Genomic DNA, 72089 nt, shown 5'->3' with positions numbered 1-72089 from the left:
ATGTTATTTTCTCTATGTAAGTAAGTGACCTAAATTGCTAGCAAGAACAAACATGCATAACAGAACCATATTGTGCTAGAATTATGTTTAGCTACTTGGAAAAAATGAATAGAATTTGGTCTCATCTACCTATGAAAGTAAATCTGAGTTGCACTAAATGTTTCAAAGAAATCATTAATATAATAGAAAACAAGTAAATATTAAAATAATATTTGGTGGATAACTTTATTGGAAAATCCTAAAGGAAAATAATAGGATGATTGATTAAACTACAAAAATTTTTAAATGTTCAGTTTAAAGCAACAACAATAAAAAATTATTAAAAGTAAAATGACAGCTGGGAAAAATGTTTTAACATAAATGGCATCTATAGGAACAATCGTTTTGCTATGTGAAAAAAAAAACTTTCACAAGTAATTAACTTAAAAATTGAATTCCTCAGAGAAAATCCCCAGAAGAGGCAATTTGGTAAAGAAGAAATACAAATGACCAATAAATACCTGAAAAGTGTTCAATATTAACAATCACAGAAATACAGATTGCAACAATGTTTCATTATCTTTATGTATAGAATTAGCAAAGATTCTTAGAATAATAGTGTTAATGATGCGCAGAAATAAGAACTGTCATACATTTCCATGAAGAAGGTAAATTGGTACAATTGGTAAACTGGTACAGCATTGCACTAGTTTGTTCCAGAAGAAATCTTATTATAAAAAATCACATAATAAAAACTATAGGGGCTGGGGATGTGGCTCAGCGGTAGCGCGCTCGCCTGGCATGCGTGCAGCCGGGGTTCGATCCTCAGCACCACATACAAACTAAGATGTTGTGTCCGCTGAGAACTAAAAAATAAATATTAAAAATTCTCTCTCTCTCTCTCTCTCTCTCTCTCTCTCTCTCTCTCTCTCTCCCCTCTCTCACTCTCTCTTTAAAAAAAAAAAACTATAGGCTCAATGTAGGAAAGGAAAGTTAAGTGGTAGAATTTTAGATTTGCCCTAATGAGGTTAAGTCCAAATTTATATTTTCATTCAAAATAGTCTCAAATGCCCACATTCAATGCCTATCTGATATCTCTACTTATATATGTATATCATAAGAACATTTCAAGTTATTCAAAACACAAGTCTGGATGTCCTCCCTAAGTTGTTTTTCACCATCCCTGATGTACAGAGACCACAAGGCGGGAGGGCTACACATAGCTCAGGGACTGCTTAGCTGGGGGGAAACCAGCACAGCCTAACCTTAACCAGCTGATACCACACTGAACTTGAAAAGAGTCTTGATTTAACTTTTCAAGCACAACCTTTCCCTTATTACTGTGCTGCTCCTCCTTTTTCTATCATCAAGAGCAAAGTGCTCTCCAATTAAATTTCCTATGTAACAAGCCACTTCTTACATTTTCCTTTGACAGAACTGATCGATCACATGAAAAAATGTTTTTCTAGTACATTCGAGATTCCTAGGAAAAAGACCCCAACTGACTTGAATGGGGTCCAGCCCTTATCCCATCAGTGTGACTAAGCACTCAGTTGGGATGCCATAAAATTTGCTGGCTTCCAAGAGCCTCCAGGAGCAGATGTGACTCATGGTATCATGGTGAGCCAAATAGAGATTCCAAAATGGGTTACAACTTCCTTGAAGAGGAAAACAACAAAGGAAAGAGAAGTTTTTAGTTTAGGAGTAAAGTCATGTGAATCTAAATGAAGTTTAGAACTGGCTTCATTTGAGAAAGATAACTCTAATTCTGTAACCTGAATTTGCCCTAAATTTTTAATGGTAGAACCTAATACATCAGTTGGTTATTAAACAGCCATTTCCTTCTACCCTCCATCGAATTGAACAGCAAGTCAGGAATTATTTTTATGCTGTAAATACCAAAGCAAATTATTAAGCCCTGTGCAGGGATATAAATCTGTATATAAATCAGAAAACCGAATCAGAAAACTAACACAAAGAGAAATCTAAGCTTGTAATCTAAACACAGATTAAATAGTTAGATTTTTAATGTAAATACAAATTAAATAGAAAAAATTATTAGTTCCATAGAAATGAGTACAGAAAGTCATGCAGTTTAAATAACAAGTAAATATAAAGGAATTAAAGTCCCTGTTAACACTTCTTGCTTCCATAGGTAGCTCAAACTCAATAAAGGCTAACAAAAATTCTACCTAGAGAGAGATTTTAGAACCCAGACATCTCACAGGCATTTTTTTCTCCTAAAATTGGAAAACAGTGATTTTTTTTTGTACTTTGTACATGAGTAATGTATAAGATTGTTCTGGAGACTTTAAATGTCCTAGCAGGAACATGGTTTTCTGTTGCACTAAATGACAGATTAATAAGGATTCCATTCCAGCCTCTAGCCAAGCCTTACGTGCTTTGACAGTGCATCAGTTTTCATTAAAAACCTGGTGAACCCAGTCCTACCAAGAGGAGAGCTCACTATTCTTCTGTTTTAAGTAGTATTTTCCCCTTGATTTGACCATTCCAAGCAAGCAGAAGCAGGTCCGTGTTCTTCTTCTCTTCAGCTTCTATTTAAGATTTTCACCATTGTACCCTGAATTACTTATAGTAGGTTTCAAAACTTTTTCTCCTGCCTGAGCCCTTAGGTCTTGGCTCAAACTTGACCTCCTCCCAGTGGTCTCCCCTAATCAGAATTTTCAGCCCCTGTTATGGTTCCTCACAGAACCCCACACTTTTTCTCAATGGTACTTAGGACAGTTATAAAATTCATATAATTACCCATTTAGTGTTGGTTAGGCCTGCCAGACTGATAACCATATGAAAACAGAAACATTGTCTGTTGGCTTCCTCTCTGTATTTTCAGTAATTCATACAATATCTGATATGTAAGAAGGACTCAATAGATTTTTTTGATGAATAAATAGCATTTCTTGGTCAGTAATCTATGATCCACAAATGACTCCCAAAACTGGAAAATAAAAATCACTTCCAGTTTTTTTTTTTTTTCTTTCATGAGTATAGTTTTCAAGGCCCTTTGTAGTCTTATTTAATGGATGTAGGGTGATTCAGGATCTTTCTCATAGACTTCCAAAAGATTATGATGACCTGCCATGGGTGGGAGCCAATGGATGTATTGGGGGGTAGGGGGGTGGAGCAAGGGTGTTTCAGACTCCCATTATCTTCTAAAGTTAAGTCCAAACTTGCTAAATTTCTGTCTTAGCTCTTTTGCTAATGTGATTAAAAAGACCCAACCAGAACAATTGTGGAGAAGAAAAAGATTATTTATTTGCTCACAATTTCTAGAGGCCTCAATCCATAGACAGCAGACTCCATTCCTTGGGGCTCAAGGTGAGGCTGAACATCATGGCGGAAGACTGTGGCAGAGGGAAGCAGCTTCACATGATGATCTAAGAAACAGAGAGAGACTTCATTCTTCAGATACAAAATATACTCCCCATAGCCACCCCCCAATGAACCACTTCCTCCAGCCACACCCCACCTGCCTCCAGTTACCACTCAGTTAATCCCACCAGGGATCAATTCACTGATTTGTTTAAAGCTATAACCCAATCCTTTCTCCTCCAGACCTTCTTGCATTATCTCACACTTGAGCTTTGGGGGGACACCACATCTAAACCATAACAACTTCATACTATGTCCCATCTACTTTTACCTGGAGGGCTTCCCTCACCCTTGGTTGCTGTTTGTGCACTTTGCCTCTGCTTGGTAGACACTTTTGACATTCTCTAGACACACCTTGCTTCCCTGACACTGCTCAGGCTCTTCCCTTCTCCAGCCATCCTCTTCTAGTAAAATCCCAGCCATAGTTCTGTGTCGATTTCAAATGTCTCCCCTCTAGAACAACCCCTTGGTCCCCACGGCTGGATGCAAGTCTTCCCTCAAATCAAACTCCCTCCCACGTCACATGCATCTCTCCCAAGCTCTTCCTTTTGTCTTCTTCCTAATTCCCTTGCACTTGACTTATCTCTCCTTTTAGACTCTTCACAGAATGCAACAAGAACAGGTGATAAAAATATCAGGAAAGAAATGATTCATTTTATCACTCATACTTCTATCTCCCAAGTTACTCAAAGTTAGAGCCTATAGGAGGAACTCCAAGTGTTTGATTTGACTCAGTGTATTCTCACTATGAAAGAATAAGGATGTTGTATATGAAAAACTAAACATTAACAACCAATGCAATGGATCATTTATGTGCAGGGGAAAAAATCAAACACCAAATGTATTTAGTTAACTCTATATTAATAAGATGCTATTCTAATTCTATTCTTTATCATTCAAACATTTAGTATTTTACTATGTGGAAAGCATCATACTGGTATGTAGAAAATAAAACACTGATCCTATTAAGAACAATCTTACAAACTCTAATTTTATATTTTTTTATTTCTTTTAATTATTTACTATGTATTTACCATTTGAAAAAAGTATTATATTAGTGCTGCTGGAGATGAAGAGATGAATAAGAATAGACTGTTATAAAGGAAGTTATAATTCCATTGGGGAAGATATTGATGTAAATAACTATAAGTCAAATTAGAATGAAATACTTACTGTAATAAACATACAGCAAAATGCTGGGAAGGCAGAGAAAAAATGACTTCAACTCCCTGATGCTGTTTATCAATCAAGGTTTCAACCAAGGTAAGTGCTACAAATTTGCCTTTCACTACACAATCAAACTGCTCAACAAATAAGTGCTCCTCAAACACAATGAGAGAGTTTGGAGTCTATTGTCAGTCTTTTCTCCTGTAATGGAGAATATGCTAGGGAATACACCTAATTCAGTGAATGGAAGAAAGGTCTTCTTGGCACATGAAATAAAATATATAAAAGGTGACGCAGCAGACAAAGAACATAGTAAGCCAATACTTAGAAAGCAAGCACAAGACAATGGTATGTCCTGAGGACATCCAGGACCAGCTGTATCACCCCAAGTGCAGATACACAATCAAGAGTCCTCATCCCAAGACTCGGGTAGAAGAACCAGGATTCAATCAACAAATATATGAAAAAATGCTCATCATCTCTAGCAATTAGAGAAATGTAAATCAAAACTACTCTAAGATATCATCTCACTTCAGTCAGAATGGCAGCTATTATGAAGACAAACAACAATAAGTGTTGGCAAGGATGTGGGGGAAAAGGTACACTCATACATTGCTGGTGGGACTGCAAATTGGTGCTGCCAATATGGAAAGCAGTATGGAGATTCCTTGGAAAACTGGGAATGGAACCACCATTTGACCCAGCTATCCCTCTCCTAGGACTATACCCAAAGGACTTAAAAACAGCATACTACAGGGACAGAGCCACATCAATGTTTATAGCAGCACAATTCACAATAGCTAAACTGTAGAGCCAACCTAGATACCCTTCAGTGGATGAATGGATAAAAAATGGCATATATACACAATGGAATTTTACTCATCAATAAAAGAGAATAAAATCATGGCATTTGCAGGTAAATGGATGGCATTGAAGAAGATAAGGCTAAGTGAAGTTAGCCAATCCCAAAAAAACAAATGCTGAATGTTTTCTCTGATATAAGGAGGCTGACTCACAGTGGGGTAGGGAGGGGGAGCGTAGGAGGAATAGATAAATTCTAGATAGGGAAGAGGGGTAGGAGAGAAAGGGAGGGGGCAGGAGGTTAGCAAGGATGGTGGAATGTGATAGAAATCATTATCCAAAGTACATGTATGAAGACATGAATTTGTGGGAACATACTTTATATACAAACAGAAGTATGAAAAATTGTTCTATATGTGTAGTAAGAATTGTGATGCATTCTGCTGTCATGTATTTAAAAAATAAAACCAATAAAAAAAAGAAGAACCAGGATTCACTTCCTGGATTAAAAAATGGGTGAGTCAGGTGCAGTAATACACACCTCTAATCCCAGCTAATCTGGAGACTGAGGTAGGGAGACTGCAAGTTTAAGATCAGTCTGGGCAAGTTAGCAAGATTTTATCTCAAAATAAAATCAAGGGTTGGGATATAGCTCGGTGCTAGAGCACTTTGCCTAGCATATGTGAGGCACTCGGTTCATTCCCAGGAGCATGGGGGGGAGAAGGGGGGATAAAAAGATAAAAGTACATTATTGTTCATATCTTGGAGAACTCAGGTTATCTATGCCGGGACACAGAATCTGGACAGAAGCAGTTATGGGAATTAGAGCTCACAGGCTGACTAGGTACAGAGTTGCTAGTTGCTAAGGTGGGCCTTCTCATATCTCTCACTTTTAGAGACCAGCAGAACTGAATTTGCACCAAGCAGTTTGGTTGCCCAGTTATGGTGAGAAGACAAACATAATAAGCATAAATAAGAAGGGCTTTTAAAGAGAGACACAAAGGCAACATAATCCCCATCACCTGTGACTGCCAAATTTCCAAGTCAAGTTCAAGCTACATTTGTTATAAATCTGCTCCAAATCAGTTTTGAAAGGTTACATGAAGTCAAACTGAGCAAAACAACACAGAAGTTGTTTCAGGTTTAACTTGATTTAGATATAGATGATTCAGCACTTTGAAGAACAAAGGGAACATTTTATACAGTTACAGTTTATTTAGGAAATTCAAAAAGGATTCAAATTTTCCCACTGGGCAAAGTTGACAAAGAATCTTACCAAAGGTAACTGAAGGGCAATGTAACATGCACATAAAATGTGTGCACATTACAACACAGTTATCTATGATCTGATGGACCTAAGGAGTGAACTTGGACCTAAGGGATGAAATTGAACCCAAGGATATAGGAGCCAAGAAGCATACTTGCTCTAAGTGGAAATGAAGACAATTATGTAACAATATTAGGCCAGCTTCACGGATAATTTCTTGGTACAGGCTCTCCTAAGAATCAATCTTTCCTTAGTAAGAATGTACCTGCTTTGCAATTCAAAGTATTGAAAAAATATATCCAAAATAATTCAACTGAACAAAGGCACATGATAGTGCAGTTAAAATGCTGGAGGCATTGGAAAAAGAAGCACATTTCACTTGAACAGATACTTTTTTAAACAACTATAAAGTGCCACGCCCACCTGTCCATCCAGTCCCTCACCTTATCCCACATCTGCTCAACTTCTGTCATCATTTCCACATCCACTGCCACATCCTTGTTAAAGATATTATTGCTTCTCCCTGGTATAATTACCACCCACATGAATCTGTCTTTATTATTGTCCTTCTCCTAACCACATTCTACATCCAAAATTCGATTTAATCAAATACCGTCTATGTTTTTTTAAAAAAAGCTTTTTATTTCCTCCTGCATTAGAATAAACTTCAAATTCTTTAAATTTGGCTCTTAAGATCTCTGTGGATATGTCCCAACCTAACTCTCCAGCTCAACTTTCCACCACTTCTCTCAGGCAACTCCTGCTCCAGTCATAGAGGCTAGTCTGTGGTTCCCTGAACAAACTGCACTGCCATATATATATATATATATCTCAGTGCTTTTGCACACTCTCAGCAAAATGCCTCATGTTGTTCTCCTTCCAGATTCAAGCAAATGTCTGCCTCATCTGCAAAAGTCATTTGTGTCAGGTAGTAGTTAACATAAACCCTTAGATCTAAGAGAGGAGGATCCCTGGGCTAGACATTGCTCTTTGGACTGGCTCATATATCATAAACAAAAATGAATGTATTGAGGAACATGAGGATGCCTCTGTCAAGATCCAGTTTTTGAACTTGTACAGAGAACCTAAACATCTGCAATCATGACTAACATAATTCAGGTCTGTTATGGGGGGTCTTCCCAATTATGAGGGGTTTCCCCAAATCTCCTGAATTAATGCAGGAATATTCAGAGGTAAAATTATTGGGTTTTGAGAGCTGTAACCTCATCAATCCATCCTAGCTTGAATGGACTGACTGGGTGGTAACTATAGGTCCATGGGATATAGCCATAGGAGGTGGGTTGCAGGGGATGTGCCCGGGAAGGGTACATCTTCTCTGTGTCCCTCACCCTCTGCTTCCTGACCCTGCCATGAAGGGAGCAGCTTCCCTCTACAGCACCCTCCCCTTATGATGTCTGCCTCAGCTCCAGGGCCCAGAAAAATGGAGTCGAACATCTATGGACTGAGACCTCTGAACCTGCAAGCCCCAAATACACTTTTATTCTTTTAAGTTGTTTTGGTTGGTTATATTTGATCACAATGAAAAATATTGACTAACACAGATCCCCCACCAAAAACTATCTCTCCACATCTCTAGCTCTGTCCTTGAAATTAAAGCCAACTATGTCTGAATGGAGAGAAATATTATGGGTTATATAGCTGTGGATATTGTAGATCTATGTGGCTGCAGAGTCTATGGAGTAGTAATTATGCTTAAACAAGAGAAAACTCACAGATAGCACTCATGCCACCTGAAATTAGCAAATGGATTCTTGCAAAACAAACTGCTATTCCCAGTATGCAGAGAGCCAAGTATGCACTTTCTTATTTGCCTCTATGCTCAAATTTATGGTTCCATAGCTATCCGTGAATCAGTGAGTATTTACAGCAGCTATGCATGGACTTGAGAATCATTTGGCAATTTTTAAAAATTCACATTACTCTTAAATTTGTATGTAAATTAATCTAGAGGTAATATGGATGACTTGTCAATGCATTAGCAGCTAAATGGCCTTTAATTGCTAGGATTAGGAATTGTTTTGTTTTTTAAAAATGCTTAATGTGATTCAGTTACATTTTCAAAAAAAATTGAATTAGAAATTTCAGTTTTAACTATTTTTTTAAGTTTTCAGTTTTATTTTATTGTATTTTCTGTACCAGGGATTGAACTCAGGATTACTCCACCACTGAGCCACATCCCCAGCCCTATTTTTTATTTTATTTAGAGACAGGGTCTCACTGTGTTGCTTAGCACCTTGCTGAAGCTGGCTTTGAACTTGCGATCCTCCTATCTCAGCCTCCCTAGCCGCTGGGATTACAGGCGTGTGCCACTGTGCCTGACTTATTTTATACTTCATATGTTATTTTAGTATATTGTTTTATATAAAAAATAATTTTGAAAATAATTTAAATTTTAAAATTCTGTACTTGTGTTCAACATATAACTTGATAAAATGTGTTGCAAATTTTAAATGCTCTGAACACAGGTATACTTTTAGACATTCAGACCATTATTGTTAGTAGTTTACAGATTACATGAAAATCTTGCTTATAAAATTGTAATTAGTGATTTTGTTAAAACTAAGGCCGTAAAAAATATATTTGTGGAATAAATTAACTTCATTTTATGAAATATGTTTAATTTACTGCTCAACCAAATGTTGACATTCCTTCAGAAGAATGCACAAACATGCCCACTACTATTCAAAGTCAGTCTTTTTTGATATTGTGCCAGTTAATAATGTTAAATTCATGGCTTTACATATGCTGTCAATTTTGTCATTACAAAAATAGCTTTATGGAACTTGATAAATGATGTGTAAATATCTGGTGAGATGGAATGTGGCTTACATTTTCACCTCTTCCACAGCCCCTTAGATGTACAGAGGCCTACCCTCAGCTTTCTCCCTACTCTGCATCCATAGGCCACTGTTCCCATCTTCTGTAGATGTACATTACATTATACTTATTTGTTCACTAACCTCTCTTCACCACTAAACTATGGTCTTCCCAAGAGCAGAGACTTCATCTTTGTAACTGGAATACCTAAGACATTTCCTAACATATGGTAGGAGTTCAATAAATTGGCTGAAGTAATATGTATATACAATATGTATATACAAGAGGGCAGCATTGCTTAAGAGCATGAATTCTGAAGCCTAATTGTCCATGTTACATCCCTGGCTCTGATTGTATCTCTTCATCTGGAATACTTACCTTAACCTTAACCTCTCAGCCCTTAGGGTTTCCACATCTATAAAAAAAAAAAGAATAATAACATCATCTACCCCACAAGATTGTTAGGATCAAAGTATTATTAAGTAAAAGAATAAATGAATTAGTATTTACCAAGAGTTAGAAATGTGGCTTCACCTTAAATGGTAAAGATTTGCTAAATAAATACTTAAATGAAATCAGGCCATATTTGCTTAGGTTTTACTAGAAACCGTATCTTATTTCCTCATCACAGCAGTTCTATGAATGGTGTACAATTATTATCTTTATTTTCCAGATGGAAAAATTGAGGCTCAGAGAACTCTAAGGACATATAACTGGGGCTAAATCTGGCTTAACTACTAAAAGACTTTGCTTTCAAAAACAAAAACCAAAAAATCACTTTTTTAAATATACATATATTGAAATTATGAAAATACTGTCCAGTTTCTTAATGCTATGTTTTATTTAATTTTTCTTAAATTGTTATAGTATTCTAAAGTTTTTCAAGAGAAAAAGTATCCTGAGGCTTAATGCAGTAAGTTTAGTAAGCAGTATGTCAAACAAGGTAATATATTTTATTGCTTAATGTGAATAGGAGCAGTGAGCATGAATGCATAGTCATTAGCCCTTAGAAATATGACATGCTCCTAAATGACCTTGGATATTGAAGTATTTTATGAGCACTATTATATGTGTTCTATGATACAAAAAGTACATCAGAATTATGGATATCTGCCCGATGAAAAAAAAATTAAATCAAATTACTTCTCTTGGGTCATTTTTAGAGCAAAGCCAGTGACATCAATGCCTTTTCCTACCACCATAGGTGAATATTACTGACTTTGCAGACGTTGAAGGTGTTGCCACTGTGCTTTTATGTTATCAAGTTTGTAAACTTCTTATGTGATGTTCTCTACCATCAAGGATTTTATAATAGGAAATTAAATTTGATGAGTTTCATAAAATGTGCCTGCTAACATTGCTAGAAATGAGAGGGACTTAAGTTTATAAACCTTGGATTGTTGCATAATTCTCTGTTTATCCAGGCAGGCTGAACTACGTGGAATAGTCAGGAAAGCACAATAAGAAATAAAGCAAATTGCAAAGGAGGAATCAGTACATAAAAGAAGTAGTCACTTACCTGGTGAGGTAAGAACGGTACCCACAAGTAGATCTAGTCAAGATGGTGATGTCCTAGATTGGTACTAAATCCATATAATGATTTTAGGAAAATTGTGGTGGACTGCTAGAACTGAAGATAAATAAAAAATACCACAAGATCACAATTTCTAAAATGTTAATAAATTTTTCCCACATTGAGTTGTTACCTTTGTATTCTCTGCACACATTTTATACTCTCTATGTAGTCACTATATATCCTTTAAGAATGTATTTGCTGCACATAGTATAGATCCTGCACTTCCAGAGGCACCAGTAAAAACTAAATTTTAAGGAGAGCTACTATAGGAAGAGGAGAATGCAATGGATGTTCACATAGTACCCAGCTTCCCATCACCGTGAGTCTGGGATTCCCATGAAGCCAGGGGCCTCATTTGCCATTTCATTGTCATAGTGTAACTGCTTTACCTGCAGAAGGTCCTCAATAAATATTTACTGATTCATGCAGATCATTCATTAATGTAAGCTTGCTTTGTGTTGGTTCTGAGCACCATGTTGTTGTCCTTGGGGGAGAAAAAAAAGCCAAGTGGTAGAAACACACAGAAAAAAAAAAAAATTCTGCCAGAATTATACAAGAGCAGCAAGGCTTATATAAACAAGGCACTGGGGTTTTTTTTAGCTTTCAAAATCTTGCATTTCCTAAACTTCATGTATGGAACAAATCCAACTAAAGTAAAATGATCAGAAAAGCAAAGATTAGTTTATAGTTGGGAAAGATGAAAGGGTGGGAAACCAGTGAGCCCCATGATGAGGGCAACCCACTGTACCTCATTTTCCTGCATGTAAACTGAGGATCATTTTTTTAGACTATTTTGAGACAACAATATTTTTTAAAAGAATAATCTGAGGTGTCAAGTACAAAAGAACCAGATACAGAATCCACATTCAGTGTTTGTTGAATCTATTGAGTAAAAATATTGTCCTTTAGAGGAGATATTTGAAAAAGAGTAAGTTGTTTCAGATTTAAATGAGAACTAGAGTGTAGAAAACTTTACCCATTTAAAAGACCTCATTGGGGCTGCAGGTAGAACATGTGCAAGGCCTTGGATTCTATTCCCAACACCATAAAAATCAATGAATAAATAAAAGATCTCATTAAGCATTCCCCCATCACTCTGCCTGAAAGAAGTGTGTGGATCGTTTTTCAATTTACTGGGGTAAAGCATTATTTTTTCGCCCACGCTTAACCCAACTGAGTAAAGAATGTATTGCTTGCATATGCATGGTTTCAGTTTTTAGATATCTTTTTCTCTCTGAAATCTGTTGTTTTTAGGTCTGCTCTAATTCCCTTCAGGACCTTGTTAGTGGAAGCCTCTGGAAAAAGAGGCTTAGAGACAGAACACCTGCTCAACCCAGAAGAAATTTCGAAAACCAACTGAATATATCTGTATGTCACTTTGTGGCATAACATTTTGAAAATGCAGTATTAATGTTTTATTTATCTTTAAAAATGAATGTACAAATTGACTTAGAAATATTGATCTCAAACAACAGCACTGTTAATTGTTGATAGCATAATGATATTAGATTTGTGGGTCCTGGGACCCATGTGACACCTATAGACCACTAAAGCCAAGCATGTGAAGTGTCCATGCAGAAAGATAGTCTGGATGTTTTATCAACAAAGCAACCAAAAGATTACAGCTTGCAGAAATGAACTCCAGGCAAATGCCTTTGTAGAGTGTTCAGGTCACCATAGCATTATCTGCTTACTCTCTGAATGAGTAAAGTCGTCCATAAAAACAGATTCTCTTGGCAAGAGCTAAATTCTGCTCTAACAAAGTTTTTTTTTTTTTTTTTTAAGCTGATAGTCAGCACACTGACCTCTAAATTTGGGTGGGCATACCACGTTGAATGCTCTGGCACGGTAACATTGCCTGATAATCCCCGGGCTAAAAAAAAGATGCAGAACACAAAAGACATCCCGACAGTAGACCTGGCAACACTTTTTCTGTGACCAAACCGGTAAGCCTTGTCATTGCTGAACCATCTTCACTTCTGATCTCGCCACCAGCCATTTGCTGACTCGTAGAATTGTATAGTACTGGTCTTCTTTAGGAAGAATTTAGAATACATTACTTTAAAAAGACCCAGAATGTCTCAGATTCTTCTGTGGATAAAGAAAGGAAGGTCTGAGGCTGCATACATGCAAGAGAAGCCTCCCCACTTCAAAATTGTGAAGTTGCCAGCATATAGTATATTTCAGGATCTGTGGGTAGAGCATGTGGGCTTGTAATACAGGTTCAGTGGATGACAATTATAAAAGATAAATAATTGAAAGGATGAATAAAAGTCACCCAAATTCTACTAGACATGCATCAAAACATCACACTCCATAAATAGGTACAATTTTATGTATCAGTTAAAATATACAATGTTATTAAAAAACTTTAAATGCATTAATAGCAAAAAACATCATCCATTTCCTACCACCCAAACCACTATTTAGATTCTGATATGCAATCTTCCACATATATATGTATGCATAAATAGAGATAGAAAAATTTAAAGATATGGGTACATACATAAAGATAGAGGAAGCTAGAGTTAGAGATATATGATACAGACAGATTAAAAATGTAGGATAGATATTACAATGCATACATTGTTCTTTTGTAATTTGCTTGTTTAATTTGACAAGAATTTATGATTATTTCTTCATATCAATTAATACATTACAGGTTAATTTGGGGGGGTACCAGGGATTGAACTCAGGGGCACTCAGCCACTGAGCCACATCCTCAGCCCTTATTTTGTATTTTATCTAGAGACAGGGCCTCGCTGAATTGCTTAGCACCTGGATTTTGCTGAGGCTGGCTTTGAACTCAAGATCCTCCTGTCTCAGCTTCCCGAGCCACTGGGATTACATTTGTGTGCCTAGCATTGCAGGTTAATTTTTAATGGCAAATAGTATTCTAGTAAATGGATGAGTCACAATTTATTTTAAGAAACCCCTTACTTTTATACATTTGCACTGAAAGTTATTTTCTTTTTAACAAGCAACTTTGTAGTGATCGTCTTATACAAGATGCAAAGATTTTGGACACTGGCTTGACTTTGTTTCCTTGATATAAATTACCAAAAAAAGGTGGAAAATAGGCATATTTTCAAGATTTTGGTGTATAACTTTTTTATTTCCTTTTAAAATCAAACCTAGGGATAGTGAGGCAGGATCTTCCATGATTACATTCATTGTTGGTCAGGGACAATCAACCAAGTATGGAATCTAATATTTCAATAAATAACATCTCTTTAGGGGGAAAAAAAGTAGGGTTTTTTTTTTTAAGTTTTTTCTGAGAAACTAATTCTCCAAAATTTCACAGACTAGCATATCCTCTGGGTCAATGTACTATGCACTATGTCTGATCCTCTGTAGCAGTAGACCGTGGGGGGAAGTGGGTTTCCCATCTATGAGCAGGATTTCAGGAGCCAAGTCCCAACCCTTAGGAATAAAGATGGAGCATGTTCTTCCTCCCCTAAAGAGGACTTATGGTGCCCAGATCCATCCTCTGGCTTTTGACAATGAAGCCACACGCCATAGATATGATGACTTTGAACCATGGCCCTCTGGTTGTGGCTCACTTTCAGAAAGTGACCCTGCTTTGCTCCTGTCGTTCCTTCCACCACCTTTCCCTGAATACGCCCATGTTTTCTTTACCCTACATAAACTTTGTACCCCTGTATAAGCCATATAACTCCCAATGTACACTCATTACTTGTCCTCTTTTATATGACGTGTACATTTCCCTATTGCACAAAATCCCTGTCTACTTTTCCTACTCCTGTTTCCTTCCTGTTCTTTAGCCTCCTTCTTGATGCTCTGGCTCTTTCTAGGAAAGGACAAGAGCTAGAGCACTAGTGATCTGGGGGTAACTTGGAGAGTCATAGTAAACACCTAAAAGTGGTTTAATATGCATAAAACAGAGAAACTGAAGGAGAGAAGGGATCCAACTTTAGCATTATAGAAAGATAATGTAGATGGTTTCCACTTGCTGTTGTCAAAACTTTCAACAAGTGCTATAACTTTAAAAGTTCACTTACATGAAACCACAGTGATGAACCAATAGGCATCAGCACTTACTAAGATGGTGTTGGCAAGGATGTGGAGAAATCAGAGCCCTCATACATTGCTAGTGGCGGCCCGTCAAAAAGCTAAACATAGAACAACCACACAGCTTAGCAATTCCACCTCAGATATATACCCAAAGAATTGAAAGCAACATTATTCGTAATAGCCAAAAAGCAGAAACAACCTAAGTGTTCACCAACATATAAAGAGATAAACAAAACATTATATATATACATATGCACATACATACATACATGCAGTGGAATATTATTCAGCCATAAAAATGAAGGGAGTTCTGATACGTGCTACAACATGGATGAACCTTGAAAACATCATGCCAAGTAAACAAGTCAAACACAAAAGAACAACTATTCTATGAGTCCACTTACATGAAACATCTAAAACAGATAAATTCATAAAGATAGAAAGTAGATCAGAGGTTACCAGGAGCTGAGGGAAAAGAATAAACAATTATTGCTTAATGGCTACACAGTTTCTGTTTTGAATGACGAAAAGATTTTGGAAATGGGTGGTGGTGGTGGTTTGCTCAACACTGTGAATATCATTAATGTCACTAAATTGTACACTTAAAAGTGGTTAAGATGATTAATTTCATGTTTTTATACACATATATTATATATTTTTTCACAATTTTTAAAAAATCTATAATGTGATGTACCAGAGAAACTGAATCATATCCTTTGAATGGGTGAATTGTATGGTATGGGAAGTACTGTTTCTTAGTAAATCTGTTTTCTTAAACTCATTTACAAAAATTCTTCCTCTCTGTATCCAAATCACTATGATTACAAAGAACATACAAGCAAATTTGAAAAAAAAATATTCAATACATTTAGAATTCTATTTCCATGGCTTATTTTCCTTTTTCTTACTTTTAGTTTTTAATACATTAAGGTTAATTTTGGGGGTTACCAGGGATTGAACTCAGGGGCACTCAGCCACTGAGCCACATCCTCAGCCCTTATTTTGTATTTTATCTAGAGACGGGGCCTCGCTGAATTACTCAGCACCTGGAATTTGCTGAGGCTAGCTTTGAACTTTCGATCCTCTTGTCTCAGCTGGTAGTAGAGACAAGTGCCTTCCCTGCAAGGTACTGTATTTATTCACAGACCTGCTCACCTCCATGGGCAGCTGGGCTTGCTCGTGTTACGTGAATGAAACGGTAGCTAATGCAAATGGTTTTCATCTGAGTTTGTGCTTCTGCTCTGAAAACACTGGCAAAGGAACTAACCCAAAATCAGCTCATAGGAGGGCAAGAAAACCCTGGTTTTCCTTTTTTTCTGAAATGTTCACATAGAATTTGGAGAATAGAACGTATACATTAATTTTTACTCCATTGATAATAAAAAAAACTTTGGGAGGAAATATTATGATCAATAACTAAAGATAGTCCAATAAAAACAGGAAAGGCACTGACTCAGGCTTCTAGTACAAACACCTGTTCTGAACATGCTGGATGATATTAAGGTGGCCTTCAAGTCCTTCCTTCCTCCTTTACTGGATGGGTCATTTAATATCTTACCTGTATTTTCTCTTCTTACCTGCAGTTTTTCTTATGCAAAATGGGGGACATGTTAATCAGGATTATTGTGTCAATCAAATGAAATATCAGTAATGCTAGTTCTCAGCAACTAGAAACGTGAAGTGAGAATAAGCTCCCTGCATGAGGTTTTGCATGATCTTTTTGAGATTTCCCAGGTAGGGGCTGAAGATTTTCTTTTCTCCTTATTCCAGGAAAAAAAAAAAGGAGTGAAATTCTGATACATGCTACAACACAGTTGAAACTTGGAAACATTATTTCAAGTAAGCAATCCATTTGTATATATATTATTTGACTCTACTGTTATGATTTGGATGTGAGTTGTCTCCCAAAAGTTCACATTTGAGACACTGCAAGAAGGTCCAGAGAAGTGATTGGGTTTTAAGAGTCTTAATCCAATCAATGAATTAATCCCTAATAAGGATTAAATGAGTGGCAATTGAAATAGTAGGGTGTGGCTGGAAGGGTTGGAAATTTCGACATGGATTTGGGGTACATATTTGTATCTGGCAAGTGAAGACCTCTCTCTGCTTCCTGATCATCGTGTGAGCTGCTTCCCTCCGCCACCATCTCCCACCATGATGTTCAGCCTCACCTCGAGCCCTGAGGAATGGAGCCAGCCTTTTATGGACTAAAACCTCTGGATCCGTGAGTCCTCAAATAAACGTTCTTCCTCTATAGTTGTTCTGTTTGAGCCCTTTAATCACAGCAGTGAAAAGGCTGACTAAATCATATCTACTTAAATGAAATATCTAAAACAGAAAAGTTCATAGAGACAGAAGGTAGATCAGAAGTTACCAGAGGTTAATTCCTTCTAACTATGACTGAGTGGGAACTGCCTGTCAATAGACACCTCCCACAAAGGACCACAAGTATTTCATTGCACCCTGGTCCCATAAATCAGATCAAATCTTCTTGTCAGGGACTTTTAATTATTTGCACAATGAATTCCAGTACAAATTTTCTATTGTTTCCATAACAACTTACAACAAACCCAGTGCCTTAACACAACATAAATTTATTATCTTATGGTTCCCTAGGTCAGAAGTCCAAACAGGCTCTCACCGTGCTAAAATCAATCATCAGCAGGGTTAGTTCTTTTTTTGGTGGCTCTAGGATTGCATCTGTTTCTCCAGCTTTCCTGGCTGCTACAGGCCGCCCACATTCCCTGGCTCATGACCCATCTCTTCCATCTTCAAGGTGCACAATGTAGCGTCTCTCTAACCCGGCTCTGTCAACACTTCCCTTTCTCTTTCCACAGCCAGAAAAGATTCTCTGCTTTGAAAGATTTGTCCAGGTGAATCCACCCGAAAAATCTGAGATAATCTAGACTGTGCCTTTATTCCTATCTGCGAAGTCCCCATTGTCACATTAGGAAATGTGTTCAGAGATTCTGAGGATTAAGATGTAGGTGTGTTCCAGAGTCATTATTCCTCCCACCACAACTTCAGCAGACCGTTTAATGATCTTTCATAAAAATGAGGTTATTTACCTCTATGCAATGCTCATTCTCAACTGGACATATTTCTTGAGGTCTTCTTACTGTATTCCATTTCAAAAGCTCTCCCATCTCAAACATAATACCTGGTCAGTATAACCCTTAGAATAATACATAGTCTTTAATTACCAAATCCAAAACTTGTCTATTCTATAAATTTGTATAGCCTCTCCATCTTTGATTAGCAGACTACATTTTAATGTGTTTATTACACTTCTCTGGAAAATGGTAACAAAAGGCATCTATTTTTTTTTTTAGACATTGCACTTAACCTTTGGAAATATAAGAAGAAAGAGAGCTGATACATTAAAAATGGTTAAAATGAATACCATAAAAGGACTGATATTTGAGAAATACTGTTGCTTAAGTCTTTAGCTCATGCTAACATTCTTCATAACCCTCCTCGGATTCTCCTGTACATCATATAACTGGTAATTCTGCATTTCCACAACTGGATCCAATACTGGCTCCTTTGTAACTTGCTCCCATGTCACAAAGGAAACAACAGCACACCTTCTCCTTTGGAAGGACTGACATTTGTTTCTATGGTATTTTCAAGACCACCCACCTTGCAGGGCATCTCATGATTGACACATCCAATACTGTATTACCTTTCATAATCTTTAACATGCTCACTCTCAAGACATGAGCAAAATAGTAATAATACGTGTAGGAAAGTTCTAAAATATTTTACAGGTTACATCTTAGATTATCATCTCATATGAAACACAGGTTTTAACTGATGCTAATCACTGGAAAAAATACTTGGCTTCCAGAATTGGATCCAGTTTATTTGGTTCCTTCTATTTTTTTTTCTTTTCTGATTGAACATCCTCCTACTTGGAAGCAAGGGTTGAACTACTTGATTTTTCTTTTAGATATAATTATTTTTATTGATTCTTCTTAGTCATACATCAAATTAGGATTCACTTTGACATAATTATAAAAGCACAGAATACCATTTGCTCTAATTCAGTCCCCAGTGTTACCTGATCTCTTGATGTCTCTTCTAGCCTTAGGATCCTAGGCTTCTGGATTTTTCTCCCTGTGTAGTAGAAGAATGATTGTTGAAGAATGAAGTCTCTGCACAAGACATTTTAATGGTAACCTCTGACCTTTACAAAATGCCAGTTGACTATCTCAGGCTGTCTCCTTATATTGTCACGGTTCATTAATAACTGGGACTCCTTGTATCACTAGGACAAACTAAAGGAAAGTTCTAGCAAACACTTTCCAAGCCCAGGAGATGGGGAGATGCTGAAATCAAAGGACCCCCTCTGCTTCTCCTGTTATCTCTGCTCTATCTCCTCCCTTCACCAGAAGAAGGCCAAGGATGTTTGTGGATGGAGCTTATTGCTAGTGCAATGGATTCCTGGAACAGGAGTGAAGCTCAGCAGGGCTCTGGCAGAGCAGACAGCAGCTCCTCTGCCTGTGAATCCCTCTCCTACCTCTGCTTTCCTGTTGGCAGGGCCATCCACTGTGGGGGAGGCTTCCCAGGGTAGGAAAAGAAGAGTCCACATCCCCCAGCACACCCAGCAGAAACAAGCGGATTTGTGCCCTTGTTTATAGAGGAATTATCCTTCAACATATCTTTTTTGAATACTATAGAAAAGAGATTAGATCTACTTTATGTATTTTTACCACTTATGCCCTTAAAATACCACTATTCACTCTAATTTCATGCAGGGGGTGGAAAACAGTCAAATATTTTTTCAGAGGGATACTGGGGATTGAACTCAGGGACACTTGACCACTGAGCCACATCCTCAGCCCTATTTGGTATTTTATTTAGAGACAGGGTCTCACTGAATTGCTCAGTGTGTCACTTTTGCTGAGGCTGGCTTTGAACTCATGATCCAACTGCCTCAGCCTCTGTAGCCACTGGGATTACAGGCGTCACCACTGCAACTGGCAAAAAACAGTAAAATTTAAAAATATTTTTTTTTTATTTTACAAAATAAATACATGAATGTAATTCAAACTGTGTGTCCATCTCTCTCCCAAAATTGTGAGCCCCTTCAGGTCAGGAAGAATGTCTTTTTCATCTTTAATGCCAGTGCCTATCACAGTGCCTGACATATAGCAGAGACAACAAGGATCGGTTGAATAAATAAATAACTGACCAGTGATCATAACTTTTAGTACATTAATAAAATCACTCAAAAAATATTAAACAAGCAGCTACTGGGTGCCTGATACTGTGCTAGTTCTGGGGCTGCAAACATGAAATAAACATACCCCTGCCCTCCAAGACCCACAGTCAGCCAGGAATGGGAGACATAGAAGAATTGTAGGCAGCACCATCAACAAAACACATCAGAGCCCAGTTCAAGAAGCTCTTCATTCAGTCCAGTAGGGAGAAATGTTCAAAAAAGAATTCAGAGAAGAGGCTACATCTGCTGGTCCTTAAAAAAACAAAGAAATAGAAAAAGGGCATTTCAAAACAGAGAAAAAAAAATGGAAGCTAGAAGAGAGGTTAAAAAAAGGGCAGGCCTTGTTTAGAGAATAACAAGGTTGACTGCAAAGGCCCCACCCAGGGGGGAGCTGGCCAGGGAGTGGCAGGAAATGAGGCCAGAGAGGGGTTGGAGCCAGTGATGTGCACTCATGAGTGCAGGAGTAAGGTGTCTGGATTCTGTTCTGTTAGCAGGGTAACATTCAAGAAAGGCATGTGGCCAAGGATGGACACCACCAGCTACTATGCAGTCAGGGGGGTCTGAGTGAAGGCAAGAAAGATGGAGGTGATGTGAGCCTTGAGCAGTGGTGATGATAAAGAATTTCTGCTTCCAAAAAAAATGGAAACAATTGTTGCATACATGATTTCCAAGTTTCTTCATGGGTTCTGAGTGGGGTACCCTCTTATTCCCTACTGCATCCCATACAGACCCAAACTTAAGCCTATGTCCTGGCAAAAGGCAAACTTACGACTCTTGGCACTTAAATCCAGCGTCTCTTTGAACACATATTTAATCTGTCCTTGTTTGCTCTAGCCTTAAGGTTGGCATCTATGTGACACCATAGACTGAATGTCTCTCCTTCATGAGAAGAGAGATTAGCACCTTCAGGGCAACGAGTGACATTCCTCAACCATTTGCTACACTCTGCCCCCTGGGTGATGTCACCTGGAGATGAGGAAATGCGACCATAGCTCCTTGTCCTCTCTGCTGAACTTCAAACGGAAAGGCCAGTGGGGGGTATGTGCCTTTGATTTAGAGAGAAGTTACTTCATGCTTTTAGACACAAAACAGACTTTAGTCTTCAGATTACAGAATTCTTTGTAAATTACTCAAATCTTGGATTGATAAGCACCAGAATTATACCCAGATTATGTGGTTCCCTCAACTTCTCTTTGCATCACTCAATTTATAAGAAGTAAAACACATTATCCAAACTTTATAAGAACGAGATACATTCAAGTTTCATTTTCTAAAAATGTCTAAAGAGCAAAATGGTAAGAATTGTTATTTGTATGGAGGTGAAAACATGAACTTTTTTTTTCTTTTTTCTTAGTGATAATGTGTGATTTTAAAATTGTTGTCTGCAGGTGTTAAATACATTACCATGTCCCAATAGAGCCTGTGAATAAGCAGCACCAAATAAATTCTGTTCTATTTCAATTTCATGATCAAATATCCTCTGGGAAATCTAGATCTCAGAATGTAGTTCCCCAAACATGGCCCAAGATTCTAGGAGGCCCAGGATCTGTGACCTTCAATGTCCCTAAATGCCCTCTGTTATTGGCCCCTGAAGCTCTTCCATGTCAGTAGATTCCCATCCAGAGTTAACCTTCTTTCTAACTAACTCCCCAGCCACCTATTACAAGCACGTCAGTGAACTGAAGCTCTAGGCTATCCCTGGGATCTGTCAGTTAACCTCCAGCTTGAAGCACAATGTACAACCTCCCTTTTAAATAGGGTGACCCAAAGACACTAATTTATGTTGCTACATTTTGCATTGTCTCTCTCTCTTCTTTTTTTTTTTTTTTTTTTTTGGCATTGTTGTAGCCCTCACTGTCCCCCTGTGGGTAGACGGAAGATGTTAACATTACCTCTAGCACTGTAAACCATCTCAGAGAGGACAACTTGACAATTCTGCTTGACATGCCCTTCAGGCCTAAATCAACCCTCAGGAATTTGAAGTAAAAAACAATTGAAAGTGGAAAAAAAAAAGGATACATATAGGAAGCTGCTTATAGCAATACTGATTATAGTAATAAAAAATGGAACTAACCCAAATAGTCAAGAATAAAAGAATTATAATTAGTGATACTTAAACTTTGTTTTGACCATGGGACACGCTCTTCAGTGAAACACTGTACATACACAAAACACATAAAGTGATATAAAAATATTTACTTTTTAAAGAAAAACTATTGCACATAGAGAAAGTATGGAGGGAAGGGGGAGTGAAACCTATCTGTTTCTGCTCCTGACTCATCTCCAAAACTGTGGCCCTGTTAACATGTCTGAGGACTTCTCAGGGTACTATGAAATCTGACATCATTTCCTTGGTAGCTAAAAATAAGTGTATAAGCACATAAAATGTTTATAAGACAAAATCTGTAATGTGATATTATTCAATGAGATGATTGGAACACATGTATATTATCTCTATGTACAACTGTATAAAATATGCACAATTAAGATGATGAGAAAGATGATCAATAGATGAACAAAATTATCTTACCTTAGTTTGTGTCATTTTTTTAGAAATAGAAACTACTTAGTGGAACTGTGTTTCATCAAACCCACTGACTAGCCCTAAGGCTTTAGGCAGCTAACCTGGCCCTCCTGGGCACTGTCCTCTGTAAGATGAGGAGAATCATGGCCATGGGGTTATTGTGAGTCTCAAATGAGTTGATTCACTTGCAGGGCTTAGAACAACACCTCAACAGATTCTAGCTGCCGTTGATAATATGATCATTTCCATTGTACTCAGTTGTAGAAATTTGAAGGTAAAATGTGGAAGCAAAAGAGAAAAAAAAAAATTAGCTATAGCCAGCTGCCTGTCTCCGTGCTGATTCTGCTCAGCACAGTTAATGCCCACCCACCCTGCTCAGTGCCAGGGACACCGATGGAGAGGGCTGCTCCTGAGCTAAGACCCCTAGCAGGGGGTAGCCACAGAAAACAGCAATAGGCATGCTCTAAATTCTGCTATCTCCCCCTTTTAATACTTGATATAAAGGGGTATTTCCCTTCTCCCACCTCTTATTCCCTTGAAAAAATCAGAGCAGCAACTTGAAGCCCTATTCTTCTTGCACATCCACCAAACATGGGGATTTTACTTTGGGCTGTGTATTTTCATTTAATCTGATGTTCTAGAAACATTTAAAAAGCATTTAAAATAAGGCTTCTAAATGCAAGCAAATTGTCTTGAAACTTAACATAAAGACAAAAATTCATATTTCTGTGGTGTCATGCCTCTGTCCTATAAATACAGGGTCAGTGGGGTATTCCGTCTCTCACTGTCCCTGCTCCTTCTGTTACTCATCTGCTTGCCGACATCCTCTTCCTGTCTCCTCCTTTGTTACTCTAACTTCTGAGGTTGATTCCCTTATTTCAGTTTCTTCAGTACCTTATCAATATCTATTGATTTTTTTTATCCATCAGTTAAATCAGCAACACATATAGCTTAATTGATTAATTGATGTCTTAACTATTTTGATAAAAATTTTTCTAAGGTCCACTTTTCATTTCATATGGAATTTAAAAGAACTGCTTTGAGACTTAAGTTCTTAAAAGAACCATCTCTCACCCATTCCTTTTCTTAGATCTTGCTTAACCTCTGTTTGAAAAATACTCAATGTCAGCAGTGACATCTAGTGTTGCTGCACCTACAGAGACATCTTGAACTACTAGACTATTCTTACACTTTCCTGTTAGTAGACTATATTTATTAAGTGTGCCAGACTCTATGATAATTCCTTTAAGTGCCTTATGTAAAATGCACAACAAATTTCTTCCATTGGCATCATTATTATTCTCCTTTTATGAATTAGAAAACTGAAGCCTGGAAATGTTAAGAAGCTTGCCGAAATGCAGAATGAATTCTTAAAAAATCATGTTACGTGCATGTGTAAATATGCCACAGGAAATTTCACCTTTATGCAGAGGCAAATTATAAATCAAATATAAATAGGCATGTGAAAGGAGGTCTGGTAGAGAAAGGAGAATGGAAGAGGGAAGGGAGGATGAGGGTGAAAAGAGAGAGGAAAGGGGAGATCATGAACTGAAATTGAGTGCTATGCATGTATGAGTTTTTTGGGATGAACCCCACTACTATGTATAACTAAAGAGGTCTCATAGAAAAAAAATGAATAGACAAACTTGACAATACTCGTAAGTAATTGCACTCCACCCTCTGACCTTCTGAACAAATCAGTGCTTCCTCCCAGACCACTGCCCTTAACCTCAAATTTTAAAATAAGCTGATGAAAGTGTTTCTATTTGTCCTGAGGTGATTCAGTTTTGGGTAAGTAAAGGCCCAACCCCGCCCCCAAAGTCCTCTCAAAACTTTTCTTATTGAGAAAACAGTAATCTAAGTTCCCTCGAACACCGAGGCTAGAAAATTCTTATCATGTCCCCATAATGTTTTATGAACAATGTGTTTTACTTTCTGTTGTTCAAGAAATAGCCTTTGGGTTGTGGAGTTGTGTGAATGGATTCATAGTTGAATGGGGCACCTTGACAGGGTCGTGAGGGGGCAGATAGACTGCTTATAATAAAATTTCTGAACCTGACGACAGGTATGTGATCTTGACCCAGCCAAAAAGTGAGAGCTGAATAAGAATCAAAGAAAGAACAGTAGCTGGACTTCTCACCATGAATCTCAACAAGAATGAGGCATGCCAAAGAGCTCAACAGGTGGTAAGTAACACAGCAAAATAAGCTATTAATAAGAAAACCTCAAATATAAGGGTCTTTGTAATTGGATGACAGATTAAGACTGCTTGAAGACCCCTAATCTAATCCAGTACTCACAGAAGAAAACTTACAAAAGAGTTACACATTTTTAGAAGTACAGGTGAAAGTAACCTAACATTGACCTAGAAATTTAAGTCTAAACTTGCTTCCACCTGAGGCCATTTCTCCTTATCTATACTTAGCAAAGGTAGATGCACAGGGCTGAGCATCTCGCATGTTTACTGTTAGTGAATACTTCCTCAGCCTCCTCTTCCTGGCAGTGGCAGAAGCAGGGCCCACTGGAATCAGTAGGGTACCCAGAGGGGTAATAAGTACCCAGAGCAGGTGGCACTGCTGCTCTCAGAGGGAACTATGGCCAGGAGATGCACCTGGGGATGGAAGAAGGAGGGAAGGAGAGAGAAGAGAAGAAATTAAGAGAAACCAAGAGTGAGTAACTCTTGAGCACAAATGAGAGACCCTCTGGGAACATTTAGAAATAATGAGGAGAGGAATCCTTTGGAAGGGGCTGAAATACTGCACAGATGGGAGTTAAGTGATGGCAATGGTTTTCATTTTCCCCTTGGCTGAGCTATGCCTCTAACTTTAGGCAGTTTTGTGATCCAACACCACCACCTGGTGGTTAATGTGAAGAATAACTCACCTCGTCCACTCTCCCTTTTTCCTATTTAAGAAATTTACGTTTACATAATTTTTTCCTTTTAAAGTTTCTTTAATTTCTGGTAAAATGCTTGTTTCATTTACCAAAGAGTCTATATTTACTGAAATATTATCTTTCTCATAATTCTCCCCATCGTCACCTGTATTCCATTCCTCTAACAGTGTCTCTCACCTTAACAGTGTTATTCTGGAAGATCCCATAACTAGAGTGAAGTGACCTGAATGTTAGGAAACATGTATGGCATCCACTATATTGTGAGTAAGGGTCTTCACATGAGTAATATTGATACTTTTAAACATTGCAAGAAAATTTATACAACATTTCAAAGTACTGCAGTACTGTATAAAAATGGTTTTACATGTGTGTATTGCTAACACTTAAAAATTGCAATATCTTTAAGAGTTTCTAAGGAATGCTGTGCATTCAATATAATATCAAAGTTGATATATAATTATAGTTCTTCACCTAGTCTTCTACAGAAGTACAACATTAGTCCAGAAAATTCGAGATTATATTATAAACCTGAGCATGAAAACATCATTTATTAAGTATTTGTTGAAATCTACCATGTGCTAAGCACTGTCCAGATGCTAAGAACAGGTTAACAAAATAAAATTCTTGTCACTAAGGAAGTTAAATGCTAGTGAAAGATACAGAAGGCACTTTAAAATAAATAATATTATGCTATGTTAATTATGCTATGGGAAGGCCATAAGAAATTATAAAGCAGGATAAGGATAAAGAAAGTAACAGAGGCAGGGCCACTACTTCAGAGAGCAGAGTCAGGAAAGCCACTTTAAGAGCGTGACATTTGAGTGAATGAGAAAGCTATCCTTGTGAATATCCAGGGACGATCATTCCAAGCAGAAAATATCAGATGCACAGGCTTGAAAAGGCCTATTCAAGGAATAACAAGAAGTGTGTCAGTGATGGAGAGAACGGGGATGAGATAGCCAAGCTAGCGCTCAAGTTTACAGGTCAACCCACACCCCAGAAAATCGAGAGTTAAAAAGTGAACCATGAGGCTGAGGTTGGGGCTCAGTAGCAGAGCACTTGCCTCCAACATGTGAGGACCTGGGTTCAATCCTCAGCACCACATTAAAAATAAATAAATAAAATAAAGATATTGTGTCCATCTATAACTAAAAAAAAAAAAAATTTAAATTTGAATCAGTCTTCAAGGTTGTGGAATTAAGGTAAGATACCTGGGATAGGAGGTAGGGAAGTCAACTCAGATTCCCAAGGACTATGTGGTCAGCAGAGTAACAAAAAGCCAAGAAAAACAAGATCATTAAAATCAAACCACAGAGGCAGAGTTGTGATCTGCTGTGCTCCAAAACCCACCTGAGAACTTTCCTAGAGATGATAAGGGGCAAATTCCAGGTGGTAAGGGGCAAGCACATGTGTCACTGAAGTAGCCTATAGTTAGTTACCTTTGCTCTACTAGTATCATAACAATCACATCTCAAGGCGGAGATCTAGGATGGTAATGGAGATGCAACTCACAGGAAGAGGCATGATGCAGAGGAGTTCAGGAGTGACTAAAACTCCACCTCTCCATGCGATGACTTCAAGACGGTGGGTCCCTGTCTACCTGCATAAATGCTGTGCACCTTTTTCCTTGGAGTCAGCCTGGGATTTCTGCCCCCCTGGTGCTGCCTCCCTTGGGCTTCAGCACAGGAAAGAAGAGCCCTGTTTCTGTGCCAATGTGCCCTTATCTGATTGTTTTGCTAGCACAAAAACTCACTGAGTCAGTAAGAGAGGCAGGAACAGCTGGTGCAAAAATCAGGTAGAACTCCACATATCAACCTAAGGATTTCAGATTTTATACCAAGGACAGGAAGTCATTGGTGTGGTGAGCTCAATGAAATGATGGGCTCTGACCTACTTTGTAAGAATCACCTTGGCTGCTATGTGGAGAAGACTGTGCAGCAAGAGTGGAGCAAGGAGACCGGTGGAGAGATAATATCTTAAGAGTAACAATCACAGAGCTTGCTAACAGCTTCAGTTTGGGTGTGAGAGAAAGAAAGGAGAGATGGACATGTGTTTTGAGCAGCTGATGCTAACCTCTACTGAGATGGAGCATCCTGGGAGAGGGGCCATGTGCAGGAAACAACAAGGGGATGAGAAGTAGAACTGAGAAATCTGTTTGGACATGTTATCTGACATCCCTGGAGCTGTCTTATAGGTAGGTGAATGTAGGACTTCTGAGCTCAGGGAAAGAGTTGGGGATGGAGATATAAATTTGTGTATTAGGCATGTGTTTAAATGTTATTTAAAGTCATGGGATTAGGGAAAAAATCACCTAGGGAATGAGTGGAGAAGAGAGATAAGAATAGACTGGAAAGAAATAGCTAGTGAGGGAGGAAACCAAAAAATTGGTCTCAAAAGACAAGCAAAGGGATAGAAGCACACATATACACCTGTGTCTAGTAAATAATTAAATTCATGATTAAACATCTGCTAGATTTCTGATTCTGTGACAAGCACTAAAGGCCAATAGAGAAGAGCAAGGAATGAGCAGTGTAGACAATTTGGGGTTTTAATTGATGACTTAGCTGCAGGATATTTCAAATGAAAACTCACCTGTGAAAATATTACAGAATAAGAGGATGTTGTAAAGTTTTACCAAGTCATTTGAAAGACTTCATGAGAAACTGGCACATGTACAACAAACATTAATTAGCTGTAGGGACTAATTCAAGAATTGATCTATTTTGAACATTAGCGTATTCAATATTAGTATATTGAAACAGATACCTTTGAGATCTTTATTTTTAAAAAGATTAAAACGGGATGTATCCTCCTAGCATTTTAATCCCACAAATTTTTAACAAGGATACACTTGAATTATATACAACAAGGAGTTTTTGTTTGAATAGGAATGAAGCATATCCTCATAACAAGGAAAACAAGTAGAGCTTTCTGCTTCCTCTGTTCCTTAATGTGGTTGGAGAAGTAAAAGAATAACTGGGCTCCAATTTCGAGCTCTTGTGATGAGTGAGCAAACTCAGCCAAAAGCGTGCTTCTGGGTGGCTGCGAAGCACAACAGAACCTTTCATTGTTTGGGGAAGGAGCACTTGAAGCTTGTGTTTGTTCGGATTCTGATTTCCAAAGGACAAACATGGGAAGTATATCTACAGCACAGCAAATAAAGGAGCAAATGGATTGGCAGGAGGGGGGTAGGAATTGTTTCACCGCTGGATCTCAGAATGTCTGAGTGACAGATGAAGAAACCCTACCCAGCAAGTCCCCATGCCAAGAGAAAGGAGCACTGTTTGGTGTGCGATAATTGGTAGACCCCCTGGGACTAGAGCTGCAGGAGGTTCATGGATCCCAAAGATTTTGATTACGTAACAACCCTGAAAATTGTTTCCAAAGTCTTCATACCTATAAAGTCTCTACTTAGGCTCAGAATGCGATTAGTCTGACTCCCATTTTTCATGTCCAGTGTCTTTCATCTGTCTTCCAGGTGACTGAGAAAAGATAGCACTGACCTGTATCAATCAGGAGCTGCTTCCCTAGAAAAAAACATCCCCAGGAAAATCAAAGAAGATGAAATAATGAAGCAGGTTATAATGAGGCCTTTTGCCTGCATTAACTCATTTCCTGAATTATAACACTCTGTTTTCTTTATACATGCAATTGGTAGATTGAAACAATATTTTTTAGTGTTTGCAGGATCATACTGAGATTTTGCACCAAAAACTTTAAAATAAGGAAAATGAGTTCTAAACTCTACATTTTCACTAAGTAGCTCCAAGAGTTAGGCTTTATTTTATATATAAATAAATAAATGTGTGTGTGTGTGTGTGTGTGTGTGTGTGTGTGTGTGTATACATACATACATACATACATACATATCAGATTAGAGCAGAAATAGGAGAACTCTCTTTAAGGGACAGAGAGGACTTCAGATTTGAACCTTACTTGAGTGAATGTGTTAATGTGTCTGAAGGTCAGATGTGCCAATTAGAGAAAAGGTTGATTTGTGACAGAATAGAAAGATGAAAACCACATATATATTGTTTATCCAAATATGACCAAAGGTTAAGAAAATATTAGTCCTCTTGCAAAAAAAAAAAATCTATACTTTGAGGATAATGCTGGGAGATATAGAGAACAAAATTCTATTCTGAGAAGTATTGAAAAAACACAATGCTTAGAGCAGTAGAGATTAGGAGCAAATGTAGAGAGAGAATTTCTCATGACAGATCCCAAGGAACCGATAGGCCAGGGCTCCAAATGATAATATGATGAGTAGTTTGGATTTGAATTCAAGTAATTAACCCAGACATAGAGGAACTGCATTGTCCCTTCCCACACATAAACAGGAAGTGATGCATATTGTTTGGCCTTGGCCTTGATGCTTGCTGGGAATTAAATGACAAAGTAGAGAGAATAGAAAAAGTGAGGGAGGGCCACAAGGAAAGAGGGAACCTGAAGTATCTGAATGGAGTGATGAATTCTACGTCCAATAGGGTGAGACTAAGTGCATACAAGGTGGCTGAGGCAGTATCTACGTATGTTGGGTGGTTTTATTACAGCATAATCCAGGCTGTTCACTAGAACCGAGCACAACTTTCAGAGGAGTGGAAATCTGAGAACAGGGGTGGAACATTGAACCTTGGCATGGTTCACGAGATGGTTCTTGATCCTTTTTGTCTGGGGACCCTTTACAGTCTTAAAATTTACTAATGATCCCAAAGAGTTTTTGTTTATGAGGGTTTATCTATTGATATTTTATAGTATTAGAATTAAAACAAAAGTATCAATGTGTTTGTTAACTCAAGGATCATAGATATATAAAATAAGTAATTTACATAATAAGCAACAGATTTTGTGATAATAACAATATTTCTAAAAACAATAAAAAAGTGATATTTAAATATTTTTGTAACAATGTCCAGCTAATTTTTGTCCCTAATGTCCAGCTAATTAAAATACAGTTGACTCTTAATAGCTTCTTCTCCATTCAGTCTGTCATGATAGGCTGTTTGTTTGAACCATTTGAAAGAAACCCAGCCTCACACAGATATGTAGCTAGAAAATGGAGCAAGTTTCTAGATAATCGTGGATGTTCTCTTTCAGTACTTTTTCAGTAGGTTTTAAAACTTGACAAGTGGCAGTTTCTTAAAAGTTAGTTGCATCTCAATTAACTGCATGAATAAAGTTTTCATGCTTTGTTTTACCAAAATATATTAGTCTATTGTGAATTTGGAGCAGATATTTGATCTGTGCATGAATAGGTAACACAATGAACTTGTCAGAGAATATTGTTTCTCTGATGTATCCATATCTTCAAAACATAGACACAATTCATTATAAAATATCAAAAAGAAACAGACTTGTTAAAATTATCTCTGGCCTCTTCAGAAATGTGTTTAAGCACTAAGAAGCTGGCAAGCTTATGGAGGTAGACACTCCCATTTTCCCAAATCATCATTTTCTCTTGAAAGTTGTTCTAATTCCATCACTACCAACAAATACTTTCAGTTGTTTTGCTTGAATTAAAATTCTCACTCTGTTCATATTCAAGAAAACATTTCCCAGTTACCCACATCTAAATCTCCATTGTTTGTCGGCTATTCTCTCAGAAATGGTGCTCCTTGAAAATAGTGGTGCATTCGGTTGGCCACTCGGTTTGGATGTTCTTCACAGAGGTGTCCTATTTTGTTACACCACACATTAAAGAATGTAAACTAACAGTATTTACTTCAGAACACGGACATTCTTAAGAGACTCTGGCATGTCAAAATTGTGATCACTTGGTGGTGACAAAAATAATGACTGGTACTGTCATTTACTGCCACAGCCTACAAAGAAACAGTCATTTAAACTATCATCACTTTTATAGCAGAAACACAAATAGAAAACCAGTGAAAAGGCAAATAGCATCTTGGTACTATTAGGAAGTAGTACCAACTTCACCAACCCCCTGCAAGTGTCTCTGGGATCTCCCAGGGGTCAGCTGGACACTCAGAGATCAGTCACTCCAGGGCACAGGCTGAGGAAGTTTCCTGGCTGTCCAGGTGATGGCAGTAGAAAAGGTTTCCCTCAGAGGAGAGACTGGTGGACCTTGGCCAAAACAAAGAAAGGTGACATTTGTTTGGAGACCATCCTGAGGAGAGGGTGTATTCATTCTGTCACAGTACAAATCTACAAAATTCCACTTCCATTTATCTTGGACCAATTCCAAAATTGTTAGACTAGAGTTTCTTTTTTTTTTTTAATGGATTTTATTTTTTAAATACATGACAGCGGAATGCATTACAATTCTTATTACACATAGAGCCAATCCCAAAAAAACAAATGCCGAACGTTTTCTCTGACATAAGGAGACTAGCATTTCTTTAGGGAACAAACTGCTGGAGTTGGTGAATGATCTATGGGCACTTGTTATTTCATTGAGGAAGAATGGATTGCAAGCTGTGCCAACTTGACATGTAATCAGAGCCCTTAGTCACCCATGTTCTCATCCATTATGCTTTCAACAAGTTCTTCTTGAGTTGCCTGTAAGAACCAGATGCTGTGAAGAGAAGGCATGCTCCATCCATCCTGGTTGCTGGACAAGTTCGATGACAGCTAAGAAAGATAAGGATGAGATCTAAAGGAGACATTGCTTACTCCTTGGAACTTGAGAGAGGTCACCAAGAGACACACCACAAGCATGGGAATTCAGTGTCTACACCTAAGCCCCACGTGGAACAACAACTGAATTGTGTCATCAAGCAGCTTCGTTCCACTGAGCTACTTCACTATAGCCACCCCTCCTCTGGCCTTAGTCCAGTCAGTTTTGAAAGGGGTTGACACCACCTGCTCTCCTGAGCCAGTGTTCTCCTGCTGGCCATGATGGCTTAGTTAAGGAAGGGCAAGTGACTCAGACTAGACAAATGAGAATTCAGGTCATTCTTGTATTGAGATCTTTGGACACAGAAGCTCAGCTGGCAGCACAGATTGCCGCAGTCTGTCTGGGCACAATTTAGGAGCCACCTGTCAAAAGAAACTAACTTTATTTTTAGAACTACAAATGCCAAACAAAACAGCTCCTCAGGAAAAAACCCTCAGAGCCCAACTGCCACCACTGGCTTCCCACAAGCCTCTTGCCCCCACACAAACCTCACCACCTCCCACAATCCTCCTGCTCTTGAGGCCGATTGGCTGGGTTGAGTGGGCGGAGCCAAAGAAGTCCCCCAATGAGCAGCTCCATGGAGGAGCCAATCAGCTAGATGTTGCTGGGGCCACTGTGAGCCAATCATCAGCTGGCAGTCTGAAGGGCAGGGAAACAGCCCAATGAACATCACTGCAGAGGAGCCAATCAGCTAGATGTTGCTGGGGCCGCTATGAACCAATCATCAGCCTGCAGCTGGAAGTTTGCTGGCAGCTGGAAGTTTGCTGGGGCCCCTTTGGCTGTGGCTCTCAACAACAGATGTAGCTTACAGAGGTGGCATAGGTGCAGAGGTGCAAAGACTCATCCTGAAAACATAAAAGGAAAGTCTGACTGGCTAATGAAGCCCACAGAAGTGGAGGCAGCCAAGACATAAGAGAACTGAGACCTGATCTAATCACCTGGTTTTATCACAATGAAAGTCAATTTTACCATAATGAAATCTGGTTTTACCTGTGATTTTTTTTCAATTCTGTGAAACAGCAAACCCCATTATTTTCCTTAGCTATTTTAAAGTGGAGTTTCTATCATTTTCAGACAAAAGCATCCTTAATGACATAGTTCCCTACCCAGGTACAAAACCACATAGAGAACAAAAGAAATCAAATTCCAAATATATAACATTTGAAAACCTTGATGTCAATTTCTCCAGAATTAATTCATCTAGAATTAATGTTCTCAAGCCAGGCTCGGTGTCACACACCTGTAATCCCAGCGGCTGGGGAAGCTGAGGCGGGAGGATCGCAGATTCAAAGCCAGCCTTAGCAAAAGCAAAGTGCTAAGCAACTCAGGGAGACCTTGTCTCTAAATAAAATACAAAATAGGGCTGGGGATGTGGCTCCGCATTTGAGTGCCCCTGAGTTCAAACCTTGGTACCAAAATAAAAAAAAAAAAAAGAATTAATGTTCTCATGATACCCTATAGATACCTCAAATTAATATACTTAATATATTGTATTCATGAAATTTGTATTTACAGTTGCCTTGGAAGATCTGAGCTGTTTAACAGCAAAATCACTTCCTCTTTTATTTTTTTTTTTAGGGGTAGGTACCAGGGATTGAACTCAGGGCACTTTACCACTGAGCCCCATCCCAGCCCTATTTTGTATTTAATTATAGACACGGTCTCACTGAGTTGCTTCGTGTCTCACCATTGCTGAGGCTGGCTTTGAACTTGCAGTCCTCCTATCTCAGCCTCCCTAGCCATTGGCATTACAGGCATGCACCACCGTGCCCAGCACAAATCACTTCTTAACCTTTATACCTCTATACTTAGCACATAAGATGTTCAATAAATGATGGTCAAATTAAATTTCCTGAGTGGAAAAGAAGTTTAGCAATGGCCTTCCATCTCTGGAAACTTCTAGTCTAGCCTCATATCCTTTCACCTGACCTCCCTAATGGAGGTTCCAGCCAGTGCCTTTCCAGGTCCTAAGTCCATTTGCCCTCATATCCACTACTGTGCTTGTCCACTGATTTTTTTTTCTGTATAGCAAAGGGGGTAACCTCATATGTCTCCATGTTGTCTGGCTTCTGGCTAGGCTCCAACACTGGGTATCACCAGTGGGAGTTTGGAGGATGAAATGGACAGAGAACCTAAAGTATTCCTCCCTGTCTCTCTGTCTCAGTCAGGGTCTCGGGTAGTAGCTGGTCTTTCCAAAAAATAACAAGATCCTGCTAACCAGGCCTTTTCCTCTCAGCTTCAACTGTGTGGCCCTGGTTCCTTTCCTCTAGAAACCCTGCCCTCCTCTAAGGAAGGAGGAAGGTTTTCCTAAACTTGATTGTCTCCCTGTCCTCTGTTTTTTTCAGCATCCTCCATCACTTCTGTAATGAATTTTAAGCATTTACACCCTCTCTTTGAAAAACTGAGTGGTTTCTGTTTTCCTGTAGGAACCTGACAGTGCCACATACATTTTTAAATGACAACGTGCATTTAATTGTATGTTTGTGTCTGGGATCCTCAGAGAGGCTCCCTATACCTCCAGCTCCTTCAGTACCAGTCTGACCATGGATGCCTATTTCCAGAAGTCCTTGTTAAAACAGCAACCTTTTGTGTGACATGTTTTTCTAAGTTATGCCTTCCATGAGGAACTTAGGACCAAGTTATGGTCCATCTGATCTCATTGAGACACAAACCCACACAAGGGTTTCTATAGCTCTCACCCATAAGCACAGCTAAGCTAACCTGACCTCCCTTTGCACCCAGAGGACCTTGTACTGAAAACAAATTCCTTGGAAATGGGAAGCTCAATGGACCCACTTCCTTCCACCGAGTGATTTATTCGGATGGGTGTAGAGGAGCAAGGAAATGCTGAAAATCTTCCAGCAGAAAGACTTCTCTCAGTCCATGAGGGGGCTGGGGTGAGGGTGGGGGTTCCTGACTGTTGTAATTCCTCTCCAGGAAGGCAAAGGTGGGGTTTTAGCCACACTGGAGAAATGTCCAGTCAATTCAACTCAATGAAGAGTAAGGATGTAGCTCAGCACACACAGGCTCTGGGTTTAATCTCCAGCACTGCCGAAGCAAAAGGAAAACAGTATTCCTGTTCACCAACATTGAGTTTATACCTTTATTTTAAGGGTATCCTTTATTTTCCCTCCCCTTCTGTTCCTAAATAACTTGGTCCATCAACCATTAGGTAGAGTCAAGCAAGTGAACATTGTGCAACATCCGGGGACAAGGCAGCCCAGCAGGGGACATCAGAGGGAGAAGAGAGCTTCTGTGGAGGGTGGGGTGAGAGACCAGAGGTGGTGGTGGAATATTGGCAACACACAGAAGAATGGGCCAAATAAGTATGTTAAGAACAACAAAAGTCTGGATTTTCACTGCTAGAAAAAAAGAATTACAAATATAGAATGAATCCTAAAGTGTTGGATTGAAATTGTAAATACAAGTATGAAATCAGTTTTTAAGACATATAGACATTTTTAAGTGCACAGAGGTGTGTGTGTGTGTGTGTGTGTGTGTGTGTGTGTGTGTAGATATGCACTCATTCTTGACATTTGTCCCCTGAGAGGGTCTTGAAGTTGCAATACTTCAATATCACTGAGCTCACCTACTGAGCAGATCATGGTTTTTCCAATACTATTTTCTACTAAAAGAAGCCAGATCTCCTTGAAAAATTACTGATTCTAAATCCTGAGAAGGAAAAGTATAAGATGAGCCAGGAGCATCATATAACTGTCAGAAAGTAACAAAATAGAGACTCAGATGGCCAGAGAAGTAAGCTTGAAGATGCTCCAGCTGGGAGGGAGGGAGGGAGGGAGGGAGGGAGGGAAGGAAGGAAGGAAGGAAGGAAGGAAGGAAGGAAGGAAGGAAGGAAGGAAGGAAGGAAATATAACAATAATGGTAGTAATAAAATAGGTATCTTTAAGTCCATGATGGAAATAAATGAATGCATAGGAGGTTTAATGAGGAACTGGATATATACAGTATTGAAAAAATCCCTCCTAGACACAAATATTTGTTAACTACAAAGGATAATCACTTTAAAATGAAGAAGGCTAGCAGACAGAGTCATAACCAAGTGACAAAAGTGAATGGTACTCTATAATAGGACAAATCAAAATTGACTACCTGGCAGAATGCAATGGGAACACAGCACCTCTTGTGATATTCCTGCCCACAATACACAGGCTGAATCTAATCTAAGAAAATACTAGGAAGCCCAAATTAAAGGAAATTCTATAAAACAGCTGGCTCATAATCTTCAAAACTGTCAAGATCAGAAAACCAAGACTGCAGAACAGCTCCTGACTGAAGGAAACACAACAACTAATGAACAAATCATTCTCTAGTGGATTGGGTGGACAATAATGGAACAATGTGAATCTCATGTCTCTTTTAGCTTTATTGTGGATATGTAGGACTGTGTCTTTGTTCCAGCTCAAAGGAAATGAATACACACTATAGCGCACAAGATGGTGAGAAATCAGGACACAACTTACATTAAAACAGTTGAGGGGGTAAATGTGTTTTTGGCACTGTGTTTGCAATGTTTCTAGGCAAAACTATAATTTGATTCTATGTATTGCATATATATAGCCCTCATACAGTTGAAAGTTTTTTCATTTTCTTTATTGCAGTTAAATCCAATTTAAATTATAACACAAAATGCTTAGCAAACATCAGATATCTATACTAACATTTAAAACTCTAACTTTTGTAAAGGAAATAAAATAGTAATTTTAAAACACACTTAAGCCTTTTGTCCCTAAGAGATACATAAATAAGCAGAAAATCTTCAAGGAGATCAGTATGGTGCGGACTTTTTTAGCCTACTAAGGGGCAACCTGTGGCATAGAACTGATGTAATACTGCAGCAGAAAATTACAAAGTGGTAAATTACAAAGTGGTAACTCTCACACACAGTAATCACAATCCCCATCCTAAACACCATCTAGATACAGCAACTTACATTCTAAGCTTCTTTCCCTCACTAGGATGCTTCACAACATGTCTCTCCAAACTAAAGAAACGCCTTCCCATCCAACACTGGTACTTTTAAAACCATTAGAACTTCTGGTTATACAAATCAGGTTTAATAAATTATTCCTTTCAGAAACCATTTTAAAGATATTAAACATATTTTACTTGTTAGATTAATTTATAGTGCATTTGATATCAAGCAGAGAGATAATCATGAAGATAGTGAAAAAATTTTAAACATTCATTCATTAAATATTTACTGCATATTAATTCACAAAGCCTCAAGCTAGAGACAGTCAGCCTTAATCTTCAGGAGCTCATCTTGTGCACCAGGAGACATCACTGGAACACAATTTACTGATACCCATTTGTTCTATTAATGAGAATATAACAATAATTTGAATTAATAAAATCCACATTCACAGAAAGAGAGAGTCCAAAAACAAATCACCAAGTCAAAGACATCCAGGTAAACTTCTCTCAGAAGATAACTACTTGAACTACTACTGTTCAAGTCTTAAATGTGGCTATTAAGTTAATGCTTGGTGTCACTCCATAACAGAAAGGGCAAAAGGAACTCTGCCCTCATTCTCCCCAACAAAAGCAACCAAAATAAACAAGAAATAGGAGGTAAAAATTAACATCAAGTGCCATCTTACAAAATTACTTAATAGGCTAAGGGGTGTGTATAAACGAGGAAATGGGTTTTGCCATGGAAATGGGCTGAAGGTTTTATGGACCAATGGGGTATTTATATGAGATGCAAGTAATTTTTTCACTACTTGATACTAAAAATGACCCACAAAGGATTGCTCTATCATCAAAACAGGGCAAAGCAGGTAACCTGTTCATCATGCTCGTGAGCAGCTCTGCCTGTACTGCTATTGTGTAATCTGTTCATTTCAAACCACAGTAAGGCCAGAAACTGGCAGACACTTCATCTTGTCAATTTTAGCTGACTCATTATTAACATTACCTAGTGATGATATACGCATAATTGATTAAAGTGTAAATAGCTATTTTATATCCTAGGGAATCCCTTACCAAAATCATACAGTTATTTTTTTGCTCTGAGATGTAAACACATTGAGTACAAAAGTAGACAAATTGAGTAGCTATATCTCACCCCCAGGACCCTCATATCTTACATTTTATTAAAAGTATCACACTAGATTCAGCAACACAACCATAGCAAATATTCACTTTAAAAGGAAATACCGACTTTTGATAAACACACTATCAAAACATTAAGAATTACTTGTTTAGAAAAAGACATCACAATCCTATCATTCTGGAAGTGATAGAAATTTGTCATTAAACTTCACAGAGAGACATGCTGAAATGAGTCAGTCTCCGGCAAGGTAGGATCTTCAGTACATTCTGACGTTTGTGAGGCCAGCCATGTTTTTGTTTTGTACTTCAGGGGTTTTAACAACATCAGACCAAGTTTATTGCTTCATCCCTGTATGCAAATCCGGAGCAGATGAGCTAAGTCGGTTTAACTAAAGAGATCTGGCTTTCCTCATGGTGTTAACACTGATCATAAAATGGTACTCGCAGATTAAAATTCTAACTTCTTTCAAGTGTTAGTGGGGATTTTTGTGTTTTGTTTTGTTTGCTGTCTCTCTGCAGTCACGTTTAGGGATGTCCACTGGAGACCACTGCTAACAGAAAGAGGCTCTCACTTTGCGGCCCTTCAGAGGTTGGGGTGGACGGTGATTACTCAACAAAAATGCCGCTGCTTCACCCTCTGCTGTACACAGGAGGCTGCGGAATTTAGCCAACTGTTGAAGAAAAGATAAGCATTAATTTCAGCATGGAAAGTCACACCAATGCCAACAAAATGTATAGCCAACTCAAGAACATAACCTTTCCTCTACCAGGAACCAAAAATATTACAATGAGAATTTGCCAAGTTGTGACATAAATGTTATAAAAAATGTTTCCATCAAATTCTCTTCACTGCAAAAACCTGTGTTCTGAAATTAAGTACACATGAATTCTTTATTTCAAGATAAAAGTAATAGGGCTGGGATTGTGGCTAATGGTAGAGCACTCACCTAGCATGTGTGAGGCACTGGGTTCAATCCTCAGCACCACATAAAGATAAATAAATAAAGGCATTGTGTCCATCTACAACTAAAAAATATTTTTTTAAAAACGATTAAAGTAATAAGAGGAAATGTCATTTAAAACGTGGTTTAAAGAATATGCATCTAGAAATTAGAGTATTTTTCCTACCTACACATACACACACACACACACACACACACACTTTATTACAAAATAGGCTCAACTATAATGTCATTTTGAAACCTCATTTTTCCATTTAATATATACCCTAGGCATATACCCATTTGCATTTTTGCAAATCAATAAACTTACATGAGTATTTGTAACCACTGCAAAATTCTATTATAAGTTTGTTGCTCTGTAGTAAGTATGTTTTGTAGAATTCTAACATTTTTTTGGTGGTTTAATATTATATATTCAAATTTGGGGCTGGGGCTGTAGCTCAGTGGTGGAGCTCTTGCCTAGCACATGTGAGGCACTAGATTTGAGTGTCAGCACCACATAAAAATAAATAAATAAAATAAAAGTGTTGTGTCTATCTACAACTAAAAAAAAAAAAAAAGAAAAAAAAATGTCTTTTTTAAATTTAACACAGGCCTACAGTAGTAAAATAAAGATTGGATAAATTACTTGAATAATTCTAGCTTCTCAAAAATGTTAATCAAAATTATATTGTCAAACACAAGTTTTGGGTATTTGTTTTGTTATTGTTGTTGTTGTTGTTGTTGTTATGGCTTAGATTTGAAGTGTCCCTCAAAACTCATGATTGAGACAATGTAAGAAGGTTTAGAGGGGAACTAATTGGGTCAGAGCGCTTTAACCTAATCAGTGAATTAATCCCCTGATCAGGATTAACTGAGTGGTAACTGTAGGCAAGTAGGGTGTGGCTAGAGGAGTGGGTCATTGGGGGTGTATCTTTGGGGTATATATTTTGTCGTGGTGAGAAGAGTTCTCTCTCTCTCTGTTTCCTGATCATCATGTTTTGAGTTGCTTTCCTCCACCACACTCCTCCACCATGATGTTCTGCCTTACCATGAACCTCCAGGAATGGGGCCTGCTATCTACGGACTGAGACCTCTGAAACCGTGAGCCCCAAAATAAACTTTTTCTCCTCTAACATTGTTCCTGTCAGGTCTTTTGGTCACAAGAGCAAAAAAGCTGACTAAAACAGTTTTGATGAGGACAACTTAGTAAACAACTAGGAATGAGAGCCTCCATTCTCTAAACTTCTTTAGTTATCTAATCTCAGAATCAAGAAAATTTGGACTAAGACACATCAACTGGGTTTCCATCATCTTCATTTACCTGAGGCCTAAAATATTTCACATCCAGTATTAACCTGATGGGAGGCAGAAGGAAAGGGCTATTCGTAATAAACAGTAATAGTTTATAACCACTCTCTATGGAGCACAGGATCATCCATCGTATACAAACAACTCTGGATTTTCACAAGTGATATCCTGTGTCTCAAAGAGCCCAGATACGGGAAGGATGAAACGCATAGCTACAGCTTACTATTACTCATAATTTCATTAGACCAGGTCATTACAGCTAAAACTAGATGGAACTTAAGAGAATGTCTGGCGAGGTCAAGTAGCAGAGGCCAATGAGATCTCATTCCTGGGAAGACACCCAGCCTTCTGCAGATCATGACAATCAGGTCCATGTGGAGGGGCCATTCCAAGTGGCTGTGGAAACATGCAGAGTCCCACCTCAGGGTGCTGGTGGAGGAGCCTCACATAGCACAACCTGCCTCCCAGGTGATACTACTGATTCCTCTGAATACCTTGGCTCTATTTAAACACACAGGCCATTCAACTCCTCTGGCTCACTACCTCTGCAGCACTTTAGCCTCATTAGTTCAGAACTGAATCTTACTCTAGATCTTTCCAACCTGCTCACTTTGGCAGAAGTCCCCAAACCTGTCCTGATGTCTTATCAAATCTCTTCCTTGTAGGACTCTCCCAATCCCTTGATCAGCCAGATAGGACCTGTACCTGCCAACCCCTGCTCACATTTGCTTCTTTGGGGTCCTGTGTCCTCCCCTGGCTGGCCTTTACCAGTCTCATCCTCTCATGTAGCCACAGGCTCATTCAGGCAGAAAACCTGCTCTGCTGTCACTAAGGCTGACTCAGCATCTACACGTTCCTGGCAAGGAGTGTCACTAATTCCACCTTGAGGCTGAGGTAGGTGTGACCTGTTTTGTTGGTTTACTTGGCTCTAAAACTAAAATTCCAGTTTTCTTATGTAGCAATCCCAGTAAGATGAAATACTCTTTTTCAAAGGTTCTGTAAATAATTCTATCTTACATGCATGCTCAGCCACGCGTAACAGAACACCGTTGCCTGCCAAAGTAGAGTAACAATGAAAATAAGCTCTCCTATGGAACATGGTGATCTGGGCACAGCTTTGCATTACATTAAACTCATTAAATCTCCAAAACAACCCTATCAATAATCTACTATTATCCTGTTTTATAGACAAGGAGCTTGAGAGCATTACAATAAATCGTCTGGCAAATAAGCCATGAAATGACCATAGAAGTAGATTTCATTTTTAACTATTTTTCCCATTTCCCCCTAATATCTTCTTATTTACTCTGTATTGTGGAAACGAGCATATACAAAGGCAGAAAAAAATAGCAAATAAACTGCCAAAAATCTATCACCCAGCTTCAACTATCAACACACACCCAATTTTTCCATCCATGTTCCCACCCATTCTCTCTCCATGCCCTACCCTGCCCAAACTGGACTCCTTTGAAGTAAACTCCAAACATCACATCATTTCAGTATAAACATATCAAAATACATCCCTCACGTATGTGACATTTCTAGCATTTTAATAGGTGCTATCAGCATGGTTTCTGAGCCTTGGACCACCCACTTTTTTTTTTTTTTTAATAGAGAGTGTGATAGAGAGAGTGAGAGAGAATTTTTTTAGAGAGAATTTTTTTAATATTTATTTTTTTTTAGTTTTCGGCGGGCACAACATCTTTGTTTGTATGTGGTGCTGAGGATCGAACCCGGGCTACAGGCATGCCAGGCGAGCGCGCTACCGCTTGAGGCACATTCCCAGCCCTGGACCACCCACTTTCAATCAATTTTTCTAGATCTACCTGGCACTTTCACATGCAGATACCGCTCTAAGCCAGTTTGTGAAGGATGATCCCAGACATCTGAATGAACAGACTTGGGGGTGATTACTAAGAATTCAGATTCCTGTATCTTACTTCCGACCTCCAAATTAGAATTTCTAATAAGGCCCAAGTTCCACATTTTGCTAAGCTGCCCTAAGTGGATCTTGGATACACTAAACTTTGAGCATCACAGGTACAAAACTGCCAACATATTTTCTGCTCTTCCCCTTCTTGACCTTATTTTTTATTTCCTTCTTGAAATTCCCTCCTTTCCTTGATAACCTGCAACCAGTTCTCATCTTTTAATCTTTTAACCATCTCAATATCACTTTGCCATGAAATCTTTCCTGATTTCTCCACTGGAAAATAGTCTCTAATCTTCTAAACTTCCATTACTTTTTGTGTTGGTCTTATGGCACCAAGCATAGCCCACTGTGTTATGGTTTTTGTGTATCTATATTATGCTCTCTATTGAATTTCAAATTCCCTAGGGCAAAGGCCACTTTTTATACATCTTTTTATCTCTTGTATCATTCCTTGTAAAGATCTGGCAACTAGTGAACAATTTTACCATTCACTTGTACAGTCCTCCACAATTTTGAACTTTAATTTCAAGCTGATGTTATACTGTTTTATAAATGAGCTCAAAATTAATGTCAAAGTGACTGAATTATTTTCTCATCTTCCATGTAGTATAGCAATGCAGAAGTAAAGGAAAATATTCCTAGATCATTGATTATCATTAGTTGTAAAACACAAATTTTACTATTTAAAAAGCACATTTGGGTTTTGCTTCTAGCTATTCAGACTGAGATCTTGCACACAGTATCCCTAATAGAAAACAACTATAAACTAAGACATAATGCAAAAAGCATTAACTGCAGGTACTGCACAGTGAACAGGGATTTGAGTGGCTTGAAGGTGGAAGAGGAGAGCTCTGCAGGTAAATTCTGGTCTCTCCAGCTTTTAGCCTGGAGCTGAGTGCAGACTGCCACGTACACACAGCCACAGTGGGGAACACCTCTCTTGCAAGGAGAGATCCAGAGAGAGGATCCTTGAACTCTCTAACCACATATCTGACTGATCCAGGATACATGCATACACTGAACAGATTCTAAGCAGACCAGCTGAACTGAGACCAGAGCTACAATGCAAGAAAAAGATTTGTACTTCTAGTTCAGCCAACAAAACTGTCTGCTGAAACAAAAGAAGCAATACTTATCAGAGAAAAATAACCAAATCCAGAACCTTTACAATTTAATGTTCATATCATCTAGAATACATAAAAATTACTCAGCATATGAAGAATTAAGAAAATGGAAAAAAAACACAATGAAATAAAAATCAACAAAATCCAACTCAAGATTAACCCAATGTTGGAACTGAAGGATTTTAAAGTGGCTATTATAACTACCTGAGGGTTAGATCAAGTTAAAGCATCTTTTTAATTCATGAGAAATCTCAGCAGGGTAATAAGAAGTCTTAGTAAAGAAATAAAAACAATCAAAGAGAACCAAGTAGAAATTTATTTTATTTTTAAGATAGTCTCACTATGTTGCCTAGTATCAAGCTCGTGGGCTCCACTGATCCTCCCACTGAGTCTCCCAGGTACTAAGACTACAGGCACATGCCGTCATGCCTGACCAAATAGAACTTTTAGAACTAAAAGATAACAGCTGGAGGGACTTAACAGCCAAATTGACATGACAGAGAAATAAAAAGCAAATGAACTTGAATATACATCAATAGAAAATATTTATGATGAAAAGCAGAGATTTTTAGAATTTTTTTTGAAAAACAATGTCTCAGGAACCTACCAGATGATATTAAAAGGTCTAATATTTGTGTAATTATAGTATCAGAAAGAAAGAATAAATGGGGATATCATACACAAAAACAAACTCAAAAACAACCAAAAAGGGCGGGGGGAATCAAAGGAAAATGTAAGAGCTAAAACTACTACTTAAACTAGTAGAAAAAAAAAACTGTAGCTTATTGTTGAATAAAGATTCTTAAATAGTAAAAAAAAAGTGCAAATTTCAAAAGATAAATTGATAAAATATATATAATCAAGATTAAGAACTTTTGCTCTTCAAAAGACATTATTAACAGAAACAAAAGGCAGGCAGTCACACACTGGGAGAAAAGTTAGGCAAAACATGCATTTAAGTATGAATATACCACAGAGAATCCTGCATATATATAATTATAATGAACTAAATGAAATAATAATAATACAAGAGATATCAGTGGAGTAGAGCAAGTAGATCAGGTACAGAGAAGAGGGGAAGAAAAGTAAGGTACTAGGGAATAAAATTGATCACATTATGCTATGTGTGTGTATAAACACAGCATAATGAATCCCACTATTATGTATCATTATAATGCACCAATTAAAAACATGCATTTGAGAAAGAATTTTTATCTAAACTATATTTAAAAAAAACTTTTACAACTCTATAGTGAGAAGATGAACAACCCAATTTAAAAATATGCAAAGAATCTGAACTAATATTTCACAAAAGAAAACACATGCATGGTCATGAAAAAATCACTAGACATTTACGGTCACATATACCCACTAGAATAGGTCATTTAGAAAAACTGACAATACCAAAAGCTAACAGAGATATGGAGCAACTAGAAATCTTGTAAATTGCTGATGGGAATGCAAGGTGGCACACCACTTAGGAAGCAAGATGGCAGTACAATCAAACATGCATGACCTAATGACTCTAGTCCTAGGTACTGACCCAAGCCATAGAAAAAGTGTCCACACAAGTGTGTATGTGAATTGCTCTTAATATCAAAATATTACTCACATAATAGCCATAAACTAGAAACAACTTAAACATCTCAATTACTGAATAGATTTTTTAATGTGGTATAACCATACCATGGAATATAAATAGGCAATAAAAATAAAAGAAATGGCTGGATACAGTGGCGCAAGCCTATAATCCCAGCTGCTTAGGAGGCTGAGACAGGAGGATCATAAGTTCAAAGCCAGCCTCAGCAAAAATCAAGGTGCTAAGCAACTCATTGTTTTTTAGATTCTGTCTCTAAATAAAATACAAAATAGGGCTGGGGATGTATCTCAGTTGTCGAGTGCCCCTGAGTTTGATCCCTAGTACCAAATAAATAAATAAATAAAAGAAATGGGTGAAACTTAAATATTATGCTAAGTAAAAGAAATCAAACACAAAAATCTATTTGCTATATGATTCATTTAAACAAAATTCTAGAAAATGCAAAAATTCTAGTGATAGCATGCCAGTGGTTGCTTGAGGCTATGAAAACAAGACAGCTATTCTCTCTTGATTGTGGTAGTTGTTGCATGGTTGCATACGATCACTAAAATCAGCAACCACACACTTAAAAAATTTGTGAGTTCCTTAATGTACAGATAATGTCATAACTTAAAAAGGGATTTTTAAAGGAGTATTCTGCACACTGAATTTGAGCAGCTGAGTATATCAATTCAGATGATTTAGGTGAACTCAAAGAGATTTGGCAATAAAAGTCAGCCTTCCAAAGAAAATGACAGATCTGCTATTAAAAGTATTAGAAAACGGTATATCTGCTCACTGGCATGGCAGTTAAATCAAGAGTTTAGTGCTCACTGGGCGACTCTGAGGAAGAAAAATGGATTGGAATCAAGAAAAAGAAAATAAAAAATATCTTATTTTCCCTTTAGGTCAAACAGTGACTTGCTAAGAAATAGCATTAGAAAATCCTAGGGAAAAAAAAATCTGGTATCAACTTAAGAGGATTTATTCTTCACAGCTAGTGACATTGCATGACAGAATTGGAAAAATGAATAAAGGCAATATTTCCCAGTGACTTTAAAAAGAAAAAGCTGCCAAAATTGAGATTAAAAATTATCTTTTGGAAATTGATAACTCAGTGATATAAGATTTTTCAACTTAATTTATGTAAAAGAGCTAAAAAAAAACTAAATAATTTTACCAAACTGCATGTTTTCCATTTTTAAAATAAACTGTTTCAGGACAATCTTACATTTATAAAAATTACTGCAAGCTATTACTAATATTTCTGACGTACCTCACACTGAATTTCCCCTATTATTCACATTTTATATTAGTGTGGTACTTTCTCCATAATTAATGAGCAATATTAAATATATGTTATCTAATGGCCTTCCCTTACTCAGGTGTTCTTTGTTTTGATCTAATGCCTTTCTGTTTCAGAATCCTATGTAGGAAACATTATATTCAGTCACCCCCTCTCTGAAGGCATCCCTTGATTGTGAGTTTCTCAGACTTATCTTGCTTTTGATGACCTTGAAGAGTCCTAATTAAATATTTATAGAATTTTCCTCGGTTGAGCTTTGTTTAATGCTTTTTCTCATATTTAGAACTGGATTGGATGTTTTAAATATCTTTAGCTTCATTCTTTAGCTCTTAAAACCATCATAATATTATCAATATAATAACTGGAATTATAGCCAAACAATTTCTCATTCTGGTTAAAAATCAAAACTCATGAAAGTGCTCCTGCTATAGTCAATGTAAGTTAATTTTTCAAAGTGTACTACCCATTACATTAGAGCTCTAAAATGAAGCTATTTTTAATATACTCTCTTGCATAAAAACCACATCAATAATATTAATTCAATAAGCCTCAAATGAGACAGTCATGAATCCATAGCCATGTGGTTATAATTTTTAAACTTGCAGGGAGTTGTTTTTACTAAGTTTAAGTTTATTCTTTCTAAGGAATTATATATTATGATATATTCTCTTCGAAATCACTAGTGTGTTGAAAAAAATAGAAGCAAGAAACAACCAAAAAAAGTATTTTCCAAGTGTTTTTAAGAAATAGAGACAGCCTTGAAATATAAAGGAAAATATGAGCCTCTTTGTTTTCGATAACTTGATGTTATAATTAACTCTTATTATTAAATTGTTTAAATTTAATAAAGGAATGTGAAAGTAAGCAGTTTAGCATGTCAAGGGAGAGAAACAAACCCCTTTAATGAGGCAGTAAATCAGCAGCAGGTCACTTTTCTCATGATACAATGATGAAAAAATTTCACAGGAATTTTCATATCAGTCAAGGTCTGGAGTCTATCCAGACTGCAATAAAATGTTTTAACATGTATACACCAAGGTATTATTTGTCTGTAATCCTAAAGATGAGGTCAATGAGGAAGAATACCCAACAGGAAGTTAGATGTGTTCCCAAGGGGAAATGCTGCTTAAAAAGAATCTGGTGAAGGTGAACCAGTTCTAGTCTGATGGGGGTGGCTGTGGGAATAAACAGCTAGGTAGGAGAGCAAGTCAGGAACAGGAAGAAGTATTTAATTAGCTGCAAAAATAAAATAAATTATATTCCTACTAAGATACTGTAGAACCTAATTCAAAAAAGACAACAAAACTAAAAACCCACTAAAGAGACCACATCCCAGAATATATGTCAGTAAACTGTTAAAGTTTAAGTGGTTTCTGGGCACTAATGACATCCAGAGTCTGGAAGAATGCTTGGCCTTATGTGGGTGCCAGTAAGCATTTAATAGAAAGATGAAGGGATGGAGCCATAACTCAGCAGTCAAGTGCTTACCTAACATGCCCAAGGTCCTGGGTTTGATCCCCAGCATTGCAAATAACTAATTAATTAAAGAAAAATGAGTAAATGTCTTCACAGGAAGGCCATAGGTGGCCAACCCAGTTTCTTAGCAAATGCTTAGAAGCCCCTCAGGTAGCCCTACAAAAGTTTTGTTAACAAAAATCAAAACCAACTTTTCTTTCTTTTTTTTTTTTCCTAGTTCTAAGGATTGAACCCAAAGACTCACACTTGCTGGGTAAGCACCATAAGTAGTATGAGCTATAGCTGTCCCTCTTGAATTCTCAAGTGTACCATAAGACCACTTCTTAAACTTAGCAGGCACACATTTCTAAGCATATGATGCCACTTCTCAGTGTTTACTCTGAAATCTGTGGAAGCAGCAGTGTAAGGACTGAGATCAGAAATGAGAATGTCACCTTCTATGTGGCCTCTCTCCTGATTTTCCTGTTTGTATCCCAGTCTGTTCATGTCTCAAAGCAAACAAAAGAAAAGCTAGCATTTGAGACAATGCTTTACTCTTATGGGCTTCTTTATGTGCCTTACATTTTTAAGAGATTTGAAAGAGATCATCAAATCACAGAAGATCAAATAAGAAAGGGTGACAAGCTGGGCACAGTGGTACACATCTGTAATCCCAGCTGCTCAGGAGGCTGAGGCAGGAGGATCTCGAGTTCAAAGCCAGCCTCAGCAAAAGCAAGGCCCTAAGCAACTCAGCGAAATCCTGTCTCTAAATAAAATACAGAATAGGACTGAAGATGTGGCTCAGTAGTCAAATGCCCTGAGTTCAATCCCCAGTAAATGCACCCCACCTACCCCCACAAAAAAGGGAAAAGAACACAAATCTCATCTAGTTCAACCACCCATCTAATTAATGAAGAGAAAACACAAGCTTAATGATGTGGCAGAAACGATGAACAGGATTTTTAAACTCAGATACAGCAGGTCAATTTCCTGAGTGAATCAACATGAAAGAAGCTACATACCTGTTGAGAGCTGATATTTATGGGTTGTTTTAAAACAATCCATGTGACACTCTCAAGAAGAGGTGGAACAGTCAGAGAACCAGGGTATGTCCAGTAGTCCCAGGAGGGTGGAAGCAGAGATAATGGGTCAAAATTTGTGAATCGAGTTTGTTTGCCCTGGACAAACAGAGAATTCCCACAAATTACTATGGAAGAGCTTTACACACACGCGCACATACATGCACATATCCAATGAAATACTATGGAGTTATTCAGAATCTATCTTTAGTATCTTAAAAAAAAACTGCTTCATCTTAAATAACACATCATATAGATTTATTTCAGAAGCACAAGATTTATTTTTATATAAGTGGTCTTTAAAATATTTCACAAATCAAGATGTATTTTGTAAAACTATAATACCAGAAAGTAACTTTGTATGATTTATTAGTGATTATCTTAGATAATGTAAGACCCTTGGTTATTTTCAAAAGATAAGTGATACTAAGTTACTTCTGGTTGCTTAGTCAAGAATGTTGCAAACTTGCTTCAAAACAGGCAGCATATACTCTGTCCAAGGTTTAAGTCTTTGAAGAAAGATAAGAGAAATAAAGATCATAACTACCGAGTAATTCATTTCACCTTTTCTTTAATGGAATCCAAAATGTCAGTAATCTTTTGCAGTTGGGAATTGTGTTCACCAATCTAAAAATACGAATTTTAAGAGAAATGGTTACAGTAGCAAATAAAGTCTGATCTTTCCATTTCAATCAACTGTTTTTAAATTAATTTCTGAAAATCTACACCAGCACAGAAGATACAGTGATTGTTCTAGAATAAAAGTTCTCTTCTGATAGCCTTATCATGCCAGAAGAATCTGAATGATAATATTGTATTACAGGGTTCCTATACTGAACTTTTCACTTTGGTTTCAAAACTGGTAGCAACACTCCTCTTACCCCCTCCCCTTCCCCTAATGAATGTTTGCCACATAGATTAACTTAAGAGAAACCGTTCTTAGGAAACTCTTAAAACACCTGCACTATTAACCCAAATGTGATATTCAGACCTTCAATCCAAACTGACTATGGTATACTTTTGTATACCTTCAATCCAAACTGATTATGGTATACTTTTGTATTAGACAAAAAACATCTCTCACATCTAGCCTAAAAATGACTTGAGGTCCCAAATCAAGGTCCTAAAAATGACTTGAGGTCCTCAGAAGCAAAGGCATCATAAATACATAAATACAAATATTTTTATTATTATGGGTGTTCTGACTCTACCCAAAGGTTTTAAACCCTTCAGGATTAAATTGCATTCTTTTCCCCACCTGGATCCTGTTGCCACTACTCATTCTTGGTGGCCAAAAATAAGAACCTACCACTATCTGTGGCACTTCCCACCTCTGCCTCATGTCCAGCCCCCAATCCCAGTTTCATGAGTTACAACATCACTCAGAGAATGTGGCAAAACCGCTCAATCTACAAGACAGTGGTAGCAGTGGAGTTGAGGGGCCCACGCCACCCCAAGTTTGAGGATAACAGTGATCACCTGTCCCTATGGAAAGGTTAGACAAAGGGAAATACAACCAAACATCTTTAAAAGTTGTTCAGTTGGTTTAAGACAACATGTCATTGTGTCAAAAAAAAAGTGCTTCAAAAATCACGGGCTTGAACTTTTTTCTGTCCTATATCTCTAAATACTGAAATCAGGAATCAGGAAGATCCTAGAATAAAGGTCTTCCTTGAAGGGTCTCAGTTGCTATTTCTGCTGCTATTCTTCTTCTTCTTAATACTGCTGTTGCTACTCACATGAAAATTATAAATGGACAATCAAAAGAATCACAAGACAATGCTCCTACATTAATATTTAATTTCTTAGCATTCACTTCCAAAGGAAAATACTAGAACTAGAACAGGCCTACTATGAAAAAAACAGCTGAATGTACACTCCATGACTGAAGCTCTTTATCCAACATAGCTTATTTTTAAAAATGAAATCAGTGGATTCTCACCTGTAAAAATACTCCCAGGACAGCTAGTCCATCTGGCTCGTGAGCTGCCTCAACAAAGCTGGGGTATTTGTCTGAATTCCAGTGGACAACATGGAGCTGAAAGGGGGAGACACAACACAGGTCAAATGTTTTTTTAAACATCCTGAAAAATGTAAATGCAAATAAACACTGATACACGAGTTTTGGTGCTGTACACTCATAAATATAATATATCCTTCACAAAAAAACTTGGACACAATCCTCCTTTTGACTTATTCAAAAACTCAAGGACAGCAATGAAGGATATGATCATTTAACTAGTTTGTAGTATACTCTTTTTGTTTTCTAACACTAGGGATTGAACCCAGGGTCCCACACCTACTAGGCAAGTGCTGTACCACTGAGCTACATCCCCATCCCTTTTTATTTAGAGACAGGGTCCCACTAGGTTGCCCAAACTTGTGACCATCCTGTCTCAGCCTCCTGAGTAGCTGTTTACAGTGTAGTTACTATTTGCAATGCCCTGAGCATCCTGTCAAATCTCTCTAGCTCTAGCAAATTCCAACCAGTGCCCCTAGTGACTTGAGGGGCATCTCTGTGTCTTCCACTGATGGGATTGCAATGAAGCTGCCTGAGATCAGATCCCAGCTGACAACAGGGTCCATCAAGGAAACCTGAACCTTGATGGCTGGGTGGAGAAGTCAACTTCCTACACAGCAGGTTTTCAGGGACATTCCTGTTACCAAGGACAATACAGTTGCTCTTGAAGATTACCAGTCAGATCTTTATTACTGTAACTTTACATTTTTGATAGCTTTGTCCTTATGAAAAACTATTGTAAGAAGAATTCACACATTTTTATTATTAGATTGTTTTTAATGGACAAATAATAATTACATATGTATACAGGAAATGATGTTATGTTTCAAAGTAGGTATACAATATGCAATAACTAAATCAAGCTAATTGACATATTCATTCCCTCACTTTCCTATTTTTATGCATTTATTACTTTATATACATATGTTCAGATCCTTTGATGAGAGCAAGTTTTAATGGTGAAAAAGTAGCTTTGGGTCTAGGAACCAGTGTTTGAGGATGAAAACGAAAGGCAGCTGGTGTTACTGGGTGGTGGGAGGAAGGGGAAGAAGAGCAGGAAGGGGAGTTCATGGAAGTGAACTTATGCAAAACCCAAAGGAGACCTAAATGTTCTACCAAGGAAGCCATGAATTACCCCAAATACACAAGCAAGTGGGAGAGACTCCAGAATAACAATAAAGTAGAAAACCAATTTCGGAAGAGTCATCAGTACTGGTTGAGAGACAGGCAAACTATGAGAGAAACCAAAGGGCAAGGTGACACACCCAAAAGATTTAGCAATGGTCATAAATGGTGAAGGCCAGTCCATGCTATCCAAGGACCTGATATGAAGGACCGCCTCTAGATAAGAACTCCAGGTGAATCCTTTGGCACATCAGGAAAGAAATGCTTATGCAAGCTTTCATGCCCAAAATCCCCTTTCAGCTGGTGTTAGGTCGAAATCTTAATATGTTCCAATGCATATTTTTATCCCTTCCTTCAATTATACCTCTATATCTTACAGACAAGTAATATGAAGGGGTTGCAGGATTAGATAAGAATTATCATAACTAGTCAGCTATAAAATCATAAAACAGTTCACCATCCACACATGATCAGATACAATTGTGGGATTTCTATTTGGAAAATATAAAGGTGGACGCCTCTGGTGGTACGTTCCAAGTTTCTCTGAGAAAGTTGGGGGAGGACAGAAACTTGAAACAACTGGAGGAGGAAACAAGATCCACGTGGCTCATATGAGAGAAAGACATTCCACTCTCCAGGAGGGGCTGATAAGGATGCTGGAGTTGTTTAAAATGGCTGCATGCCAATACATCTGCTCACTTAGTAGGAAATGACACCCAAGGGTCACAACTACATCTGAATAGAAAATGAGTGTATAGATTGAGATATATATGTCCTGTAGGTAGTCATCCTTCTGCTAACTAAGTAACAACAACTATATGTAAAAAGGTGGACAACTAGTGCAAGAAAATATTTTTTTAAATAAATAAAACAAGTCCTCCTCTCACCCACACACTTGCTTAACTGGCAGCAATACCTTCAAAGAGAAACTGACGTCACTTGTATCAACATTTTTATTTGAACAAACCCTCAAGCAATCAAATAGCAAACTCACAATTCCTGACTAACAATAACAGCAGCAGTGATTTGAGCTAAATAATAAGAAGGCGTGGTAGCCACTGCAACAATGGGAATAAGACTCTTCCCCACTGAAAAATAATTTCTAAAGGACAATATGATCCAACTTCAGTATTTTAGAACTGCCTGTTAGAGATATGTAAAATATCCTGCCAAATATGATTCCAAAAATCTGCCAGGAACGTAGAAATCATAGTTTTACTTTTAACAACATATATATTATGCTTATTATATATTATTTTGTTAGTCAGTTTTCTATCTGACCTGAGATAATCAACTGATAATGAGAAAAGGTTTATTTTAGCTCACAGTTTTGGAGGTTCCAGTCCCTAATGTGTTGGTCCCTTGCTTTTGGGTCTGCATGAGGCAGCGCACCATGGCGGGAGCACATGTCAGAGCAAAACTGCTCACCTCATCACCAGGAAGCAAAAAAGAGAAAGAGGTGGGGGGTCCTACTATCCCCTTCAAGGGTGCACCCCCAGGGACAACTAATGATAGTCATGAAATTAAATAAAAAGTGCTAGAAAAAAAAAGACAATTAACACCTTAGAATTATTTCTAGAACACAAAGGAATTCTTTTAAACCTAAATCCCAAATGCCACCATCTCCAGCCCCGACCTCTTTGTCAAACTCCAGGTTTGTATCCATGGACCACATGAACATGAGCCTAGAATACCTAACAGGCACCTGAAACTTAACATGTGCAAAATTGAAAGGTCATTCCTCTATGGAAACTGCTCCCACTGGACTCGCCCTTCACAGTGAATGGTGCAACCATCCTCCAGGTTACTCAAGTCAAAATCTTAGAATATTTCTAGACACCTCTGTGTCCTTCCTTTTCCTAGGCAAGTCCCATTGACTTTACCACCCACACATTTCATGGATCTCTCAGTTGTCTGCATCTCCACCATCCCACAGCCCAAATTACTATCACTGCTCACTTGAACTATGTCCATAATCTTCTAATTTGTCTCCATGCTCCAACACTTGCCCACAACAACCTCTCCACCACATGGCAGTTACATATTATAAATACGAAGCAGAGCTAGGTGTGGTGTTCACACCTGTAATCCCAGCGACATGGGAGACTAAGGTAGGAGGATCACAAGTTCGAGGTCAGCCTGGCAATTTAGAGAGACTGTCTCAAGAAATAAAAAGGGTTGGGGATGGAGCCTTGCGATAAAGCCTTCTAGGTTCTTTCCATGGTACTGAAATAAATAAATAAATAGCAGAACATGCCACTCTCCCACTCAAAACCTTCCTCTGTCTTCCTCCCGCTACATTAAGGGTAAACTCCACACTGCTCATCATGCTCAACACCAACAGATGAACATGGCCTGTGCCTGTGTTTCTGGTACACAGCCCATACCTTCATCTAATTCCAATCCTATAGGCCAGTGTCTTTCTCTTCTTCAACATGCCAACATCGTTCCTGCCTTAGACCCCTTGTACTGTTGTTCTCATTTCCTCTCTCCAGATTTTCCTATGATTTTCTTGTCATTCAGTCCCAATTCATGTGTCACCTCAAAGAGGCCTTTCCTAACCCTTCAGTTACTCAACCAGATCACATGATAACACTGGCAAAGAATTTACCACCTATCAGGGTTTTTTTTTTCCAAATTTGTTGGTTTGTTTATTGCCTACTTCTGCCATCCACCAAACCTGAGGTCTTACCCAAACTTCTTTCTCTCAGCAAATTCTTACCTCAAAGGAAAACATGGACTCCTCCTCTTACTCACCCAGAAACCCAATCAAATCAACAAATCCCACTAGAGTTGCTGTTCCAGCTAGGCAGCTCTCCACCTACACTATCATCTGTTACCTGAAACTTCCCAAAAGCCTCCTCAGGGCTTCCTTTAGCCACTCCTGTTCAACCCAAGAGACAATTGTCGCTTTAAATGACATTTCTGAAATGCAAAGACAATCACATTCCAATTCAAAGCCATCCAGAGGCTTCCTGATGCACCTAGAATAAAGTTCATAATCCTCACCAGGACTCAGTAAGCTCAGGCCCTTCCCAGCCTCTCCAGTTATGCTTCTGACATCTCTCCCCTTCATTCTCCAAGCTCTGACCACACAGGCCATTCTGGTTTTCAAAAGTGTGAAGCTCTTCCCAACTCTGGTTCTCACACATGATTCCCTTCAGGACCACTGCTCTCTCCCTTTGCCTGGTTCACTCCTTCACATGCTGCAGGTTTCAGGGTTAAAGGCCTCTTCCACAGGGAAGGGTTCTCTGACCCACAGTCTGAGTTAGGCTGCATGGTAATGAATTTGTGGCACCCCTTCCTCTTGCAAGCCCTCCCCTCAGACAAGCACAAATAAACTGTGCAAGAGGACATGGCTGGCTCTCGATGAATTCTTATGTAGTGAATGAAGGACTGAATATATGAACCTGTGAAGTAGGAAACAGCCTTAAGTATGGATTAAAGAACAGCATGAAATTCCAGTCAAAGTTTTATCTATAAAGATGGCCCCTGATCTATAGGCGAGGACTCTGAGCATGTGACCAATTTCAGGTCAGGAAACCCTTTTCAGATAACAACTTGCCTACTGGCAGTAAATCTCTCTGAGAATCCACATGGAAGTTTGTGAAAGTACAAGATATAACCATAAAGGTGATCGATCCTACTGAGTTGCTAGGGAAAGTTAAGAGACCAGTGATCCAAAGCAGCCACGTCTTCATCTCCACAGAGATTTTAAGATTTAGAACAACCATTACATTTAGAACACAAAACTTCAGAAAGGAAACATGAAGACTCTTCAGTAAATGATATAAATGGAGACACCACAGATGCAGGAATCATCCTTTCTACCTTCTCATCGTCTTTTGTTCACCATCATAGAATACTCTGCACACACATCTGTAGCCAGAGCAAGTCCCATACCCTAAGGCACTTCACCCCAGACAAAAGTGATTTAGTTGGCAAAACAGACATTTTGGATGATAGCCTCCAAGGACAGCTGTAAATGTTAATAGAAAAATAAAACTAGAAAGAAGTTCAGTTTGCTGGATTTTTCCATACAGCAGGGCTATAGAGGGGCATCTAAACTCTGTAGTTCAGAAACCATGAGAAAATGAAGAAAATTTGTATTCATCTGGTAACCCTGCCTAGAAGACGCAAAAACCAAATTAGTTTCAGTTGAATGGTTTTGGTTGAGTCACGCAGTAATTCACTTCATCTCATGGGAAAGTTAGTATTAGCAACATTTAATCATATTAAAAGTTGAGGCAAAAGGGGTGCACCGTTAGCTGGCCGCCAGCTTTTGGCAATTGAGCTTGAAGGAGCCGGTGGCGCCTGTGCCCTTGACCTGCAGTAGCAAGTCATTCGGCACCAGCTTGCACAAAGTACTTGAGGTTCTTAATAAGGTGCTATGAGAGAATGTAAGACAGGAAAATAATTAAATATTTTTACTGTGGTTTTCAAGAATGGTAACTTTCGGGAGATAACTTCATTGAAACCTGCGGCTACAGTGACTTCTTCCCTTCCCTTCTAATACCTTTCCTCCCAAGCATCTAATAAATTTATAGGAGTAAACAGTAACTCATCAGTCAAACAGAACAAGAAGTAACATGAGCAGCTTCAAAAAGCAAGGAAGAAAAGGAGTACAAACAATGCAGGACAGCCTAAATATTCAGGAGGACCTAGAGTCATCAGAAAAATGGTCATATAAAGAACTCAAGGAACACCTTAGACAGATGGAATGGAACCTTAAAGAGGATACAAGACAGCAAATTCAAGCAGCGAAAGAACACATTGAGAATGAATTACATAAACAGATAAAAGAAGAAGTTAAGCATCTTTATCAGGAGATAGAGATTATAAAAAACAATCAAACAATAATTCTGGAAATGAAGGAAATGATAAACCAAATTAAAAACTCAATTGAGAGTATCACTAACAGAGTGGAGCAAGTAGAAGCCAGAACGTCAGATAATGAAGACAAAATATATCATCTTGAAAAGAGTCTAGCCAACTCAGATAGGCTGGTAAAAAATCACGAGAAAAACATCCAAGAGATTTGGGATAACTTAAAAAAACCAAACCTACGAGTCATCAGGATAGAGGAAGGCACAGAGATTCATACCAAGGGAATGAGTAACCTGCTGAATGAAATAATTACAGAAAACTTTCCAGAAATAAAAAAGGAAACAGATATACAAATTGTAGATGCATACAGGACACCGAGCACACAAAATCACAGTAGACCAACGCCAAGACACATTGTTATGAAGATATCCAATATACAGAACAAAGAGAAAATATTAAAAGCTACAAGAGAAAGGAGGCAGATCACATTTAGGGGTAAAACAATAAGGTTAACAACGGATTTTTCATCACAGATGCTGAAAGCGAGAAGATCCTGGAACAACGTATTTCAAACACTGAAAGACAATGGATGCCAACCAAGAATTCTGTATCCAGCAAAATTAAGCTTCAGGTATGACAACGAAATAAAAATCTTTCATGATAAACAAAAGCTAAAAGAACTTGTAGCCAGAAAACCAGCATTGCAAAGCATCTTGAGCAAAACACTACACGAGGAAGAAATGAAAAACAATAACCAAAACCATCAGTGGGAAGTGCCTCGGTAAAGACAGAGGACAGGGGAAAGCTAATCATGGAGAAACAAACTAAATTAGAAAAAAAAAAGAGATAAATAATCAAACATGGCAGGAAGTACAAACCATATATCAATAGTAACTCTAAACGTTAATGGCTTCAACTCTCCAATAAAGCGACATAGGCTGGTAACATGGATTAAAAAAACAAATCCAACAATATGCTGCCTCCAGGAGACACATTTGATTAGAAAAGACATACACAGGCTCAAGGTGAAAGGATGGGAAAAAATATACCATGCACACGGTCCTCGTAAGCAAGCAGGGGTGGCCATCCTCATATCGAATAAAATCGACTTCAAGACTAAGTTAATCAAAAGGGATAAAGAAGGACTTATATACTGTTAAAAGGAACCATTCACCAACAAGACATAACAATTATCAATATTTATGCACCAAATAATGGTGCTGCGACGTTCATAAAACAAATTCTCCTCAAGTTCAAGAATCAAATAGACCACAACACAATAATTATGGGTGACTTCAACACACCTCTCTCACCATTGGACAGATCCTCCAAACAAAAGTTGAATAAAGAAACTATAGAACTCAATACCACAATCAATAACCTAGACTTAACTGACATATATAGAATATATCAACCATCATCAAATGGATATACTTTTTTCTCAGCAGCACATGGATCCTTCTCAAAAATAGACCATATATTATGCCATAGGGCAACCCTCAGTAAATATAAAGGGGTGGAGATAATACCTTGCATTTTATCTGATCATAATGGAATGAAACTAGAAATCAATGATAAAAGAAGGAAGGAAAAATCCTACATCACATGGAAAATGAACAATATGTTACTGAATGATCAATGGGTTACAGAAGACATAAAGGAGGAAATCAAAAAATTCTTAGAGATAAATGAAAATACAGACACAACATATCGGAATCTATGGGACACAATGAACAGTTTTAAGAGGAAAATTCATCGCCTGGTGGTCATTCCTCAAAAAAAGAAAAAACCAACAAATAAATGAGCTCACACTTCATCTCAAAGCCCTAGAAAAGGAAGAGCAAAACAACAGCAAATGTAGCAGAAGGCAAGAAATAATTAAAATCAGAGTGGAAATCAATGAAATTGAAACAAAAGAAACTATTGAAAAAATTAACAAAACTAAAAGTTGGTTCTTCGAAAAAATAAATAAGATCGACAGACCTTTAGCCATGCTAATGAAGAGAAGAAGAGAGAGAACTCAAATTACTAACATACGGGATGAAAAAGGCAATATCACAACAGATGCTACAGAAATAGAGAAGACAATTAGAAATTATTTTGAAAACCTATATTCCAATAAAATAGAAGATAGTGAAGACATGGATAAATTTCTTAAGTCATATGATTTGCCCAGACTGAGTCAGGAGGATACACACAATTTGAACAGACCAATATCAATGGATGAAATTGAAGAAGCCATCAAAAGACTACCAACCAAGAAAAGCCCAGGACGGGATGGGTATACAGCGGAGTTTTACAAAACCTTTAAAGAAGAATTAATACCAATACTTTTCAAGTTATTTCAGGAAATAGAAAAAGAGGGAGCTCTTCCAAATTCATTCTATGAGGCCAACATCATCCTGATTCCGAAACCAGACAAAGACACCTCAAAGAAAGAAAACTACAGACCAATATCTCTAATGAACCTAGATGCAAAAATCCTCAATAAAATTCTGGCGAATCGAATACAAAAACACATCAAAAAAATTGTGCACCATGATCAAGTAGGATTCATCCCTGGGATGCAAGGATGGTTCAATATATGGAAATCAATAAATGTTATTCACCACATCAATAGACTTAAAGATAAGAACCATATGATCATCTCGATAGACGCAGAGAAAGCATTCGACAAAGTACAGCATCCCTTTATGTTCAAAACATTAGAAAAACTAGGGATAACAGGAACTTACCTTGACATTGTAAAAGCTATCTATGCTAAGCCTCAGGCTAGCATCATTCTGAATGGACAAAAGTTAAAGGCATTCCCTCTAAAATCTGGAACAAGACAGGGATGCCCCCTATCACCACTTCTATTCAATATAGTTCTCAAAACACTGGCCAGAGCAATTAGACAGACGAAAGAAATTAAAGGCATAAAAATAGGAAAAGAAGAACTTAAATTATCACTATTTGCGGATGACATCATTCTATACCTAGAAGACCCAAAAGGGTCTACAAAAAAACTACTAGAACTAATAAATGAATTCAGCAAAGTGGCAGGATATAAAATCAACACGCATAAATCAAAGGCATTTCTGTATATCAGCGACAAAACTTCTGAAACGGAAATGAGGAAAAACACTCCATTCACAATATCCTCAAAAAAAAGAATAAATAAAATACTTGGGAATCAACCTAACAAAAGAGGTGAAAGACCTATACAATGAAAACTACAGAACCCTAAAGAGAGAAGTAGAAGAAGATCTTAGAAGATGGAAAAATATACCCTGTTCATGGATAGGCAGAACTAACATCATCAAAATGGCGATATTACCAAAAGTTCTCTATAGGTTTAATGCAATGCCAATCAAAATCCCAATGGCATTTCTTGTAGAAATAGATAAAGCAATCATGAAATTCATATGGAAAAATGAAAGACCCAGAATAGCAAAAGCAATTCTAAGCAGGAAGTGTGAATCAGGTGGTATAGCGATACCAGATTTCAAACTATATTACAGAGCAATAGTGACAAAAACAGCATGGTACTGGTACCAAAACAGGCGGGTGGACCAATGGTATAGAATAGAGGACACAGAGACTAATCCACAAAGTTACAACTATCTTATATTTGATAAAGGGGCTAAAAGTATGCAATGGAGGAAGGATAGCATCTTCAACAAATGGTGTTGGGAAAACTGGAAATCCATATGCAACAAAATGAAACTGAATCCCTTTCTCTCGCCATGCACAAAAGTTAACTCAAAATGGATCAAGGAGCTTGATATCAAATCAGAGACTCTGCGTCTGATAGAAGAAAAAGTTGGCTCCGATCTACATATTGTGGGGTTGGGCTCCAAATTTCTTAATAGGACACCCATAGCACAAGAGTTAATAACAAGAATTAACAAATGGGACTTACTTAAACTAAAAAGTTTTTTCTCAGCAAGAGAAACAATAAGAGAGGTAAATAGGGAGCCTACATCCTGGGAACAAATTTTTACTCCTCACACTTCAGATAGAGCCCTAATATCCAGAGTATACAAAGAACTCAAAAAATTAGATAATAAGATAACAAATAACTCAATCAACAAATGGGCCAAGGACCTGAACAGACACTTCTCAGAGGAGGATATACAATCAATCAACAAGTACATGAAAAAATGCTCACCATTTCTAGCAGTCAGAGAAATGCAAATCAAAACCACCCTAAGATACCATCTCACTCCAGTAAGATTGGCAGCCACTATGAAGTCAAACAACAACAAGTGCTGGCGAGGATGTGGAGAAAAGGGTACTCTTGTACATTGCTGGTGGGACTGCAAATTGGTGCGGCCAATTTGGAAAGCAGTTTGGAGATTCCTGGGAAAGCTGGGAATGGAACCACCATTTGACCCTGCTATTGCCCTTCTCGGACTATTCCCTGAAGACCTTAAAAGAGCATGCTACAGGGATACTGCCACATCGATGTTCATAGCAGCACAATTCACAATAGCTAGACTGTGGAACCAACCCAGATGCCCTTCAATAGATGAATGGATAAAAAAAATGTGGCATCTACACACAATGGAGTACTATGCAGCAATAAAAAATGACAAAATCATAGAATTTGCAGGGAAATGGATGGCACTAGAGCAGATTATGCTTAGTGAAGCTAGCCAATCCCTAAAAAACAAATACCAAATGTCTTCTTTGATATAATGAGAGCAACTATGAACAGAGCAGGGAGTAAGAGTAGGAAGAAAAGATTAACATTAAACAGAGACATGAGATGGGAGGGAAAGGGAGAGAACAGGGATATTGCATGGAAATGAAGGGAGACCCTCGTTGCTATACAAAATTACATATAAGAGGTTGTGAGGGGAATGGGAAAATAAACAAGGAGAGAAATGAATTACAGTAGGTGGGGTAGAGAGAGAAGATGGGAGGGGAGGGGAGTGGGGATAGTAGGGTATAGGAAAGGTAGCAGAATACAACAATTACTAATAGGGCATTATGTAAAATTGTGGATGTGTAACCGACGTGATTCTGCAATCTGCATTTGGGGTAAAATTGGGGGTTCATAACCCACTTCAATCTAATGTATGAAATATGATATGTCAAGAGCTTTGTAATGTTGTGAACAACTAATAAAAAAAATTAAATTAAATTAAATTAAAAAAAAAAACTTGAGGCATATTGTGCTTTGTCCTTTAGCCAGAGGATTAGAAAAAGTGAAGTATCATTAATGACTACTAATATAACAAAACAGAAGTAACGTTTCAGTGAAAAAGAATCACAGTAATGAATTCTTTATTTTGGTGTTATGCTTTACCAGTGACCTGAATAATTAACAGATTCCATTTTACATCTATAAATGTGGAGGCAATGTAGTTTAGGAAAGTTTATGTCTTTATGATTTTTTTCCAAAGTGAAACTCTGTCATTTATTAACATGATTAATAGGGGCTTTGCATAGTCACGTATGTTTGTGCCTGGATCAAATATATAGACAGTTGGACCTAACACAAACGTTTCTTTTTCTCCCTTCTCATTGACCTTTCAGAAGATGCAAGAGAAAAAATAGATTTTAATTTGTTATCAGACAGGCCTGGGTTTAAACCCACTCAATGTTTACAAGTCTCCAGTTTATTCATTTCTAAAATGAAAGCAGATAACTTTCAACTCTCATGGTTAGTTTAAGGGTCAGACAGGCCACATTGGAAGCTCTCATGTCAATAAACTCTCCTAATGAGTGAACAAGTCATTTCAGACTCTGAGATACCTAATTGGCTCAGGATCTACGTGAAGTCAAAGAATTGGCCCTCATGACCCTTAAATCGCATCACTTAGAAAAACCCTGAATGACCCAGATGCGTCCAATGGCTTACCTCTGCAGCATACTTCACCCCATCCACCATGTGCTCAGAGCCATGATCATCAGCAGACCCCCAGTGAAGGTGGAACTGTCGCAACCTGTAGCTTCCAGTGAGAGGACCCCCACGCAGGACTAAAAGCCAACACATTTCAAGTGGTTAGCAAGGAAATGATTTTATGCATACTGACATGCCCCACATCTCCCTGAATTACTCAACATGTTCAAGTCATCTAAGGAATATTTTTACAAATGTGTCATTAGGTTTACTGACAGGAATACAATTTTAGGTTTATGAGGAGTCAGAACACAGTGCAGCTCGTTACAGAACACCGGGGAAGTCACAACAGACAGATTGGTTGGAAAGTAAAAAAGATTCAGAATTCTGAAAGACAAACTATCACTTAAGGAAAGGCAACCCAGCCTCTTTGAATAAGGACGAGACATGCAGAAAGGTCTAGTTGGAGCTTGGTAAAGCAGGGCAGTTGTATGTCTAAGACACAGGTGTCTGCAAGTAGAAGATGAGGGCTCACACTCCCTATCACTGTGTGATCTTGGACAAACTCTAACTTCCAAGCTTCAGCTTCCACATCTAAAAACTGGAAATAGGGCTGGGAATGTGGCTCAAGCGGTAACGTGCTCGTCTGGCATGCGCGGGGTGCTGGGTTCCATATCCTCGGCACCACATACAAATAAAGATGTTGTGTCCACCGAAAACTAAAAAATATACATATTAAAAAATATTCTCTCTCTCTCTCTCTCTCTCTCTCTCTCTCTCTCTCTCTCTCTCTCTATCTCTATCTCTATCTCTATCTCTATCTCTCCTCTCTCTCTCTTTAAAAAAAAATAAAATAAAAACTGGAAATAGTAATGGGCTTCCCCTAATGTTGCCACAAAAATGAAGAACTGAATCAAGGCACTTATCACTGCCTTTCATACTGAGAGGAAAGGAAGCATTGAATGCGGAATATACCACAGCATCAGTACACTCTAAACTTCCATCAACATCCAACAAAATTAAGTGTTAGATGATTTGATTTAAATTACCCTCCTCTTCTGAGATGTTATACACACACACATACACACCCATACATACATACATATGTGTATATATATGGCATTTGAGGGCATGTATATATATGTATATTCTCAAAATTTGTTAAGAATGATCCACCTTATATAAGAAGTATTTGGATCCAGGTTTTTTACAATACATAAAAATAGCTATTTTAAAAGCACTCTGAAAGATATATTAAAAAAGAGAGATCAGACTTAGGGATCACTTCCCTAGTACTCTTTTAAAAACAGAATAATTTTATTGCTTCTTCTCCCACTGGACAGTGCTCAGGAGGGGACTGTCTGGGTCCCTGCTGTGCCTATCACCTGGCATAGTAATATTACAGAGGAGAGGCACAATGAAGAGTTGATAAATAAATGAATAAAATATTCGATTTGTCTTTAAGCAGTTTCAACATGATTTGCAAAGTCAATGTAAAAGCTTGTTTCCCTGAGTGACACCATAGTCTGCATCGATTGAGGATGAAATGACATTCCAAAGGAGAAGAAATCAACAGCTCTATTGTTCTTTTTTTCCTTGTTGTTGCATAATAAAACCTGAGCTGAATGAAAAAGTCATTCCTTCATAGATAAAAGGCAGATTAGAGGGTCTGAATAATCAATGTGGAATTGACTTTGGGATAAGATGCAAGCAAGCTGGCTCTGAAGAAAGAAAGTGATACAAAAAACACACACTTGTCCGGAGACATCCAAGAATAATGGCTGATCTGGGGAAAGACCGCTCTGAGTCCAGGGTTTAAAATCAGATTAACACAGCTCTGCCCAATTAAACAACAAAGATTGCCTTACACACTACATATTTAAACTTCCCATTTGAGTGTTTCAAATAAAATGTCCAACCTGGAATTATGATTAGCAAATGCCTAATGGTGGAGAAGACCAGTCTCTTGGAGCAGAGGTCTTCCAAAGAAATGCAGGGCAGGAAAAAGTGAGTGGAAATATCAAGGTTCATTTAACACCAACTTTGAGATGGTCTATAACAAAACAGCTAAATTATGGTATAAAATTAATAATGGCAAAAAAAGTTCTTTTAATGAGAATGAGCTCATGTTTCCAAGTGTCAAATTATTCATCCTACTTTCCAGCCTAGATAAGCAAGTGAATATTCTTGTTTCTATTTTATGCTTATAAATATCATTTCTCCAAATGGCATGTGCAGTTCATTTACTCTTTCATTTAAAATTTTGTAAAAAAAAAAAAAAAATCTATTCCAGATGATACACTCATATAAGGGGTCTACAGAAATTAAGACACCAGAGCTAAATGTCATAAATAATCCATTCATGGCTACTACCCATGAGGAGTCTTTGGCTCAGGGGAAAGACAGACACCAACCTGGCATTTATGACATGGTGTGGAAAATTCTGTGACTGGGACAGCCCAGGATGCCATGGGAACCCTAGCAGAGGTGACAGGGCCAGTCAGATAAGATTCCCAACGAAGTGAGATGCTGAGTCCAGAAAGACCAGTAGCTGGAACAAGAACAGTCCTGTCTTTCCTCATGAGATTATCATTTCCTCATCAGACTACTATTTCCAGTAGGAATTCTCCCTAAAGAATTTCAAATCCACCTGTCCTCCTTTTAAAGATCTATTAAAATTTCAAAGGGTGGTTGCCTGTAGGTTAACCATGAGTGTGCATCTGCCCAGCCAAGCAAGCCCTCCAAGGACTATGGGGAAGACTTCATGACTGGTTTGTTGACTAGTAGAATTCAGAGTAATATTCTTTTCCTCTTCATTTAGTCAATAAATTAACAAATGACTAAAGTTCTATTTGATGGGTCCACTATTTATTCACATTATGAAAGATGCTATCCCATGAATGAATCAAACAAGACTTTTATTCCAAGTCCTAGCAAAATACTAGTAAGAATAGATGTTTCATATATTCCTTTTTTAATATTTATTTATGAATGAATGATGGGGATTGAACCCAGAGGTGCTTTACCATTGAGCCACATCCCCAGAACTTTTTATTTTCTATTTCGAGACAAGTTTTCACTAAGTTTCTTAGGGCCTCACTATGTTGCTGAGGCTGACCTCGAACTTGTGATCCTCCTGCCTCAGCCTTCTGAGTTTCTGGGATTTCAGGCATGCACCACCATACCCAGCAAATATTCCTTTCTTTTTTATCTTTTTTTTAATATTTATTTTTAGTTGTAGTTGGACACAATACCTTTATTTTATTTATTTATTTTTATGTGATGTTGAGGATCGAACTCAGGACCTCTCACGTGCTAAGTGAGAGCTCTATTACTAAGGCACAACCCCAGCCTCCTTCTTTTAAAACATTAAACTTGTATTTTTCTTTCCTATTCTATGTTCATTGGTAGGAAAATGGTGTATCAATTATGATACAAGAACAGCTGGTACAATTCATTGATGGATTTCTTTGGATCTAAAAATATATTTAGATTTGGAAGCTGGGCACAGTGGCACATGCCTATAATCCCAGCAGCTCATCTGGGAAGCCTGAGGCAGGAGAATCTCGAGTTCAAAGCCAGCCTCAGAAACTTAGCAAGGCCCTAAGCAAATCAGCGAGACCCTATCTCTAAATAAAATATAAAAAAGGGTTGGTGATGTGGCTCAGTGGTTAAGCACCCCTGGGTTCAATCCCTGGTACCATATTCATTCATTCATATCATAAAAATATGAATGATTTGGAAAGATGCCCATACCTTTTTTTTTCAAATAGGGAAACATGTTCCAAGCAATAAAACAATAGTCCAAGTTTATTGTTAAAAAGAAAAGGTAAAAAATATGCACATCTATATGCACAGCTACATAGTTAAAAAATACAGAAGAATCAGTAGTGGTTAAATTCAGACAGTTTTTATCATAAAATTCTGTATTATTTCTATTTGTTATTATTTGTTTACTATGAGTATAGATTACTTTTATAATTTTAATGAGAGATTATGATACTTTAGAAATGTTTTTTTCTGTTAAAACAAATTAAAAATTATTTATGAGACGGATGCAGTGGCTCACACCTGTAATGCCAATGGCTCACACCTGTAATGCCAGTGGCTCAGGAGACTGAGACAGGAAGATCACGAATTCAAAGTCAGCCTCAGCAACAACAGTGAGGTGCTAAGCAACGTAGCAAGACCCTGTCTCTAAATAAAATACAAAATAGGGCTGGGGATGCAGCTCAATGGTTGAGTGTCCCTGAGTTCAATCCCCAGTAGCTCCCCCCCCAAAAAAAAAAAGAAAGAAAAGAAAAATTATTATGAAATGCTATTAAACTTCTATATTTTCATAGTGATAAATGCTAAATGAAGTCATAATAAGATACGGTCAACTTAAAATTATATTCACCATAATTTTTCTGAACATTCTTTATGTCATTTTAAAGTAACATTATCATAAGGTCCATATACATAACAGGACATCTCAATTCACATGAAGACACAAAATATGCTTCGATCTGGAAAATTCCAGGTCTAACATAAATAAAATACGAAAGAGAAGAAAGTAAAGTCCAATTGTTCAAATTCCTCGTTTCCCACCAAAAAGAAAAAGAAAAAAAGCCAACCTGATTTGTCTTCTGTGTCATCAAAGTCAACGCTGAAGGAGTGGCCACTATTACTGATGATTTTAGCTGAGCTGGGATCATACTTGATACTAAGAGGTCGGAGTGAAGAGTCATATTTTACTTCTTTGGTTTTAATCTCAATTGGAGATTGCTGATCACCATCAGCAATGGGGAAAAATTCATTCCAGTGAATAGGACCTTAAATATAAAAATCCAAAAGAAAAGGACTAAGTTAAGTTCTTTCATTCAATAAACATTTGTTAAGTGCAATGCAATATGTCTGAGATTGAACAATTAATAATATCCTCATTCTCAGGAATTTAGCACCTAATTTTTAAAACAAGATTATTTTTTAATGGGTTTGGAAAAACACCTGGTTTGCCTAAAGTCCTCTCCAGAATCAATTACCCTTTGTACATAAAAGAACATGTAAATTTTTTTAAAGTACTTTCCAAAGGTACTCATAAACTAAAAACAACAGTACAGTTCACCACTGAAAACAAAGAGATTCAGTCTTAGATTCAAGAATGTGCTCTGGTTGCTCCAGAGGTCAACAAGTTTACAAAGTGGAAAGAGTCAAAGTTGCTGAGAAATCTAAGCAAAAAAGGAAAGGGTGTCATCCTCAAGAATTTTCTTCATTTTCTTCTTTTTTTCTACCACTTACTGTTATATTTTAGTATCATTCAGGTCTCAGCTCAACTAGCTGTAATATGCAACAAGCAGACTAAGAACCTACATAATCTTTCATATACAATAATCCCAATAAAATGGCTGTACCCATGTCAGGAAATACAGTATTGTTGGTTATCTGCAATAGAGTCAGGTCACAGTTTATTTCTCTTTTTCACACTTCAGAAGGTCCCTCAGGGGTTTCTTTGCCAATGCTACATTTTAATTCCAACACAAGGGACAACTGTCATCCTGATCTTCTATTCAAAAAGTCAAAATTGCATCAAGTTTACAAATCAAATATTCATAGGTACATTGAAGTAAGTCGATAAACCAGCTCTTCCCTTATCTATCCTCTTCATTTCTCTGGGAGATTCCAATCAAGTTCTGACCCTCAAAATCAACATCTAAGTTGCAGCTCACATAAGCTCTAAGTCATTCTACAGATGTGAGTCACTGTACAGGTCACAGGATCTTATTTTCTCCTCTCCACTATGAATGCAATTTACTCACCAGGTAAATAGGGCATAGGGCTACTGACTAAGCTTTTCCCTACTTTGCTAACCACTTTTTCTCTAGAAATCAAGTACTGATTGAAACAAAATAGCATGACAGTTATTAGATATTCATTGCAAAAATTATCTTTAAATGATAAAACTTAAGAGTGAGATTTAAAGGAACGCAATATATCATAATCATCAACAGTTTGAACCAGTAAATCTAATGCTGCTTTTTACTTTTTATTATTGCGAAGGAGAAAGCATATATTATTTCTTTCACATATACTTCAGGTACAAAAATGTCATAGCATAAATACATACCTAAACATAACTAAACACTGAAGAGCTGCCTGACACTTGGGACTTCAAAGCAACTTGAGCATTTGAAAGTCCTTCGATAATATTACAGAAAAGGCATCTATTTCCTTATTTATTAAACACTTCTATTTACTTTTCTGAGTACTCTTTCTGTACACAATATCATCCTCTTTTTTAATGCAGACGGAGCTTTCTATTATCACTAACAGTAAGGTTGAGTTAACCCAACGAGAATCAGATCGCAAACATGCAATGCAAGTGTCACAACATGCTGTTGACTCTTTTTACAATCAGCAAGGAGCTTCTCTCTCAATTCCTTTCCTCTCCTATTTCTAATCCTTTATAACTAAAGCCATTTTTAGAAGAGTCAAACCAAAATAAAATAAAACTATGGTGTCAAATATCCAATATTCACTGGGCACAGTGGAGTGTGCCTGTAATCCCAGCAGCTCAGGAGGCTGAGGCAGGAGAATCACAAGTTTGAGGCCAGCCTCAGCACCTTAGCGATGCCTTAAGCAACTTAGCAAGACCCTGACTCAAAATAAAAAATAAAAAGTACTGAGGAGGGCTGGGGTTGTGGCTCAGTGGTAGATACTGCCTTGCACATGTGAAGCACTAGGTTCGATCCTCAGCACCACATAAAAATAAATAAATAAATAAAGATATTGTGTCCATCTGCAACTAAAAAAAAATATTTTTTAAAAAAGTGCTGAGGATGTGACTTAGTGATTAGGCACCATATCCAGCATAATCTATTAACTAGTATTGTTGGTTCATTTCCCTGACTTAAAGACTCCTAATGTCCCATCTTATCAAATCTGCTATTCCCAGTTTAAGTTTCCTTAAGTCTCCTCAAATCACTGGTTTTGCCAATGTCTTAACATAAAAAAAAAAAAAAGGCAACAAAATTTGCCTAGTCAGGATTCAAAACATGTCCTGAGGTATTCGGCCAAATTAATCTACTTAAGGGTGTGGTTCTCAGAAAACCACTGCATCTAAAAGACAGGAATGGCCAAAAAAAATCCTAGCTAAAATACAAAGTCATTTCATGTTAATGCCTTCACTGAGATGAATTTTCTAAATTTCTGAAAATGAGCTTCATTAGAGACAAAATTTTCTAATCTTAAAGTATAGCCAATACCCATTGATTGAAATACCCTTTTTCCAAATCACAGTGTGGGCACTTTTGCCACTTACTATTAAGCAATGATAACAATGATTCAAGCAGACAGAAGAAAAGAAATTCGTTTTGTGAGGTTTGTTTTTTCAAAATATAAATTAGAAATTAGCAAGATGCAAGATTATAATTATGGCCTCAGTCGAAAAGAAATCTGCCTAAATTTTATCTTTCATTATTAGAATTCTATATCTGCTTCCATTTTGAGGCTCATATTTCAATATTCATAACCTCAAGCTATGGTTTGAAATGAAACTTTTCTGTTTCTTTATGAAAGCAAACTTTCTAGAAAAGTTATTCTTCAGTACTATTCAATAATGGGCATGTTAATCAAAGTTTTATTATTCATAGCCCTCATTTTGACACTCATCTACTGTAAGGTTTTCTTGATGTCATTTTTGCAGTTACTTGGAAAAATTATTGCTTGAAACAATCAGTTCAGTTTAACATACAAACAAGAAAAATGTTTGACTTCTGATAATTTAGGATATGTAAGAAGAAAAGTGGCCGGACCAATGGACCATGCCGGTAACGCCAGCTATTTGGGAGGTTGAGGCAGAAGGAGGATGACAGGTTCAAGGCCAGCCTGGGCAATAGAAGAGGCCAGGTCTCAAGTAAAAAGGGCTGAGGATGAAGCTCAATGGTAGAGGGCGCCCCTGGGTTCAATTGCGAGTACCGCACGCACCAGCACCATTAATTATCATTATCGCTCTTATCAATTAATAAATTTTATCACTGTCTTATAACTCCAATAATGCTAATCCTCAGTCTCTGCAAGGATGAGTGTGGAAGGAGAGGCAGAAAGAATGGAGAAGAGCCCGAAGTATAACTTCATTTCCCAGAAAGAATTTGAAGCCTTATTACAAAAAAGTAGCAGTCAACCAACTGATAATTGCTGTGGCAATATTTTATAGTAACAGCCAAGAAGTCAACTTAATCTTCAGTGTCAACATGCAAGTTATTAAAATTTCTTAAGGAGCTTTTCAAAGATTTTCCATGATTTGTTTCTACTAAGTGAACAGCTTATAGACCGAAAGCGAACTTGTCCTCATTTCACTCTGACTTCTAACCTCCAAGCCTTAATTGATAAGTGGTTATTACTAGGGAAGTGCTCGGCTTTTCAAATCAATGAATATATATCTCGAGGCAATGAATATATATGAAGAGTTGGGATCTGGGGACACCTGACAAAGTCCCCAGTGTTGGACTCCCCAACACTCCCCACTACCAACACCCGCCAAAGACGCTTTCCCGTCTGCACTGGACGAAATCTGCCCTCCGCTTCCTGCTTTGGGCTCCAGGGAGCGCCGCTCAGTTTAAAGAGGAACCTAAAAGTTTCTTGCAAGTGTGAGATCAGCGCGGGGGCATCCGCCGGCCCCTCGGTGGTGCCCCGCGCAGAGCCCCCTCCCATCAGTGAAAAGCACTCACCGTTATGTTCGCCGTATCCCCAGCTGAGCCTCGACATGGTCCCTCAGGGTGGCAGGCTGTGGAAGATGTGGCTGGGCAGAGAGAGCAAGGAGGGTTGCTTGCCGGCGCGAGCGCAGACGCGGGCGGGACCCAGCCGAGGGCGGGACCGAGGGCGCAGAGCTCAGCAGTTGCAACCCTCGAACCCCAGGGTCTGGCGCTCGGATTTCGTCCTCCAGGGGGCGGTGGCGCAAGCAGGAAGGCGCCCAGCGCAGGAGCGTGAAGGGGAGTTGGCGCAGCTTGGCTGCATCCTGGGGCACAGTCCCTGCTGCTCTTACTTTGGGCTCAGGAATGAGAAACTGGGTTAGGCATGGAGAAAGAGAAGTACCCGCCACGCACATACACAACACGCGTTTCCAGAGGGGATTTCCTGCCTTCTGGGAAGTCACCCAGTGGAAAGT

General features: G+C 38.0%; 1 protein-coding gene across 1 annotated transcript; it reads right to left on the bottom strand.

The window, feature by feature from the left end:
• Positions 1 to 38953: 38953 nt before the first annotated feature.
• On the bottom strand, positions 38954 to 71779 carry CA13 (carbonic anhydrase 13). Its single transcript, XM_081265688.1, has 7 exons — positions 71653 to 71779; positions 67561 to 67758; positions 62963 to 63081; positions 51082 to 51177; positions 49704 to 49766; positions 49083 to 49238; positions 38954 to 39082 (listed from the first exon to the last, which is right to left on the bottom strand). Exons 1-7 carry the CDS (start codon positions 71687 to 71689, stop codon positions 38963 to 38965), a joined length of 789 nt encoding a protein of 262 aa, XP_081121814.1. The 5' UTR covers positions 71690 to 71779; the 3' UTR covers positions 38954 to 38962.
• Between the last annotated feature and the right edge of the window lie 310 nt (positions 71780 to 72089).

Source organism: Spermophilus citellus (genome assembly GCF_964194105.1).
Source record: "Spermophilus citellus genome assembly, chromosome: 14".
Taxonomy (NCBI): domain Eukaryota; kingdom Metazoa; phylum Chordata; class Mammalia; order Rodentia; family Sciuridae; genus Spermophilus; species Spermophilus citellus.
This window is presented reverse-complemented; position numbering and strand designations above follow the sequence as displayed.

Excerpts from the sequence above, each read along its gene's own strand:
- CA13 (XM_081265688.1), bottom strand. The coding sequence starts at position 71,689 with ATGTCGAGGCTCAGCTGGGGATACGGCGAACATAACG. Across the intron at positions 51,178-62,962 it reads GGGTGAAGTATGCTGCAGAG|CTCCATGTTGTCCACTGGAA; the intron begins GTAAGCCATTGG and ends TCCCCCTTTCAG. Across the intron at positions 39,083-49,082 it reads TAAATATCAGCTCTCAACAG|TTGGCTAAATTCCGCAGCCT; the intron begins GTATGTAGCTTC and ends TTTCTTCAACAG.